This window comes from Castor canadensis, chromosome 11 (genome assembly GCF_047511655.1).
Source record: "Castor canadensis chromosome 11, mCasCan1.hap1v2, whole genome shotgun sequence".
Taxonomy (NCBI): Eukaryota; Metazoa; Chordata; class Mammalia; order Rodentia; family Castoridae; genus Castor; species Castor canadensis.
The window spans coordinates 107,243,842-107,313,351 of record NC_133396.1 but is presented as its reverse complement, the minus strand read 5'-3'; the positions used below and the strand labels follow the sequence as shown (position 1 = coordinate 107,313,351).

At 44.9% G+C, this 69,510-nt stretch overlaps 5 protein-coding genes and 1 non-coding gene across 12 annotated transcripts; 1 reads left to right on the top strand and 5 right to left on the bottom strand.

Moving 5' to 3' along the window:
* Positions 1–40,310: 40,310 nt before the first annotated feature.
* On the bottom strand, positions 40,311–41,757 carry S100a6 (S100 calcium binding protein A6). Of its 3 annotated transcripts, none has more exons than XM_020186056.2 (3): positions 41,641–41,757; positions 40,844–41,002; positions 40,311–40,536 (listed from the first exon to the last, which is right to left on the bottom strand). In XM_020186056.2, the coding sequence occupies exons 2-3, from the start codon at positions 40,979–40,981 to the stop codon at positions 40,405–40,407; spliced, it is 270 nt and encodes an 89-aa protein (XP_020041645.1). In that variant the 5' UTR covers positions 40,982–41,002; positions 41,641–41,757; the 3' UTR covers positions 40,311–40,404. The 3 variants fall into 3 exon arrangements, with proteins under 3 accessions (XP_020041645.1, XP_073905065.1, XP_073905064.1); XM_074048964.1 differs by lacking the exon at positions 41,641–41,757 and adding an exon at positions 41,424–41,576; XM_074048963.1 differs by lacking the exon at positions 41,641–41,757 and adding an exon at positions 41,126–41,192.
* A 1,161-nt stretch (positions 41,758–42,918) lies between these two features.
* S100a5 (S100 calcium binding protein A5) lies at positions 42,919–45,680 on the bottom strand. 2 transcript variants are annotated; one of them, XM_074048071.1, is made up of 2 exons: positions 45,543–45,680; positions 42,919–43,139 (listed from the first exon to the last, which is right to left on the bottom strand). In XM_074048071.1, exons 1-2 carry the CDS (start codon positions 45,678–45,680, stop codon positions 42,996–42,998), a joined length of 282 nt encoding a protein of 93 aa, XP_073904172.1. In that variant the 3' UTR covers positions 42,919–42,995. The 2 variants fall into 2 exon arrangements, with proteins under 2 accessions (XP_073904172.1, XP_073904173.1); XM_074048072.1 differs by having other exon boundaries at positions 42,919–43,136.
* A 4,056-nt stretch (positions 45,681–49,736) lies between these two features.
* On the bottom strand, positions 49,737–51,903 carry S100a4 (S100 calcium binding protein A4). Its single transcript, XM_020186991.2, has 3 exons — positions 51,750–51,903; positions 50,706–50,861; positions 49,737–50,022 (listed from the first exon to the last, which is right to left on the bottom strand). Exons 2-3 carry the CDS (start codon positions 50,844–50,846, stop codon positions 49,858–49,860), a joined length of 306 nt encoding a protein of 101 aa, XP_020042580.1. The 5' UTR covers positions 50,847–50,861; positions 51,750–51,903; the 3' UTR covers positions 49,737–49,857.
* A 1,159-nt stretch (positions 51,904–53,062) lies between these two features.
* Positions 53,063–55,943, bottom strand: S100a3 (S100 calcium binding protein A3). The gene is made up of 3 exons (XM_020186990.2): positions 55,787–55,943; positions 54,010–54,155; positions 53,063–53,545 (listed from the first exon to the last, which is right to left on the bottom strand). Exons 2-3 carry the CDS (start codon positions 54,148–54,150, stop codon positions 53,381–53,383), a joined length of 306 nt encoding a protein of 101 aa, XP_020042579.1. The 5' UTR covers positions 54,151–54,155; positions 55,787–55,943; the 3' UTR covers positions 53,063–53,380.
* A 6,615-nt stretch (positions 55,944–62,558) lies between these two features.
* On the top strand, positions 62,559–62,665 carry LOC141414260 (U6 spliceosomal RNA). Its single transcript, XR_012439322.1, has one exon. It is a non-coding gene; the product is annotated as a U6 spliceosomal RNA (small nuclear RNA).
* A 3,109-nt stretch (positions 62,666–65,774) lies between these two features.
* LOC109701443 (protein S100-A2) lies at positions 65,775–68,750 on the bottom strand. Of its 4 annotated transcripts, none has more exons than XM_074048068.1 (3): positions 68,590–68,750; positions 66,998–67,151; positions 65,775–66,027 (listed from the first exon to the last, which is right to left on the bottom strand). In XM_074048068.1, exons 1-3 carry the CDS (start codon positions 68,733–68,735, stop codon positions 65,875–65,877), a joined length of 453 nt encoding a protein of 150 aa, XP_073904169.1. In that variant the 5' UTR covers positions 68,736–68,750; the 3' UTR covers positions 65,775–65,874. The 4 variants fall into 4 exon arrangements, with proteins under 4 accessions (XP_073904169.1, XP_073904171.1, XP_073904170.1 ...); XM_074048070.1 differs by having other exon boundaries at positions 66,998–67,177; positions 68,590–68,614; XM_074048069.1 differs by lacking the exon at positions 68,590–68,750 and adding an exon at positions 68,386–68,544 and having other exon boundaries at positions 66,998–67,177.
* Between the last annotated feature and the right edge of the window lie 760 nt (positions 68,751–69,510).

The window sequence follows — 69,510 nt, the reverse complement described above, 5'->3', positions numbered from 1 at the left end:
ATGTCAAGAGAGTGCTCCCACTTATCCAGCATTACAGTCCACTCCCTTTGATCCAGCACCCTGAGCAGCCACTCTGCACTCAGGCATACTCTCCTGGTTCCTCTGCCTCCTCTATAGACAGGGTTGGCTGTAGGAAATGCTAATACTGAACTAAGTACCTTGGCTTAAAAAGAGGGTGACAGCATCTTGGAGCAGCAAAGGCCAAGTGACAGCACTCAACCATTAGAAGTAAGGTAGCATAGTACCAGAATGAGTACCAAGATCAGACTGGGAGCCAGGGAGTCTGGTCCACCAGGAGCTATTGAGCTGGCTAAAGAGCACAATGTCCCTCAGAAAAAAACAGATAAGAAGCTGTGTAATAAAGGATTTGGGCCCAAAAAGAAATCTGGCCTTCTGTTCTGGGTTTCTTGGAACCAGAAGAAACAGAACAAATCTGAAAATCTTATACTACCAACTATCAAGACTTATTAAAAGCTACAGTAATTTAGATAGTGCAAGGATAAATATACCAATGGAGTGGGAAAGTGATAGTCTTTCCCACAAATAGTACTGGTGCAATTAAATATGTACATGAAAAATAGTAATCCTGAGTTTCACCTTACATCCTACAATAGATGAAAATGTCCAAGAATGAACACACCAGCACACTCCCTTTTGCATTTGAGGACAGCCTGAGCTATGTAACAAAAGAAAAAAATAAAAGTATTTAGTTCTCACTGGCACTTGGTTAAACAGAAATTTTCTTGTGTCAATAATAATAAAGAGCCATGGAACTTTTTAAGTAAATCAAGCAAAATAGAATTCATCAAGATTCTCATGTGTGAAAAGCCAAAAGCTATACACAATGAGGTATGAACAGTGAATATATCTGTGTGGAATTGCATGTCATTTTCATCCAACATCTTGACTACCAATTTAGAAAACCTGAAACATCTTGTCCTGATAACAGCATACAAAGCTGCCACCCCCACTGCAGTAAAATGGACTGAAGGAACAAGCACTACAGAGACCAACTCTGTTACTCACATGTAGTATGAGTGACTTCATCAGTCATTTATGTAGCTCAGTACAGCATAGTGATCAATGTTAAATGCGCTGAATGTCTCTGTGTAAGCCTTTGTTGAGACTGATTTTGTTAGTTATCCATGTCATGATTGAAATATGATGGGAAGTGCCCTCGTGCAGGCTAAACATGTATACGAAAGAAGTTTTAGAATAAAGAAACCAAAACTCCAATGGCCAAAATCATGAATGTAAGGAAAAGAATCAAGATAGCCAAATAATTAGACAGTTAAAATGACAACAGAAGAAATAAGGATAAGTATGAACTTGGGATGCTCATAAACAGGAAATAAAAAACAGAAAAAAAAGATTAAGTAATAGAAAAGGAAAACAGAATTTGTATGATCAACAGAATATGCACAAATGTAAGAAGGATAGCACTTTAATGAACTCAGTAAATTGACTTCAGTAAGTACCAGGATCTTTCATTTATAGTCTGTTACAATGAACAGTAATCTCAACACTGTTTAATAAAACAATGTAATTATTCACATAGGATCAAACATGAAAAATGAGTTACCTCTCAGACACTTTGAATTAAAATTTGATTACCAGGTACTAGCTGGCCTATTACAAAACTGCATCAGAAAAGAGAAATGAAATTATACAAAGAATATATAAAGAATTGTTGATTATAACAGAGGACTGGAGGAACAAGGGATTGGCTAGTAGGAAGTAAAAAGGACTCTCTGCATTCAGGAACAGCAAATGCAAGGAGCAGCCACTACACCTAAGCTGAGATAGAGCACAAGGTGGAGCCCACATACCACTCCCTTACCTCCCAGGACTGAGACTTGCTGACCTACTGGATGGAAGAGAAGTTGCTATTGTGCTGTACCAGTAGAACTTGCTAGAAATCCACCCTCCGTGATGTTAGAAGAAGCATAAAATGGTATCTCACTGAGGAACTTGCTACAACATGATCTGAGGTACAAGAATGCTGTAGAAAGATGCTGGTCACCTGTACTGCAGGAGCCAGGCACTGGAGAAATGGGAACCTGGCTCTAAGGGAGACACCAGTGACATGGGATCCTGGTACATGAGAAATTATGTACAAACAGGGAGAGAGAGAGAGAGAGAAACTACCCACTTTACAGAGATAATGTGTGTGAAAGCATCTAGAAAGGGAGGTGTTATATAAATTTAGGGTATTATATGATTATCTTTGACAGACTTAGATTTTCTTGAAGTGAAAGCCTGTGCCAAAGAATCCCAAGTCTCCCATCACTAGCACATCTCAGTTTACAGAAATGGGTTCTGATGCTGCAATTTCTGTTTCCATGGGGCGTAACAGCAGCCAGCTTGAACCACTAAAGTCAATCTCACTATGACAGATGAAATCCAGGCCTTCAAATGTGCCTGAAGCCAGAGTCCAATCACAGGTGAACTTGACTTCCTGAATCATTTGCCACAGAGGGAACATGATGTGCCCAGGTCATCCCTAAGCCCCTTCCTCGCCCCCGGTCCAGTTCAGTTCTCCTCAGTGTGAGCCCAGAAGATTCACCTCAAATCTTAAGGCAGTCAGAGGCAAACAATGGAGCAGTAAGCTAAAGCTTCTCTGTATCAAACTCATCCCAGGAGTGGTAGCTATAGCATTTGCCCATTGAATTCTCAACTTCAAACAAAATGGTAAAATTCTATCAATACAAACCCTGCCCAAGATTTGCTATTTTTTTTTTATTGCATGTACACACAGAGCTAAAGATCAGGGTTTTACCCTTGGTCCTTCCTATTATCGCTTATACTCTCTCTTCAACAAAATTAGAGATAAGGGCAAAATAGTTTCTGCCTGGTAGTGAGGGGGTAAGGAGGGAGAAGGAGGGGACAGGGGCAAAGGAAAAGGGGTGAGGGGAAGGGGGGAGAAATGACCCAAACATTGTATGCACATATGAATAAAAGAAATAAAAAAAGAATTAAACCTGTGTAAACAACACACACAAAAAAAAGATCAGGGTTTTATTTTATAGTAAACAGATGTATGTACATCTGCAGAAACCCAGGCTTCCCAGTCACTGAGGAGTAAAGGGGTACCCAGCCCCTCCCACTCCATCCCACTGACTGGTGATCAGGACCCCTCTTCAAAAGCCACTGCAGGGCACTGTCTGTGGTTGGTTTGCCTTTGGAAATTCCTTTGTATTCTCCCTTTAGGGAAGGATTATGACAGCAGAGGGGTCAGGAAAGCCTCAGCCCTGGAGCCCAAATATCCATGTTCAATCCCAGCCACTTGTTCATTAGCTGTGGGCTCTTGAGCAAGTTCCCTAACCTCTCCATGACTCTGTTTCATATCTGTAAAACAGGAGAATTGATGTTTTGTCTTCCGTTATGTTGTACAGGTTGAGTTAACACCACAAAGTTCTTGAACAGTGTCAAAGTGTAGTATGCCCCAATTTTTAGCTACTTCTCAAAAACAATGACCTCTCAAACTAAATAGTAGGTGTTCATACAGTCTATGGCAGGCACAGTAAGTTCTTCATGTACCCAACAATATGGTGTACCAGAGTCAGGCACCAGTGGCTCATGCATATAATCCTAGCTATTTCAGGGGCAGAGATTAGGAGGATCATGGTTCCAGGCCAGCTGGGGAAAGTAGTTCACGAGACCTCACCTCAACCAATAACTTGGCACAGTGGTGCATGCCTGTCATCCCAGCAATGGTGGGAAGCATAACATAGGAGGACTGTAGGCCAGGATGGCCTAGGCAAAAAGCAAGTCCCTATCTCTAAAATAACCAGGGCTGGAGGTGTGGTTCACACACTAGAGTGCCTGACTAAGCAAGTGCAAGGCCCTGAGTTCCAACCCCAGTATCACCAAAAAAAACATTGTCTACCAGAAATTGATCCAGGCCCTTCCTGATAAGTTATGTGAAGATTTTCCTATTGGTTACTGTGAGCCAAAGTTCCTCCTCACTGCTTCTGCATTTCTCACAAGTCCTCTATCTCTAGCACAGGTCCTAGTCCCAGTCCTGCTTCCCTATTTCCAGGGCCTTCACCCTACTACCTTCCTTCTCAGCCTCCAGCCCACCATGACTCATCACAGGTTTGATGTTCTTCACCTCAGAATTAGCCAGAGGTTGAAACATTGGACCTCATTGGTAGATGAATGTGCTTTAGAAATTAAAGGTTAGGCAAAATATCTGTATTGTACATTGTTTTATTTGAAAATGCTGATTGCAGATAAAGTTATATTATTAATAAGACCACTAATATGTGATGTGCAGCCTCTTACAAAACCCAGTTAATGTAATGAGCTGGCTTTTCTGTGATAGCCTCATTTTCCCCATTCCTCTTGCCTGCTAATGTTGAGCAGCATAAGATTGATTTCAAATGCTGTTTTAGACTACCCCGGTGGTGTTTTAATAATACTACATTGTTCTCTTTCAGCCTAAAATTATGTTTATTTTCTCAGCTCTTCTCTTCCTCTTTTTGATGACAAAAAGCCACTATTGAGTTCTGCAGACCTCTAAGCATTGCCTCTAATGCAGGAAACCAAGGCCTTGCTCTTGGTAACTTACATAGCTCACTCCTCCCCCCTCTCCCATCCCCAGCTTTCCACTTCACCTCCTCCAGCAGGAGCAAGGTAAACCTATTTCCCACCCCACTCCACTTTCTCTTCCTTCACCCTCTGAGATATTTACTATACCCTCCATCTAAAACCCTTCTAATTTTTCCCCACCCATAGGTCCCAGCAGAATTTTTTAAACAAATTATGTATGTATACAATTTTAAAGGCAATTCTCTAAGACTAATATCTACACAACCCACCTCACACCCCCTGAGGTACCCACTGTCAACCTTTTGAGTTTTCTTTCCTTAGCTACCTCTATGCTCTAAATAATAGATTTCTATTTATATTTGCTGAATCTTTTTCAGGTTTTTATAGTAGTTAATGACACAATGGAAAATGAGGATGTAGTTCTTTCATAACACACGCACACCCCCCCACATGCATACACAAATATACACTCACATCCACAACTTCTCCAGCATAGTTATATCATTGTTTCTTGATCAAAACAAAATTCAGGTATGCAGTATTATGACTAACTACTATTCACAGATAAATAATCCAGTCTGCTCAGTGTATTTTCTTTCTTACACAACTTTTTGTTTTCTTAGGAGTAAATAAGTGACCTATTTTTTCTTCGTTTTTCTCTTATCCTATGATTTACCCTCCTAGAACTCTCCACACATCATATCTCCTCCCAGCACATTACACACATCACATGCTCTACAGGCCTCCTTCCATTACTTGAAGACATCTCTCCTGGACTTCCCCATAGTCCTACTCCAATCCAAAGTTAGTCCATCTTCTTGGGTCATACCTACACCTCCATCCTGAGATTTCACTTTGCCCTTTCTCCTGTGTAGTGTCACTTATTTCCTGGACTTTATCCCTTCCTCTTTCTTGGTTTAATCCCTTGTTTTAGAAGACTGTGTCCTCCAGAAACTTCTTGAGAAAGCATTTTTAGGAAGTAATCTTGGATGTCAGAAAATATTTTTTCTCCTCCTAATGGATGGAAATTCTGGATATAGAAATCTAGACTATAAATTAATTTCTTTCAGAAGCTGGATACATTGTATCATTTTCCCCAATTTTCTAGAATTGTATTCTGCTGCATCCAGCTGGAAAGAATCTGTTCTTTGCCACAATATTCTAAAATTTCATGATTATATTTTCCATGATTATAGCAAAATATCTGAAACTGAGTAATTTGTACAAAATGGAGGTTTATTTAGTTCACAGGTCCATAGTGCTGGCTCCTGTCAGAGCTCTGCTGAAAGACTCCTGTCAAATGACATTACAACAGTAGAGCACAAGTGGAAGAAATCACATGGTGAAACAGGAAGCCAGAGACCAGAGAAGGGCCAGTCTTGCTCTTTTATAACTCTCTCAAGTACTAACTCCAAGAAACCAACATTAATCTCTTTTGAGAGCAGCACCTCCAGTGTCCTAATTACCTTGCACTAGGCCTCACCTCTTTCATCACTACTTTGGGAATTAAGCTTCCAACACATGAACCCTGGGAGACACACTCAAACCATGTCCAAACCATAGCATGTGCCTTGCTAAGAATCTTTTTTTTAAGTCGCCTATGCTCAGTAATCAAAGGATTCCAAATTAAACAGTTTCTTTTATCATGTTTTTGATAATTTCTTTCTCTCTCTTGTCTTGATCTATTCTCTATTCTTGGACTTTCTTAAATTGATCTTCTAATATTTATTTCTTTTCTGTACAATTTTCCATATTTTTGTTTTTCAACTCTACTTTCTACTCAACTTTATCTTCTAATACTTGTACTGATTGCTTATTTCTGCTAACAATCAGGGGAAACCCAGAGGCAAGTCTATTTTTTAATTTCCAGGATTTTTTTCTTCTCTGAATATACCTTTTTTAATCTTCTATTTTCACAGATTGAATATCTTCTCTCAACTCTTTGAAGATGTAAGTCTTCTGAAGTTTTCTTCTGTTACCCTCATTGACTCTACTTTTCCAAGTTTTTTTTTTTACCTATTTATTCGCTGAGGGGAAGAGGGGATCCTTTCTTGTATAATACTTTGTTTAAGCCTCTGGTCCTTAGTTATCTGCAGCTTTTAGGAATAAGGCACTAAAAACTATTGGGAAGCCCTAACTAAAAGGGGAATTTTCATCAACCAGAAATCTTCATTACAGTGTGATCAGGCTGAGTAAAGTCATGAGGGACCCTCCTGAGACTGGAATCCTCGAATCTGAAGGAGAGTGGAAGAAGGGGCTGAGACAGTCTTACATACAGTGCATAGACTTTTACCTAATTCCCCTGTTTCAGCACAGCACCTCTGTCCCTGGCTTTGCTTGGGTTCCCATTTAAGAGTTAGCTGAGGCCACACAGTAAGAGTCACTGTCTGCAGAGATGGGAAAGGATATATCCACCTACTTTGTATAAAGACTTTCTATCAGTCTTCTTGCTGTAGTTTGGATCTGAAACTTATCCCCAAAGACCCATGTGTTAAAGGGTTGGTTCCCCAGCCTATGACGTTATTGGTAGGTGGGGGATCCTTTAAAAGGCGGGATCTAGTGGAAGGAAGTTGGGTCACTTTGGGTGTGTCCTTGGAGGGGAATTTGGTCCCTCCTTTTCCTCTCTCCTCTCTTTGCTTCCCTTCTGCCATGAAGTGAGTGGCTTCTTCTGCAACATGTTCCCACTGTGATGTACCGCTTCACCAGGCCCAAAGCAATGGGCCAACTGCCCATGGACTGAAATCTCTGAAATCATGAACCAAAGTAAACCTCTCCTCATTATAAGCTGTTTATCTCAGATACTTTGTCACAGTGATGGAAAACTTACTAGCACACTTCACTTTATCAGCATAGACAATATACCCTCATAGTCATTCAGTGGAGTATCAAGCACCGAAATCAGATTTTCAGATTGAAATCTTGCTCAATATTCATGAGATGTTTGACCTTAAATAAATTTTTTCACCTCTCTAAGACTTTCCTCACTCGTGAAAATGAAAATTATGTCTAGCACATAACATTGTTTTGAAGATTCAGTAACACAATGAATGTAAAGTGCTTAGAAGAATGGCTGGCACAGAGTAAACTTTCAATAAATATTAGATAATAATAATATTATTATCATCATTTGTACGACTTCTCTTTCCCAACCTAAATTTTCTCTCTCATCTACTCTTCCCCATTTCAATACCATTGAGTGATCTTTTAAAATCTAAAGCTAATTAATCAAGTCCACCCCGTTTTGCTGGGGCGAAGGGGTTTCCAAGGCATAGAACTTTCTATGCTAAAACCTGAAGGTCCCAGGCAAGTCAGAAACAGTTGTCACCCGAAATCACTCTCCTTTAATGTTTCTGTTTGAGTTCAAATCCCTGAGTGATCTGGTCTCAGCTTCAGTGTCACACTATGCTGCATGTGATCTGGTCCACTTCTGGCTCCTCCATCACAGGCTGTGTTTATCCAACCAGGAGCTTCCTCCATGCTCTCCACGTGCCCAGAACTCACTTCTACCCTCCATTATACCTGCTAACTTGGGCTTTAGGTATTTGTCAGGACCTCCCTGAACCCCCAGCTAGGATCCCATGCCCTATAGTAAGAATTCTTTTTGAAACTGATAAAGAAAGGGATGATGATTGAAAAAAAAAAAACCTCCTTTTTATGCTCAGTTGCATTGCCAGCAGCCAACACTGGATCTGTCCCACAGCAAGAACAAAGTGACGCTCTACTTTAGTGCCTTTCTACAAGCTCATTAAAATCTAAACATTCCTTTATTATCTGCTGACACTTGGTGATTAATTGGCAGCCTGCTGACAACACAGATCTGGACAGGGGAGAGGGGTCCAAGGAGCTTCTCTGCCTTCTCCTCAGCTTTGCAGTATGGAAGGAGGACTTCAAAGAAGCCACTGCCGGCCCTAAGCATTTCTCAAAATGTCTCCTCACCCTGGGAATCAGGAGCCTTGCCTTCCACAGTCAGGCTCTCAGGCCAGGACTTTGGCTACCCTTGCCTTGCCATAGGTGTGGCCCTACTTGGAAGGGCTCCTGTGAAGAGTTAACACTTATATGTTGACATCAAAGCAGGGTGAGTTCTATAATCCTACTCCCTCAGTTCATCTTGGCCCAATCTGCTACTGTACGCCCAGTCTCAGCCTCTCCCTCCCTAAACATCCTGTCCCCCGCCCAGGTCTTGCTCAAGCCATTCGCTTCCCTGTTGCTATCCCCTCTCCTCATCCCAAACTCTGCGCTCTTCAGGAGACTTACCCTGGACATCAGTCCAACCCCACTCCGCCCTACCTCAGAACTCTGCTGCCTAGAAGGATGCCCTAGATCTCCTGCCTTCTTAACATAAATTCAGACTTCCTCCCTCAGAATAGATCCCCTCTGAGAGGGACCCCCTCTGAGAGTCAGACCTTTTTTCCCTCACCCTGGGTGGTCCTCAGGAACAAGGATTGATCCAACCCCTGACAACTTATTATGGCAAGGACTCCATTTCCCTCCTCAGACTAGGGGCTCCCAGAGGTGCTCTCTACCCTCCGACTCCCTCTCTAGACCCTGGTTCTGTAGAGGAAGGGATTCAGTGCACTCCTAACAACTTGGAGATCAAGGATTAGGGAGGGAGAAATGAGGGGATCCCACTATGCTAGCAAAGAAGGCAGATGAACAAGGCTGAGTTAAAAATGCTGCCAATCGAGAAATTCAGAAATTCAAAGAGGTGCTCATGGAGCTTAGGGTAGGATCTGGGTTCTAACCTTTAAGGCTCTGGCAGTGCTGACACAATGAGATCTGTTGTGGGTGTCCAGGGCCATTGTGCCACACAACAGGCCTCCTCCAAGCCCAGGCTCTTCTAAGCCCTCACATAGAGTGACTCTCAAGGAGAAAATGGAAATTATTATTTACCCAGGGCTTACTACCTGCTGGCCTTGCATACACCACTTCACATTACCCAAATATTTGTAGGATATTTCCAAATATTCTGGAACAATTCTGCAAAAGAAAAGACAAACCATTTACCCATTTTCCAGACAAAAGTCTATCAAGCCCCATACACTAAGGGCAACTCCCTCCAGCACTTTGGCACCAAGTGCCAAGACTAAATGTGTATGTGATCACTCAGTCAGCAATTACTGGTAAGCTACTTAGTCCCAGAATCAATCCCATTAATACTAGTCTCCTACCCCGCCCCCTCATTTCATGTGGCCAGATTTGCACGTAGCCACAAAGGAGGGACAACTCTGAATACAGAGGTAGTTATGGTTTTCTTAAAGGACTCAACCTAGGGAATCTGCCAACGAACCATGCAGAATTCTTCTCAGAAATTTTTACCAGAGACATTTCCTCTCCCTGATAATAATGTATTATTTCATTTTCATGTATTATCACATGAATCTTTCCAGCTCTCTCATCCACTCCTCCAACCATTGCCAGGCCTGGCAGAGCAGAAAGGCAGGTAGCAGCTCCATGCCTGCCTCCTTCACTCTGCAGATGCATGTGCAGCACCCACAGGGCTAGGTGCACACAAAAACTCTTGCATCTCTATATAGTAGCATCAGTTAGGGGAAATTTTAATAATGCCTTTGGTCACACAACAACAAAAAATAGACTAGCTAAGGATCAACCTAACAAAGTAGACCTATTTTGAAATTCATGTGGGAAAGTCTAGATAATTTTAATGAAGATGAATAAGATGATGGACTTGCTTTGCCAGACAGAAGACTTACTATATAAAGACACAGAGATAGAAAAGCTGAACAAAACAGAGATGCCCGAAATAGAGCCACACATAAATGGAAGCATGGTCAGTGAGAGAGGTGTGGCATGGGGCATGGGGCAGGGTGGGGCATCACAAATCAATGGGAAATGACAGCCTAGTGAATAAGTGGTGCCCAGATAATTAGTTATCCATATGGAGGAAAAACAAAGTTGATTTCATTCTATGTCACATAATATGTAAAAAAATTAATTCTAGTTGAGTTAAAAACTTAATGTTTTTAAGTTAAGTTTTTAGAAGAAAATGTAGGTAAAAGCTGGGTGCCAGTGGTTCACACCTATAATCCTAGATACTCAGGAGGCAGAGATCAAGAAAATCACAGTTCGAAGCCAACCAGGGCAAAAAGTTCAAGAGGCCCTATCTTGAAAAAACCCATCACAATAAAGGGCTGGTCCTGTGGCTCAAGGTGTAGGTCCTGAGTTCAAACCCCAGAACCACAGAAAAGAAAGAAAGTAAATGTAAGTAAAAATCTTTATGATCTGAAGTAATAAGAATTTTCTTGAGCAAGGAGAAAAAGAACATAACCCAGAAAATCCTTTCCTACTTAAATTTAAAATGTAGATTACCAAAAAACACTCTTAAGAAGGAAGAAGATCTTTGTAAATGCTACAGTGTACCCCCACTCAGCACAACAATTAAAAAAAAAGAAGAAGAAGGAAGGAAGAAGGAGGAGGAGGAGGAAGAAGAGAGGATCTGGTAGATGCCAAGCATACTGCCTGTAATCCCAGCACTATGGAGACCGAGACAGAAGCATAAGAAGTTTGAGGTCAGCCTGGGCTACATAGTGAGACATAGTCAACAACAACAACAAAAAAAGACAAGTCATAGGCTGGGAGAAAATATTTGTACACATATAACTAACAAAGATACAGCATCCAGGATTTAGAAAGATTTTTACATACTAACATGAGATATGCAAAAATATAATAGAAAAATACTTAAAGGATAAGAGCAAGCAGATCACATAGAAGAATAATAAGAGTACAAGTTTCACCTATCTCACTGAAGACATCAGATTAGGAAAAATATTTAATCTGACAATTAGATTTTGAGCCACAGAAACTCATACACTTCTAATGGGTATTTAAATTTGTAAAAACTCTTTGTAGAAAAATCAGCTATATCAAATATAGTTCAAAATGTACATTTCTATGACCCAGCAATTTTTTGTTTAGATTTACACCCCAGAGTAAATCTGGGGTAAATTTTTTTTTGAGTGCTTCTGTGCTCAAAAAAAAATGTGTGTAAGAATATTTATTGGGTTATTGTTTACAGTAGCAAAAAAGCAGGCAGTCCATCTGCTAGGAGATATAAATAAATAGAAGAACGTACAAACAAATTTCACAGAATTCATAAAATGAAATATAATACATAATACAGTGCTATGTAGTAGTGTAGAGTAAAGAACTACCACTCTACATAGCGACATGGGTGAATCTCATAAACATAACACTAAATGAAGATAAAGCTTAGCAAGTTTCATAAAGTTTTTTTTTTTAAAGATACTAAAAACACAAAGGGAATGACAAACACCAAATTCAAAATGCCATTTCTTTTGGGTGGAGGAAGAGCACTGAGACTAAAGACGATTCAACTGTATTTGTAATGGTTTATATTCTTTTTTAATTATAGCAAAATATACATAACAAAAATTTATTGGGTGTACAGTTCAGTTGTGTTAAGTGCATGCATGTTTTTGTGCAACTATCACCACCATTCATCTCCAGGACTACTTTCATCTTGTGAAAATGAGACTCATAAACTAACTCATAAACTAATTCATAAACTGCCCATAAACTAATTCCCCATTTCTTGGCATCCACCATTCTTCTTCTGTCTCTATGAAATTTACTATTCTGGGAACTTCACATAAGTGGAATCATACATTTATCTTTCTGTGACTGACTCATTTCACTCAACATAATGTCCTCAAGGTTCATCCACGTTGTAGCATGTATCAAAATTTCTTTCCTATTAAGGCTGAATAATATTCCACTCTATGTATATATCACATTTGATCCATTCATCCATTGATGGACCCTTCCACCCATGGTTACTTCCACCTTTTGGCAACTGGCAGTAATGCTGCTATGAACATAAGTGTATAAAAATCTCTTTGAGACTACTTTCAATTCTTTTGGAAATATACCCAAGAAGTAGGATTGCTAGGTCATATGGCAATTCTGTTTTTAATTTTTTAAAGAGCTGCCATACTTTTTTGCATTGTGGCTGTACCATTTTACACTCCCACCAACAGTGTACAAGGCTCCAGTTTCTCCACATCCTTGCCAACATTTGTTATTTTGTTGTTGTTGTTGTTGTTGTTTACAATATCTACCCTAATGTGTCTGAGGTGGCATCTCATTGTGGTTTTGATTTGCTTTTCCATGATTAGTGACATTGAGCATATTTTCATGTGTTTATTATCCACTTTATCTTCAAAAAATTTCAATTCAACTTTTTTGCCCCTTTCTTAATTGCATTGTTTCATTGCAGTTGTTGCTGTTGAGTCATAGGAGTTCTTAATGTATTCTGGACATTAATCCTTTATCACATATAAAATTTATAAATATTTTCTCCCCTTCTGTGGATTGCCTCTTCACTTTGATTGTGTCCTTCGATAAGCAATTTTTCATTTTATGTAGGTCAATTTAGCTATTTTTTCCTTATATTATCTGAGCTTTTGGTATCATATCCAAGAAATCATGGCCAAATCCAATATCGCAAAGCTTTTTTTCTATACTTTTGTGAGTTTCTTTTTTTTTTTTCTTTAGTTTTATCTCTGATGGTAGGTCTTTGGTAATGGTATATATCTTAACCTGGTGGATAATTGGGCATTCCTTGCATTATTTGTTATATTGTATGTGTAGGTCCTCTGCTTCCTTTTCTTGGACCATATGAGATGTGGTCCAGGCAAGCTCTCTTTTCCATAGTCTCTGGTGCTGCAACTTGGAAGATTACCTTATATATATCTTATTGAGTTGCCTTCTTCTGTATTTCTGAGGTAGGAATGAGTAGCAAGCAAATCTCAAAGACTGGAGGTTTTTGACCCCACTGCAAATGCTAACCAGCCAGAACACCATAGTCACAGTGAGGTAATTTCTGAGAGTAAGAGAGACCAACCAGACACCTGTCTGGGTAGAACGACAGTCCAGTCCAGGGTCCTCATTTCCTGAGTGTCCTGCATTACTACTTACCCTACAATCACCAGGAAAAAAGAAGTCAAGGCAGGGATGTGTCTCTGCATACAAGAGCTTGAGCACATTATGGAAATCACAAATTTAAAAGTTCTGGAAAGTAGACACACTGTGAAAAGAAGCCCAGACATTCCAATATCTTTATTGTATCAAATTCACGAATGCCAAGGCCTGTGCATGATGTAAATATAAGTGAGCCATCATTCTCTGTTTTGGAAAAAAAAAATAGTGGAGAAAGCTAATGTGTATAACCCTATGAAGAACATCAGCCTCGCTTGGGGGCCAAAAAACTCCAGCTTGAATTCTGGTCCTTCTACTTCCTAACTATGTGGCCTTGCCAAGTTACATCTCTGAGCCTCAGTTTCCTTGCCTGTAAAATGGGAATGATAGCATTCACTTCACATGGCTGTTAAGGACTAAGTAAGACAACACTAAGTGGTTAGCATGGTGCCTGGCACAGAGTGAGCGCTCAGTAAATGGTTCCATGTGTGGCAGAAGTGGCAGTAGCAACAATAGCAGAAAAATGGTGTGATGGCATCAACTCACATTCAACTCTGCATAATCAACTGAAGGAGAGACAACTAACATAGTGCTAGAGATTCTGCCTAAGTATGAAATGCTATGTGGGAACCTCAGCTCTTTGAGCCATCTTGGCGCCTACGGGAGATCATCTTCCTAGTGAACTGAGGATAATATTAAGGATGAAGAAACAGACTTATCATACAACGTGACACCTCAGCCCCAGTCAAGTGCTTTATCTGTAGCTCATCATGGGAAACAGCCACTTTCTCAACCACTAGAAAACATGGCTGTTTTACACTTGTTGAGAAACAGCACGTCAGTCTCCAGTGGAGCACCACCCTGGAGGATTCTCAAAGATACAAATAGCTAACACTTACATAGGCTTTGCTTTGTGCCAAACACAATTCTAAGGGTTTTATATGTAGGAATACACTTAATCATTCACAACTTTATAAACATGGAAACTGAGACACACTGGGATTTAGTAATTTGCCCAAGATCACAGAGGCAGTAAGTGGTAAGGGCTGAATTTGAACTCAGGCAGTGTCACTTCAGAGTCTATGCCCCCATTTGCTGGATTCTGATAAGTTTTTAAATGTTTGTCTCTATGTCTTATGCTACTACTTTGTGAGCTGTGACACTACAGTAGTGGATAGGCAGGGAGGAACAGAACCAAGACTTAACCCAGAGCTCCTAATGCCTAGGCCAGGCATTCATGTCTTCTGTGTGGTATAGGGGACTCTGTTGACACCTGAGAGAGGAAGTACCTGTGTAATTTGGTGACCAATTCATTGGGAAGCGAAGGAGTATGACACACAATATAGAAGAGGAAGGCACTAATGCCTGCTCACTCCTCTTCAGGAGAAAGATCCAGGAAACCCCACCCTCCTTCTCAATCATATTTAAAGAACCCCACTTCAAGCCCATAGCCCCTCAAGCTTTTCCTTGAATCCTCCTCCCAGATTCTCTCCCACCTGGCACTCCCTATCCTCCCCTCTGTCTAGCACCCCCATCCAGACTTACATCTCCCTCCCCCAAAGACTCCTCATGGTGGACCCCTGATTTCTGACCTAGACTTATCAGAGAAGGTATCCCACCATCCCTCACAAAGATGGAAACTCCCCAAGGCAGGGCTGTTTCTTCCCCATCAGAAAGACATCTGCTCTTTGCCCCCTCTGTACTACCTTATCCTACTGCTAAAAGCAGGGTGTGTTTAGATCTGGAATTCAACAGAAAGAGCTGTGTTCTTGCCCCTACTCCCTCCCAGTTCTTCATTACCATATTTTCCAGGAGTGTCTGGCCTCAGGGGAATTTTCCTCCATAGAGAGGGATTCTGATGCCAAGGACACAATGCCAGCCTCTGACCTATCAATTCCTTGTGATTGAAACTGGCAGCAGGGAAAACTAAGACTTAAGTGTCTTTAATTTTACATCTGAACAGCAGCATAAGCATAGGTAGGATACCCTTCATACAATACACACAATCCATGGTTGTCATTTGGATCCCCAACACACAGACTACTCTTAAAATCACTCTTTTGAACTTTTTATCTAGCATTTCATCCACTTCAGTATCTTTGGAATCTGGTACTAGAGAGTTATGAACTTTAGGAGGTATTATATCACCTGTTTTTTCATGTTTCTTGTATTTCTATGTTGAAATTTGCATATATATTGTGATAAATATCTCATGCTTTTATGTGATGACTTTTATAGGAAGTGGCTTTCTCCCAAATGATGTGCTTTGGGGTATCATTCTGATGTGTAATGCAAGTTCATTTCCAATTAGGCACCATAGTGTAATCTCTCTGTGGCTTCTTTGATTCAAATTCATAGGTTTGGGCATAGAGTACACCATATCAGAGTCAGAGAAACCCACTGTCTCTAGAGGTCTTGAAAGAGTGGGGGCACTATGGTAATTCAGGTCTGTGTGATATATGCAGCAGAGTATGTGGGGGCACCCTCTGTAGTTACTACTGCAATGGGACTCATAGCCCCTATCAGGTGAAGATTTCCCAGGCACTGTTAATAGGTTCTGTTACTTGAAAGCAATTCTGATGCTGGTTGCTCCTCTCATGATGATGGCCTGAAGTTCTTGTCCTCTGGTTGGACACTGATGCAGAGCCAGGTGCTTCACAGGGAGAGGCCAGGCCAGAATCACATCTTCCCTTCTGTGGCACTCACATCCAGGCTTATCAGCAATGCTTGATATGACAAGGTGTGGGTGTGACTGATTTAGATGACCTACATAGGTGCAGTATCAGCAAACATGGTTTTCTTTCTGCTGTTACTATAGGGGTGTCAGCAGAGGAGTGAAACTTCAGAGCCCCCACCAGCCATGCCTGCCTGGGGATGAGTCAACAACTGAGCACCTACATCCCCAACTTCAAAGTAGAAGTGTCCAACATGATTCAAATAGGTCTGGGTTGTGGCTGGAGTTGGGCACAATTCCTCTCAGCTGAGCTGAGAGTGAAACTCAGTAGCAGACACCTGCCCAATGTGCATAAGGTTTGATCACTAGCATTACAAAAAACACATAAAAAGAAAAGCTGATTTGAAAAAAGAAAAAAAATTATTTAATGCTAAAGGAAAAAAGAAAAGAAAAATAATAAAAGGAAATACTAAAACACTTTGCAAAAAAGAAAAGGAGAAAAATGTAAAATAAATAAATAAACTTAAAGAAAGTAAATTCCTCTTAGCCAAAGTACTAAGAAATGTGAACCAAGGCAGACTGCCATGGATTGTGCCAATCAAGTCTTCTTTCACACCACTTTGAGGCCTCAGTCTTCTTGCCTTTCCTCTGCAGTCACCCCTTTGTCCCTTGTCCCTGGGTTTTGCAGCAATAACTGTTCCACCAGTTTCTTCCCCCTTCCTTCTTCCTGGCAGATACCACTTTGCATGACAGAGACTGAGAATGACAAAGTCTTGGTTTCCAAGCCTCCCTTACATCTCTCTAGAAGAAGCCTCAATGACACCAGTTCTGACCAGTGATATGAAAGAGAAGACTTCTGGAGAGCTTAGGGAAAGATTTTCTGCCTTGGTAAGAAAAGATGTCAGAAGAAAAGATCCTCTATCCTCCCTTAATACTTTGGTTGTGTCGTGGGAGGAGGCATGTTTATTGTTTCTTGAAGAAAGAAAAACCAGTAACAGAAACTGGCATGACTGAGCTACAGAACTAGCCAAACTGGGAGCCTCTTCCATCTAGATTTCTCATTATATGAGATAATAAACTCCTATTTATAAACCACTTTAAATCAGATGTTCTGGTGTTTTTGCATCCTCCAGGATCCTAATTGTTACAAAGTCCTTTTTCCCAGACTAATAATAGAGAGACACCCAATCTCCAGCTCCACTCTTTGTTACTGCCCCGAAATCAGACAGGTATTCTCTGACCAAAGAGCTACTTGGGCTGAACCCCTACCTCCTTCTGGTATCATTTATGGAGAAAGAGACAGAATAAATGGATGGAAATTGAGAGTTGAGTTAGATAATGAGACCCCAAGGAAGGTTGGGGTGATAAGGTAGAGAGAAATGATGTTTAATTTATCCAATTTGGTTTTTTCTACTGCTGCAGCTCAGTATGATATTCATCTAAATATCTAAATATGATATCTCAGCTAAATATCCAGATATGTGACCTCTTCCACCACAACTTCTTCCTCCTTATTGCATCACTGCTTCTCTGCACTTCAATTCTAAACCTCTCCCACCCTTGCATTAAAGGCCTTCCACAGCCCAGTTCTGTCATCAGTAGCATGTTCTGCCCCAATCTGTCAAGTACTGTGGTACCACAAGCACAGGCAGTCCTACCCACATGCCCTCCTTCAGGCTATGCTCCCACTGTAAAGCCTTCCCTGCACACCCATGGTTGCCCCTCTTTCCAAGCTCAGGTCAAGTCCCACTTGCTGTGTGAACCCTCCCTAACCATAGCAAACCCTGCTGCCCTCTTCCTTCCATGAATGCCTGAAACTTCCTTCATCTCACCATTCAGCCTCCATCCCAGTGTAAACCACCCAGTGACTGACTGCATAGTCATCATCATTTACCTGCTATGAATTGTTACTACATGTCAGAAAAAGAAAAAAAAAAAAAAACCAGGACCCTATACCTGGAGCCATAGCCCCTGAAGACAGAGAAGATAAGTGCCATCCTGACTTGCAGATTCTCCAGCCCATGGGAGAAGGCTCTGCCTGACCCAAAGGACACACTCACAAAGACAGTACAAGACCCAATCTGCTATCACTCAAAGCAGCACATCTCATAAATAACAGCAAAAGTCTTCAACAAAGAGCAGTTTCTAGTTTTTGCTGTTCGTGGCTCTTACAATATCATCTTTGACATCTGTGTGGTCCATAAACCACAAATACCATCTCTAGCTACTTCAAACTTTTCTAGCACCTGCCTTCAATTATTTTGTCTTTATATAGTTCTTTCAATCAGAATCTATAAATTAAAACTTCTAAGCCTGGCTTGGTGACTCATGCCTATAATCCTAGCTACTTAAGAGGCAGAACTCAGGAAGATTGTGTTTCAAGGCCAGCCTGGGCAAAAAGTTCACAAGGTCCCATCTCAACCAATGACTGAGTGCAGTAGTGTGTGTCTGTCACTCCAGCTACACAGGGAAACACAAATAGAAGGATCATGGTCCAGGTTGTCCCAGGCATAAAGCAAGAACCTATCTCAAAAATAAACAACACAAAAAGGGCTCAAGTGGTAGAGTACTGTCTAGCAAGCATGAGGCCCTGAGTTCAAATCCCAGTACTAGAAAAAAAACATGCTAAATTGCATTTGCTACCTAAATGTCAACAGGAGTCTCCCTATCCATCATCACCTCCACTCCTGCCTTGAATTTCAATTCTCCCCCAATCTTCCACACATATCTAAACCCTCCCCAAGATTCCTATAAAGTATGGGAGGCTTACATTCTGGTGCTGACCTCAGCCTATCTTCATGCATGAAACATCTGCCCTTTCCATGATCCGGGTGTGAAATATACGCCTTTCCTCAAATTCCACCCCAAACAAATGGGAAATATACAAAGCATTCATGGATGCAGGCATTGTTCCAAAATATTAAAAAAGCCTCTCCGAAAAGGGTCATTTCCATCAAGAAAAGCCAGAGAACTTTCCTGAGATTAGAGAAAACTCAGAATGTACTAGAAGAGAAGGTTTTTCATCAAAACTAGGTGTTATGGGCAGGTGGAGGTAAAGGAAAATTCAACCTTCCCTGCCCAGAAGCCATGGATGGGTAGCCCTGGAGTGGCTACCCATGCCACTCCAGACCATGCAAAGCTTCCCTACTAAGGCCAAGATGTGAAGAGCGATGGATACCTTCCTGGCTCCCCTGTCCTCTGTGTCCACCAGTTCCACCAAGCTCTTCTCACCCTCTTTCTGGAAGCTCCTCCTTCCAAACCTACTTTCCTCCTTTTTCTCCCTTCTCTCCTGGTAGGGAAACACTGCTTCCCTCTCCTGGCCCATTTTGGCAACAGGTCCTCCTGTCCCTCCTCATTTCTAAGTCAAGAAGGCTGATGCTCCCAGTCCTCAACCATTGCTCCTAAGAGACCAAGGGACACATCAATAACTTCTTGGCATTAGACTAGAGGGCAAGGGAGGAATCAATGTTGGGAACACTCTGCATGATGCCCTACCCTTAACAGTAGAACAGCAGCGCCAGTGGCCAGGGAACATCCATCCCCAGAATGGGAGCTTCCAGAGTGACTGGGGGTCACTTGTATTTAGGGCCAGAAACTCTCTTTCGGCTGAGTCCCTCAGGCCAGCTGAGGGAAGACCAATGGAATAAAGCCTGCCCCAGCAGCAACAAGGGAGAGTGAAAATTGTAGGTGAGCTCCCAGCTGGTGAGGCCAGGATGGTCCCAGGAGACAGGTGACCAAGGTCACATCTGCTCTAAACTGCACTGAGACAAAGAGGATTTACTCACAAGGTGTGTTGAATTTTTCCCAGAAATTAATCCCATTAGTAAGTGCAGAGCACATAAGCTCCTCCCTGCCTGTTGGCACGGCTTCTCCACTTCTCTCCAATGAAAGCAAACAGGCCATGACCAGGTCCCTCCCAAGGCCCATGGCCTTTTTACCCCAGTGGCCCATGTGCACTCCACACCCACCATCACCTTCTTCTCTATCCTCTGGACTCTCCAAACAATATTGTGGACAAATCCACAGGACGTGGTGGGCACGACCTAGGAACGCTTGAGGGTCCTCAGCAAGAGCCAGCTTGGAGGATCCAGAGACTTGAGACAAGTTTGGGGCAGTAAAGTCCTGAGAGACCTGCAGGGAAGGGCCCAAGTCCCAAATGTCTCCTCTCCAGAGTCTCACCTCCTGCACTCAATTCACTAAGCACCTGTAGGGATTCCACTGCTGTGGGCACTAGAGAAAGAAAGATTTAACAAGACAGACAGATTCTCCCCCTCTCCCATCTTACAGTTTGAGAATTAGAAGTCATTTTTAACTCTTCTTTTTCTTACTTTCTTTTTCTGTTATTAATTATAACAACCCATCTTCATTACAGAAAATTTGGGCTATCCAAAAGCACATAAATTCACAATTGGAGGTGTGACTCAAGCAGTAGAGAGCTTTGCAAGCCTGAAGCCCTGAGTTCAAACCCCAGTTCCACCAAAAAATAAAAAGTCAGAAGCACATAAATTAAGAAATAAGCAACCATTAGGTTATAAATGATTTTTACTTTTTTATTTTATTACTGCTTCTTCATTTTTTTTTATTTGATTGTTGTGCTGGGTAGGGCTACATTGTAGCATTTACAAAAGTTCTTACAATATATCAAATATATCATACTTGAATTCATCCCCTCCACCATTCTCCTTTATCACCCCCCCACACTTCTTTATTTATTTTTTGTATTTTTATCAAACCAATGCATGTACATCACTTTTTTAAATTAAAATAACTCAGAAAAGTTTTTTTTTAATTTTTATTTTTTTATTATTCATATGTGCATACAATGCTTGGGTCATTTCTCCCGCAGAAAAGTTTATCAATAAAAAGTAAGCACTCCCTTACTTCATTCCCTCTCCTCAGTGCAATCATTTTAATGACCTCTCTCCCTTACTCTGCGTATACCACCATCTAGTAATGTGGCTTAGGCTTCTACTACTTAATTCATTGTCGCAGACATTACTGCTGAATCCCTACACTGAAAGATGAGATTTAGCTCTCCTCTGTCCTATTCACCAACTCCTCCCCCTGTCTTCTGCCTTTTGGTAGTTATTTTAGTCCTTCCCTTGACTGTCTTTGTAACTCTTAATCACCAACCTGAGTCTCCATTTGTTTCTTCTCAGACAGTCCCTCTTTGCTCCCCATCTGTAAGATCAGGGTAAATGCGTCTCCACCCTACTCCAGCTTCCTGCCCCACCTTCCTCCTTCCATCTTCTGTCAGATCTTTGTTTTTACACTGTCAGGTAAAGCATTGACACACTAGTCCAGAACCATAATTAAATCTTCAGGCTTTGTTTATAGGTTTATTATAAACAATAGAAAACCAAAACATAGTGTTTAAATAATGGCGTAATTATAACATGGCAACACAATTACCGTTTACTACAAAGCTAGAAGTTGTGCAGATACACTTCTGTGTCTAGTAAACCAGGGTCACAACCTCTGTTCTCTTTCAGGATAATAGTCCTAGTATCACACTCAAATAAATTATTTTATTGTTGTGCTATAGACTAAATGTTTGTACACACACCACCACCACCACCACCACCACCACCAATTTCGTATGTTGAAACCTAAACCTTAATACGTTGGGATTTATAGGTAAGATCTTTGAGAGGTGATTAGGTCATGAAGGTAGAGACCGTGAAATGGACTTGTGCCCTTCTAAAAGAGATTACAGAGAGTTCCTTTACCCCTGCCATTTATGTGGTGACACAGCAAAAAGACAGTCACCTATGAACTAGGAAAGAGGTCTTCACCAGACACTGAACCTAATCTGAGACTTCTCAGCCTCTGGAACTGTGAGCAATAAATTTCTGTTGCTTAAGTCACCCGGTCCATGGTATTTTGTTCTAGCAGCTTGAATAAACTTAAAATACTCAGATACAATAGCTGTCATTTGCTCCAAATCATGCTACATTTTGATGTGCTTTCTTCCTGAACTATGACTTTCTTATCATTTTCTGTTTTATCTGGTCTCTAATTACTTTGAGGGTTTCTCTTGTTAAGAAAAGAAACATGTGACTTTTACATTATCATGTAATATATATTTCTTTATAATATAAACATATACATATCACTAACTCCACTTTCTCATTCTATTACTTGGAATTTTTTCCACTGAAATCACTTTTCTGGAAAACCTGTATTGAATCTCTTTGAGAATGCAGTTTTCTTTTGACTCCTACATTTTGTCTTTTTCTTCTAGAGTCACTGGTTATTCTACATATTAATTTATTCTTCTTTCATGCTATGAGTATTCTTCATATTGTGGGGATTTTATATCCTTAGGAGTGAAAGATTAAGTTGTTTTTTCTAAGAGGCCCTTAAGTCAATGAAGGCTTTGCTGTGCTGCTGTGAGTGTGCACCTATTTTCTCATGTGTTGTCTTGCCTGCACAGGAGGACTGCCTGCAAGCACCATTTACATGAAATGACAAGCCTTCCTTGAGGCTGAGTTGACCAGCTGAAGTGAACTGCATATTTATGCCAGAACTAGAAAGACTTTTATCTGGGATGCCAAGAAAGAAACTTGAAACTTCCATCTCTGCTCCCCTCCCCATCCTCTAGGAAGGGGAGAGGAGCTGAAGATGAAGTTAATGGTTGTTCATGCCTACATGATGAAGCCTCAATAAAAGTCCCTAAAAGAAATGATTCAGGGCCAAGTGCCGGTTTGGCTCATGCCTATAATTCTAGCTACCCAGGAGGTTCGTGGTTTTTCAGCCCAGGCAAAAAACAATACCCTAAGTCAAAAATATCCAACACAAAAAAGGGCTGGCAGAGTGGCTCAAGTGGTAGCGTGCCTGCCTAGAAAGTGTGAGGACCTGGGTTCAAACACCACTACTGCTTAAAAAAAAAATTCAGGGTTCAGAAAGCTTCTAGTTGGTGAAGGTTTCCCTGAGTCAGGAGGGTGGCATATGCCAACTCCACAAGGAAGAAGCAACTCTACGCAAGACTCTTTCATCTCCTCCCCTGTCTGTCTGTATCTTCCATCATATCCCTCATAACGAACCAGTAAACATAAGTAAGTGCTTCCCCCAGTTCTGTGAGCCCCAAGAGCAAATAGTCAGACCTGAGGACAGGGTTGTGAGGACTCCTACTTTGTAGACAAATTAGGCAAGAATGTGGGTGACTTGGGCCTACTACTTGCAATTGGTGTCTGAAGTGGGGATATCTTGAAAGCATGAGCCCATCACTGGTAGAATCTGATGCTATTTCCCAGTAGGTAGTGTCAGAATTAAATTAAGTTGTAGAACACTCAGTTGGTGTCTTGACAAGTGGAAGACGTGTTTGAGGGAGGGGAGAGCCGCACACGTAGGCTGTCAGAAGTGAGGTGTTTTGCGAGTAGTTATAGAGAAAGAATGGTTTTCCTATATGTCCTGTTTTTATACATTTTGCCAGGATTACAGTGAGTTCTTTTGGTCTACTTGTCCAGGTATCTTTTTTAGCTCAGAAGTTTTCTCTTTGTGTTATAAATAGTTACTTCTGCTCTATTTATGCTGGTCTTTTCCAAGAAATGGCTATAATCACAGCAGTGGGGCCACGTTCAAGAACATTGCTCTGTGATCTTGTCTGTGTTTCTTAAGCTTCCTAAACCTAATTCCTCATGTGTGAAAAGAAGATAATAATACCTTGCAAGGATTGAATATGATGTTTATAAAGTGATTAGAACAGTGACTGCTACTCAAGAACTATCGGGTTACAAGGTAGCTGGTATCTTACCTTCTTGTTCAAAGCAAAGTAGGAAAAAATAAAGAGCAAGAAAATAACTTTATGATTGTAACTTCAGATATGTGTCATCTTAATTTCTACATTTGGAATAATTACGTTTTTAGCTTTTCCCTTTGTTAAGATGTTATGTTCCCCATACTGTCCTCAAACTCATGATCCTCCTGCCTCAGCCTCCCAAACAGCTAGGAGGACAGGCATGTGCCCAGTTTTCAATTTTTTATAATGTGAATAATTCCATTTTCTAACTTGTGCAAGGAAGATTTATGGGGTTTAATGTAATTCTATTTAATAATATAAAGGCTAACCCATGCGGTGGATGCTACAACTCCAGAGAAAGCGTGGTTTGTTATTATTGCTTTTTTCGTTGTCGTCATACTCCCTTGCCCACCTCATTTTCTGATCACCCAGGTCTGCTCGTGACCAACAGCTGGAGTCCTCATGGACCCTCTGCGAAGCTTCTCTTATTGCTGCAATGGTAATGCCACACACCACTTCCAGTTTCCTCTTCCTTCTCATGTGTCTACTTCCTGCCTGTGTTTCTTTGGAAGCTGCATTCTCTTCTAGATACAAAAAGATTGGGAAGAGCATGGAGGCAGTTCAGGGAAGATGGGAAGACAAACACAGAAACAAAATAAAATTAATGAACTTTGCAAAAAAACTGTTTGGTTTGAGGGGCTGGGAGTGCTCAATGGTAGAGTGCTGGCATTGCATACGCAAGGCTTTAGGTTCAATCCCTGACATAGCACACGCGCACGCACGCGCGCACACACACGCACGCACGCGCACACACACACGCACGCACGCGCACACACGCACGCACACGCACGCACACACACACGCACGCGCGCACACACACAAAGATGATCTAGTTGAGATCAACCAGTAACTCTGCGACCCAGGAACCTCTCCCCTTGCCCATGTGGGGGAGGAGGAGGAGGACCACCCCTTCTAAGCACCACTGTCCATTAAGGTGTCAGGCCTCCACCTTGCATGTAGATCATTGAAGGATGAGGTTTCCGTGTGAGGTGGGAGGATGCGAGGCTCAGCAAAGTGTTCAAACTCACTGTCACCTCCTCGTGAGGTGCACTCTGCTCCTGCCTAGCTTGAACCCCCATATGAACTTTGGTTTGGGGGATAAGGAAAGGCTTAGAGAAAGATCACATATGCTTCCAAATCTTTATCTTGCACCTGTACCCTGGATTTCTACAACATAAGTGCAGTGAATTTTAATTTAATTTAACTTAGTTCTAAAATGTGAAAAGAGTGACCCCCTTGTTTTTTCTGGTTTCACATCAACCACATCCACTAAAGCTGTAGAGTGACTCTGGTCCAGCTTCCTGGACCACTCAGTGAAGCCCAGAGGAGGATAAAAACACAAAGGGACCCCTGCAAACCCATCGCTAAGCCCTCCCAGAAGCCAATCTCCTAAGACAGAGTAGAACCCCTAGAACAGCAGCACACACAGCATCTGGAATTTGCTACAAATACAAATTCTCAGTCCACCAGATTTACTGTGTTAGGAAACTAGGAGTGGGGCCCAGCCATCAGTGTTTAACAAACCTTTCCAGCGATTCCAATACAGACTCAAGTTTGGGGACCACCACTCAGGTACCACTGTCCTCCCATATTTTCACAGACTGCAGAAACTGTTGTCAAATAAGACAAAAGAATGAGTCATTGCCCCTACTGGGCCCTTGTGTTTCTTTGTATTTGATTTTCATCAGTCTGGGTAGTATAGGATGCTGTCTTTCTCCCTGCTTTCATAAGTATGTGTGGTGCCAGGAGCTGCAGCCAGGTACCTTTTAAGCTGAAAGCTCTCTTTCAAGTCTCATGGCAGCTTTGTGGGATGAGTAACACTATAGACCAGAACAGAATATAAATACAGGGCTTCTAAAAGGATGTCTCAGGCAGGACTCTTCTGGATGAAAAGAACAAAATTTAACTAAGACTAGCTTCAGTCAACAAAAAAAGAACTCAGCACTGGGAAGCACAGAGGTAAGTGCCAGGACTCAAATTATGTCACCTTGTCCAGATAGATGGGCGGATACACAGATGCTGTCTATCTTCCTTGGGAGATCTCACTCTCTCCACCTTAGAAACAGCTACCCATTTTCATTATCCACATGTGGCAATTCCTGGAAAAGAGCATTCTTTTCTTAGCATCTTTCCACCAGGAAAAGACTTCAATTGGCCCACTTCAGGTCACATGCCCACCCCTTCGGTGATTATTATGGCCAGGGTGACATAATCTACAAAAGCTGGATCTAAGGCTTGGAGAAAAGAACACTTTGACACTTCATTTAAATTTATATTTAAGTTTATATTTGTTGCAAAAGATCCAGAAAACTCCATTTCCTCAGAACATTCCAAAGGATGTCAACTGGAGCGTGTTTGCTGAGCACTCCCCCTAGTTTCCCCTCATGTTCTCAACCTTGTCTCACTGAAACTCCAGCAGGTGGTAGAGACAGAGAACTGAAAGGACAGAGCAGGAATGGTCAAAAGGCTGCCCACACGCCCCCTCCCTGCTACAAGGTAGGTCCCAGCTGTGACTAGGAGAGTGAGTTTTGGAATGACTCCTTACTATCTAAAAATTGAAGACTCAGAGTGACTAGAAAGGTTATGGGGCCTGCCAAGATTTCATCCAAGATAAAGAAGAATGGTGGCCAAAAACTGGATTTGTTGGAGAGCATTTGGAAAGAACATGGTTTCATTGGCATTTAGACTCTGTCAAATCCCTACATTCAATAAGCTGGCTATGACTGATAGCCCCTAATGCATGCCAGGCTCAGTACTGGGCATGAGGATCACAGCAATGACAGCATTTGAGCCCTTGAGATATTCCTGACATGATAACTCACAGACATCCCTGCTCAGTGTCTGCTGTCTCAGAGACCCACCTGTTGGGCCTAATCTCATATACTCCGTCACCCTGCCTCAAAGCTGAGTTCATTTTCCAGGATTTGTGTGGGTCAGAGTCCTACATAAAAGAACCTTACACAGGCTCCCTCTTCTAGTCTTTCACCACACAACCTTCCACAGTGTGGAAGTGTGTTCATCCATTCAGCAAAACCTTACTGAGCATCTATGTGGCAGGCCCTGTGCTAAATAAAGATGAGAATGACATGGTCCCCTATGCTGAGTAGCTCACAGCTTAGGTATCAGAAGAGGAGTTAGACAAAGGGGGAAGTAGAAGAGGGACATGCAAACCAATTGTTTTACACTACAGTGTAATGGGACTACCATAGAGAAGTGTGTTAGTTACCATACGAGATAAGAGTAGGGAGCAGTTATTTCTGCCTAGGACTTGAGATATCACCAAGGGAGTGACATGTGAGCTGGGCATAAAAGGTTGAGGGACTTGCCAAGAGGCAAAAAAATCATGAACAAACGTGAAGGAGTGAAAGGGCACAGTAAGATTGGGAGACCAAGGCAAGTACCTGGCATGTGGGCAGGGCTCATTCTTTCTGCCAGCAAGGGTTATCTTTAGCAAACTGTGCTGGTAACTGTTGGTTTGGTTCCATGCAGTAGAGCTTGTCCATGCTTTTTCTCCTAATTGGTTCTACAATAAAGTTTTCTCCTAAAATACCTGTCAGCAAACAAAACTCTCAATACTCAGTTTTTCTGCAGGAAAGATACACTACCAACATCCTCTTTGTAAAATATTAACACTGCCTTTATTGTGCTATGGTGTATTTTTTTTGGAAGGACAGTACTGGGGTTTTGAACTTGGGGTTTTTGCACTCACTAGGCACTCTACTGCTTGAGCCATACCTCCAGGCCTATATGGTATATTTTTCTTATTTCCAGTTTCATCTCTCAAAAAATCCACATTAAAAGCTTAAGTGGTAGAGTGCATACCCATAAGCTCAAGGCCCTGAGTTCAAGCTCCCAATACAAAAAAAAAATTTTTGTGTGATTCCTCTGTGTGAGCAATTAGGTCAAATAACACCCTGCCTCTACATCTTGTCATAATCCTAAGTTCCTCTACAGATAACTGGAGCAAAAGTTTCTTTTGTCTCCCTGAATCTCTCTCCCTAGGCCCAGACCTGGACCTGGAGAAAGGAACAAATTGCAGAAAGTCAAACAGAAGAAGAGGAAGAGGCAAAATTGTGAAAGGACTTGGGTACAAACCTACAGTCAGGACTTGTTCCATAGGTGTTATAGGAAGACAATATAGGATTTTGACCTATGGAACCAGCTTTATTTGCTAACAGTACACATGTAACAGCAACGTGGAAGATCCACTGGAGCTGAGAAGTCTAAAGCTTTTTCTTTACTCTATGGGGCTGTGCATTTTAGGACTAGGTGTCTTAACTCTGAAGAGAAGCAGACAGGTCTGTCTCCTGCTCTAGCTGGTTGTTGTTCAAACATCTGGCCCTCAGATTCATCAGAACACTGTTCTCCCAGGCAATCCCAACACCCCAGCCCTCTCAAACCTCTCTCCAGGGCAGCAAAACATGCTGAATGGGGACAGATGGCCGACAGGGGGAGCCAAAGGACCAGTGATGAACAGTCCCATAGCTGGTCAGGTCCTCCCACCAGGAGAGGGAGAAATCCAGTCTCCAGGCCCTGGCACAGCCTGGCCCTGTGAGCTCCTCCATTGCCAGTCTCTCAGGCTCCGACTTCAAAGAGGAGGACAAAGAAAAAGGGGGCTGGGGGCCAGGGAGATACGCGCCCAAGTGCACACATTTTTTAAGGTTCTTCTTGGTTTCTTGAGAGGTTTTTACTTACTAAACTTGCTCATTTTCTGATTAAGTTTTGAACAGCAGATCAGTATGTTCCTAAACTCACCCTGTGGGTCTGAGCTGCAAGACACTTGTCAAATCAAAATAATATGCCAGAGCTCAGCACAAGCCACAGAACTGACTAATCTGGTAATAATTCATACTCATGAGAATACTTGGCAAACTAAAAGCTGTGTTCATTAATATATTTGCCACAATCAATCTACAACTCAAGGAAGGACATCCAGAAATTGTCTTAAGTGTCCAGAAGTAAGGAATGTTAGCAAACATTGAATATTAGCCAGAAGGAACTGTGTGTTGTCATTAAAATGGTAATTTTGCATTTTGCAAGAAGATTTGGTAAAAAAAAAAAAAAAAAAAAGCAGAAATGCTTATCTACTTTTTTGGGAAGGAGTTACACTTTAACAGACATTTAGAGCTGTGTCGTGCTCATGCCTGTAATCCCATCTACTGGGGAGCCAGAGATCAGGAGGACTGTGCTTCAAGGCCAGCCCAGGCAAAAAGCTCTTGAGAACCCATCTCAACCAAAAAAATCTGGGCTTGGCTGCCTGTGCCTGTTATCCCAGCTTTAAGGGAAGCATAAACAGAAAGATAGCCATCCAGACCCACCCGGTCATAAAGCAAGATCCTGTTTCAAAAATAACCAAAGCAAAAAGGACTAGGATTCAAAACCCAGTACAGTCACACGTGTGCACACACACACACACACACACACACACACACACACAAATGGCATTTTGACCCATTTTTGGGGCAATCTCTTCAGGACAGACTCCTAAAATCTTTCCTCACTTGAGGGACTAAGAGCAAACACCAGGGGCTCTTGCTTTGCTGAGGTTAGAATTTTTTGGCCTTTTATTTGATGTTCTACAGTACATTTCTAACTTTAAAATATATATATATTTAGTACATGGTTACAGGTTTTTTTCTTTTTTTTTTTTCCTTCATCCACCTGTTGAGCAAGAATGGTTCCAATAGTTTTAGTGTTATAAATTCTGAAAACTTTTACATAGAACACAAGTATCCACCCAGTTGCTTTGTGTGAAATACCAAAATTCAGGTGTTGACCTTTTGTTCTCATATAATAACCACTAAGAATGAGCCCTTCCAGGCTCAACCGGTTCTTCAGTAGCTACAAATTTAAGCTGCAGTTAAAACAGGACCTCTGCGGTGAAAGACAAAGGTACTGCTGGGGAGGGAAGCAGGAAAAGAAAGCAGGGCTTTATGGGGGAGGGAGGGTGGCAGGGATGTGGACAAGCAGTACCAGAAGAATTGTCAGGGAGTCCCCATTCATTGCCTGGGCAACAGAGCTAGAGAAGGAGTCATGCAAAAGAACCTGGCAAGCCCACAGGAGATAGGATAGAACTTGGCCTTCAAGGCTGACCCTTTATTCTTCACATCAGCATCCAAGTCCTGGTAGGTCTCTATTCAAATCTTCCTGAGTGGGAACTTCTCTTTCTGCTCAGTGAATGCTTGGCCAGTGGCATTCATCAGCCTTACACCATCACATACACACACCAGGAGGTCAGCTTCCAATAGCAACCCCAAGGCAACTATACAGGAAAAGGCACCCCTGGGTTGGTGGAAAGGAGCTCTCCCTGCTGCACCCGGAAGAGTAAGGAAGTTGAGCATACAGTGGAAGCGGCAGGTTTGTGCCACTGGGTCAAATGACTGAAGTAGAATCCCCAATGGGACATTTGTATCAGAGTGTGACAGTATCAGAACCAGAAGTACATGAAGATAACATGAAAAGTCAATTGCAGATCACTGCTACGATGGTAGAACTTTGAATTTTCAATGTTTGTAATTTTTTATCAGTAGTAGTGTCTTTCCAAAATTCCTAAGAAGTTTTTTGTCCCTTACTCTCTCATCCCTTGGGGAAACTAGGCCTGATTATCTACCACAGTGGGCAAGGCTGCTCTCACCTCAGCCACCACCCCATTGCCCCTGGAGCACTCACAATCCCTCCCCAAGCCTGCCCTGCAGTTTTACCCACACCTGCCCTTTCTGCTGACTCAGTCCATCACTTCTTTCTAGATGCCAGGATCCACAAGCATCTCCCCTAGTAGCTTCAACAGCACCCCTGCCACACACACACCCCTCCCCCCAAACCAGGTGCTAAGTATTGGACTTGTTCTCGGCCAGCTTTACTCTTTTTGTTGTTTTGATTCTCACTGTTTGCATCAATAGAATAACCCACTTGCAGTGATGACCTGAGTTGTGCATTCTCCATACCGGCAGTCCTTGTGGCCAATGTCTATTAATCAGTTCTGCCTTGGGTTCCTCTGGTGACTCCTTCTGCAACTGCAGAGATGATGTTCACTTCCCTATTACTCCATCAGCTCTATGCTGCTGCTGTTGTTGTTTTCGTTGTTTTGGCAAATGGATACTTTGTTTCAAAATCAAGAATTCAAGTAGTATCTTATAAGGAAAACAACTTTCCCCTTTCCCAGTAACTCCCCAGAGAAGATCACTTTTGGCACTTCTGCCTGCTACTGTTAACAGGCTGAGTGATCTTAGAAGACAATAGTCCAAAAGACTCCCAGTTCTTGTGTCACCTGAACAGAGAACTTGACAGAGACACAAATTGCAAAACAGTAGCAAAACTTTATTGAAAGAAAAGGAAAGAAATAGTAAAGAAAAAGAAACACTGCCAGAGAAGCAATGGGCCCCTGCCAGATGGCACAGAAGCTTTGATCTCTGTTTGAAGACCAATTTATAAGTTTTAAGGTGGGAAAAATCTGGGCAGCCCTTGGGGAGGGACTAGGTTGGCTGACTGTATACTTAAAACAGCCTAATCACATGACAAGGGGTATCTCAGGCATGTGTTTATGCTAATTTTTGGCCTTTAATTGTATGTATGAGATGTGACCAATATTCATGAGGTCCTAAATAAGAGAATATGACCTGGGAGGCCAAATTGAGGGCGGGCTTTTTTTTTTTTTTTTTTTTTTAAACAAGCAAGGCAGACCCAAAGGCGCCTCTTCTGGACTCTTATCTTGAGAAGATATTTACTATTTCCAGGATATTTACAACTTAGAGAGGATTTACTGCTCTAGACATAGTTCAGGGTCATGCTGAGGTGCCTGTTAAAGCTTTGTTTGCCTAAGAGAAGGAAGCCCCTGTTAAGTTATTTTCCCTGCCTGCTAACCAGCCTCACTACTTCTGGTCTGGGGACTAACTTGGTCACTTCAACCTGATGCTCACCCGCGCTCTGGTGGCTCTTCTGTGGGCCACCAGCGTGTAGCCTTCCCCCACAGGGAGGTGACGGTCACTTGGTTCCCAGTTACCCACACCCTTGAGCTTTGAGAATCTAGTAATGGAAAGGTATCTCTGCTCTCTTTCAACAAGCTTTTAATACTCCCTAATAAGTATTTATGATGCTAATTATCATTTTTACTATGCTAATAATATTATTCTCATCATTTACTATACTACTGTGCTTATTACTGTAAATACATTATTTCTTTTCATTCTCACAACACGTCTAACTAAAAGATATTTGCTTCTTCATTTGACAGTTACAAAACTGACGCCCAGATAGGCTTAAGTACCCTGCTCACAGCCATGCCTCTAGCAATGGCACAGTGAGGATTTGAACTTGATTCTGCCTTATTCCAAAGTCTGGACTTTAGCCACTGCACGATACTGCACCTCTACCACTGAGCCTGGTGTGGTCCACTATGCTGGGGAAGAATGGTACATTTGAGAACAAACGGGCAGGTGAACAGACGGTTATAGTACCAAGTGCTGTTGTGCGTATGAATGTATACATTGGTTGCTCTGGCTAAACAGGGTAAGGGCCAGAAGACCCCATCTGAGCTACCACAGTGGGGAGGCTCCTGAGCCAGGTCTGATGACTAACCCATGCATAGTCTTGTAGTGCAAAATCCACTGGATCCTATGCCTGGCCAAGACTTTTTAAATGGTGCTGCCTCAGGCTGCCAGGGATGCCAGGAAAGGCTGTTCTCATTTACTTCTAATGGGAAATGTGAATTGCTATTACTGTTTGAGAATAGCAATAGCTATTTAAATTAAATATACATAGGCCCTACACCCAGCAGTTTCACTCCTGGGAATCTATTGTTGAAGTAAAAGCTCCAGTCTTTAAAGATGTGTATACAAAGATATTTGTTCAGCAAAATTATTATTGCTTGCAGTGAAAAAAAAAAAAACAGTTGTGTAGGAAAAACCCATCACTAGGGAACTAGGTAAATAATAAGATGAATTGTGATGCTCCCCTACCTTGGGATAATATATGCTCATTAAAAAGAAGAATTGAGATCTGTCCCTACAAGTTGACTTGAGGAATATTCATGATTTATTGTTAAAGGAAAAACAAAATGCAAGGAAGTAGACATCATGACCTTGTTTTCACATTACAATTGCACTTACAAAAAGAACTCTTAGATGTGCAACTAACTATATTTATGTGTAGTAATATGATCATGAAGAAAACTATGGAAGAACATTCTAGTTTATTGACATAGGTTGAGTGTGGGAAGGTAAAATAATCATTTCAGTGAATTTCTCTACCCTTCAGTAAAAGCCTAGCTTCCTGAGGTTCTTGACATACCCAAAGTATAAGGCTTGTATAGTTAATTACTGTGATTCAGAAGAATAATAAAATTTCTACATCTCCAGGGGAGAAGGTCAAATGTTCACTACCTGGAATAGGTCCTGAGGGTAAGCCCCAGGTGCCCAAAGTCTGAAGCACTATCTTCCTGGGTGTTTACACTTAAATAGGTAGGAGTAGGTAAATGGGAAAACAAGAGAAAAGAGAGGGTAGGGGAAGGAGGAAGGTAGAGAAGGAGGAAGAGGAAGAGGAGGAGAAACGCTGCCCTTAAAAAGTATCATTTGGGGCTGGGTGCTGGTGGCTCACGCCTGTAATCCTAGCTTCTGAGGAGACAGAGATCAGGAAGATTGAAGTTCAAAGCCAGCCCAGGCAAATACCCAACACAAAACAGGATTGGTGGCTCAGGCAGTAGAGCACCTGCCTAGCAAGTGTGAAGCCCTGAGTTCAAAACCCCAGTACCACAAAAAAAACAAGGTATCACTTAAGCTGGAGACATGGTTTCAATCAGTAAAGCACCTGCTTTGTGAGCATGAAGCCCTGAGTTCAAATCCCAGTACCACAAAAAATGTTTGTAAAGTATCACTACCTTAAAAAGGAAGGAAATTCTGACACATAGTACAAATGGATGAGCATTAAAAATGTGCTTAGTGAAATAAGCCACTCAAAAAAACCAAAAAAATCCTGTATGATTCCACTTAGATGAGGGACCTAGGTAGTCAAACTCAGAGAGACAAAAAGTGGAATGGGGGCGGCCAGGGGCTGAGGAGCAATAGGGTGTTGTTAATTGTTAAAATATGTGGCTTTGTGAAATAAGACTTCCTGAGACAGCAGTGCACAGCAATGTGAATGTATTTAGCAGGACTAAACTGCACTCATAGAAATGGTTTGGATCATAAATTTTATGTTATACATTTTACCACAAAAAAATAAAAATTAAAAAAAATAAAGTTTAGAAAGTATCACCCACAGATCAGCATCTATCATATGATCCCATATATGGAAAATTATATATCAAATGATGCATAATCAAACCAATGGATATCCCATGGAGGCAGGATTTCAGACTTCTTTATCTTCACATCTTAAAATATTTTTCTAATATTTTACAATGACCATGTTTATTGATACCATCGGATATGAAAGATATTTTCATTGTGAGAAATATATAAAATAATCATTATATCAACATGTTGGGGGAGGAAGTCATTGGCCTACAGAATACTGTCTAGAGACCCCTTTCACGTCTACCACCACACCCCACAAGCCTCACTTCCCAGAATACCCATGTCTCCCTTCTCCCTGCCCACCTAGGCTGTTTTACACATCACCCACCACCACAGCTGGACTCCAACTGCTCCTGGGGGTGAACAAACTGGCTTCCATGATCCTGACCAGACCAAGCCACCCATTATTTCCCTCTTTCAGATTTTATCACTTATGCTACGGAATGGGGGAGGGGAGGATCATATTATTGATTTTTTGAAGGCATCAAAAACCTAGTTTTTTTAATGAAATTTTAGTAAGGAATCACATATAAAGTAAGTAATGCAAGTGTCCTGACCAGAAACTAGGAAGAGGTTTCAGAGCCCTGGCCACTGGCATTCCCCTTACCACCTGAGCTACACATCTCTGGGCCTGCTAATCTACATTGTGCCTTTGTGCAAATAAGAAAAGGCATCTCATCATCCATACACATACAGTCAAACACCAAGGTGGTAGGTTAGAAGGTGGAGCATAGGCTGAATTTTGGTCCCCATTGACTCCCTTGTGAGGTCTTTTTTTGCAGAATACACAATAGCCCTGCCTAAGGCAATTCCAGGGAACAGCTGGACTGGTGAGTTTCTAAAATCCCACCCAGCATGGGTGTACCCCACTCCTTCAAACCAACAACCTCACTTCTGGATAAAGGAGTTGAGCTGTGCACTTCTGTGAAATGTCTTATTACAGCTATGAGATCCATTAAAACCACGTTTCTAAGTAAACTGAAATGACTTCCTCTGAGTGCTATGCCAGGGAACTCCCTCAGGGCAGAAAGGGCATTTCATCCATCAGGCAGCCCCAGCAATGAGAATAGGTCCTGGCACACAGAAGTCACTTTCTGAGTGCCTATGTGCTGAATAAAGAAATAAATGGAGGCAGAATAAGTTCCTTGGCACCAGAAACATCTCAAAATGCTACATGAAATATAAAAACCTTTTTAAAGTGCATCAGTGAACAAACAATTTAGTGTGATATCTTTAGAGGCTTAATCTAAATGAAAATAGGAATCCAGAGAAATAAGAACAGCTTTGAAGCTGGGTTTTGCCTTGAGTACATTTGCCAAAGCTGACAAGATTGAGACGCTATTGCCCTAGCCTTCCATGGTGATGAGACAAAAAGGGCATACCCAAGAACTTCTCTAGGTAGAAATTTTATTGGGAGAACCTCACCCACCACCGCTGCATAAAGCTGAGGTTTTAAAAGCCTCACCTGTACAGTGAGGCGTAATAGAAAGAAACTTACCCATCTAGATACTCAGGAAAATTTGCCTGTTTTGAATCTGGGTTACTGAGTTGGAAAGAAAAAACAAAAACACTCCCCAAAATCAAACAGCAAACCAGTGTTCTCTCATGAGAGAAAGTGTCTGAGTGTGTTGAGTAGAGAAAGAAAAGATGTTTTGTTTTTTCTCTAATACCCACAAATGTATTTATTACACAACTGGCCTTGCAGAATGATGGAGAAAGGAGGGGTTTTTCAATACATTTTTCTGAAATAATTGTTAACCTATATGGAAAACAATTAAGTTTGACTTCTCTGTTATGATATGTAGAAGATTAAATTCAGATGGATTTAAAATATATAAAAACAAACATACAAAGAGTTTTTAGAAAAAATATACTATCCTGAGATAGGAAAATATTTCCTAAATAATATACAAACGTTGCATATATCAAGAAAAGAATGTTAATTTTAATTATACTTAAAGTTAAGATCTTCTTAATTTTTAATTCTTTGGCTTTTTGTTTTCTGGGTTTTGGTTTTGTTGGTTTTTTCAGTGCTGAGGATCAAATGCAGGGCCTTGCACATACTAAGCAAGCACTCTACCACTGAGATACACCCCCAGCTCCTTAATTTTTAATTCTTCAAGAAAGTGGCACTAGAGGTGTGGCTCAATTAGAAGAGCACTTGCCAAGCAAGTACAATATCCTGAGTTCAAACCCCAGTAGCACCATAAATAAATAAAAAAATAAATAATAGTGGTTACAAACTAGAAAATGATACTTGCAAACAAATAAGGACCAGGGCAAAATCTCTGGTCCTTGAAAATAAACTTCACAGAAAGAGAAATTTATAGCCAGTACACATGAAAAGATGTTCAGCACTACCAATAATCAAGGAAACACAAAGAATTAGTTACTATTTCATACCAGTAGATTAGCAAATTTTTTAGTCCAACAAAATTAAGGAGTGGCATAACTGCAGCATTAATGTAATACTAGTAAGAGTATAAATTAGTACAATAACCACGAAAGACAAGTTTTCTTGTTCTAAAAGAACTAAAGTTATCAGCAATTCTTCTCCTCAATGCAAACTCAAGCAACTCTGGCACACGTCCCAGGAGAAATAGATGGGAAGGTTCATAGAACAAAATAGTTTTTGTTGCTATTGTTGTGGTGGTGGTGGTGGTGGTGGTTTTGGCAGTACTGGGGTTTGAAACTCAGGGTCTCACACATGCTACGCAGGTACTATACCACTTGAGCCACTCTACCAGCCCTGTTTTGTGTTGGGTTTTTTTGAGATAGGGTCTCATGAACTATTTGCCTAGGCTGGCTTCAAACCATGATCCTGGTCTCTTCCTCCTGAGTATCTAGGATTACAGGTGTGAGCCACCATCTAGAAGCTCTATTTGTAATGATGAAAAAAAGAAATAGCCCAAAATGACAATCAGCAATGGGGAGGATAAATGATGTTATAGTCATATGGTGAATTCTTATATACCAATGAAAAATAGTGAATTAGATCTACACCCAATAATTTGGATGAATCTCAAAAGCATAATTTGCTTTTGACAAGGAAAAAAAGCTAATAGCAGAAGAATGCATGTGTTATTATTCCATTTATATAAAGCACACAGTGATGCAAATCCATGTATTGTTCAGAGATGAAAATATATGCAGTGAAATTATAAAGGAAAAGAAAACACCATGAGCAAACAGAGATTTATTAAAAGGGAAGGAAACAGAAGGAAGAGACAAGTCAGGAGGTTTAAAGGTAGTGGTAATGGTCACTTCTTAAACTGAGTGGTTTTATGTTGTTATTCTTTTATCTAAGAATCTATTCTTTTATCTAAGGTAGAGTCTATGAGCCATTGTATATCCTCAATACTTAATTAAAACACTTAAGAGAAGATGAAAAAGAAATGGCCAGAGTAAATCATGAAACTTCAGGGACAGGCTGAGATAAGCACTAATGAGTTGGCTTGGGACCAGGAGGGCCTGGAATCATGAGGGTTCAGATCTGCCTGAAGCTCCTTCTTAACTTGGTTCCACCTGGGTGGAGGCACTGACTTTCTGCAACTCTGTTTTTTCACTTGTTGAATGGGGTTAATAATGCATACTACACATCAATCTTCTAGAGATGAGAAGACAGTGGGTATGATAGCACCTTGTACAAATACAAACCCTATACCACACAGTGTAAGGTGGTGGTGTTACTCTTGATGATTTCATATATGCTGGACAAAGAACAGACAACTACATCCTATGAGTCAATCCTAACTGACCCCTATGACCCAGCTTACTGAAACAGATGGTGGTGTTGCTGCTGTTCTAGCTTCACGGGAGTACTGGCCACAAGATTATAGGATTAGTATCTATGTGCAGGGAGCAAAGGGGAGGAGCCTCAACTAAAGGAAGAGGAGCACAGAGCCACTCCTACTTCACAACCTTCAGGTGAATCATCATGGGTCATCCTCAGCAAAGGGGTCCATTGAAAAGACCCCAACTCTGAACTTTTTCCTCTCCTGGGAGCCCAGACCATGTTCAAAAATAAGCTCAAAGTGTTTAATGCCCTACTTTAAATCAGTTGGAGCAATAAAAGTTAGCCAGTCTGTACATGTGACCACACCCAATTCCACCTTATGACTGTTGCTGCTGCACCCACCCAAATCCATGGTAAAAACTACTTCCCTCTCCTGGCCCAGGGCTGGGGGACCCTTAAAAGTCATTTTCCCATGCAAACAAAAGATTTGCTATTTGGCTTTTTGTTTGTTTGTTTTACTCTTTCAATCCATATTCCTTGTCCCCCTCCACTGCTGCAGGGAAGCAGCTAAAGAACATGCTTGTATATTTACCTTCTCCTCTCCAACTGCCTGGCCTGCCCACCTACCAGAGCCCTCTAGAAATGTAGGGCTGAGAGCCTCACCTGAGCAAGTGCTCCCTCCAGACTGTCTGCCCCTTGAAACAACTCCCCCTAAGGCAAGGCTGACAAACTCCATGGTCTTCTTGCCCCTACAGGTAAGGAGGAGAGGGTAGAGTTCAGATTCTGTTTGTCTTTGTAAAAGCCTTTCCTTCTCTGGCTTGCTTATAGTAGGTGTGTCTTACATGAAGTTGGGTTGACACATAGGAACCAAAAGAGCACCCTACCCTGATATTCCCTGGGCACCCAAGTCCTGTCTCCCTCCACAGAGGAAGGGCTTCCTGACCACCAAGGTTGTGACCCCCTCCCCAGCCCAAGCCCAGTCACCTTGTTACCCCTTCCCAGGAGCTCAAAAAAACCAACCCCAAGTCTCCCTCTCCACCTCCCAGCCCCTGTGTCTTGCTCTCTTCCCACAAGAGGGCGCTCAATCCGCACCCCAAATTGTTGGCCACTGGCTGTGCAAGGGAGTGAAAAGGCATACTCTTCCAGAGGGAGTTGAAAAGAGTCAGGCTGCGCAGAAGGGAAGCTCAACCCAGACCTTCCTGCTGCAGTGAAGGAAGGCAATTAGAGAAGGAAAGGCTTCAAGAAGGTGCGGCTCCCTGCTGTTTACTAATCTCTACCCAATGGGGAAAGAAGTCAACTCAATTCCACAAAGTTGGGCCTGGAGGGAGCTGAGTAAGAAAGAAGGAAGTGGTCTCCATCGCTTCTCTGAGGTGAAGAATCACCACCTCCTCTTCCTCTCCTCTCCAACTCCCCCCCAGTCCCTCCCCAGGCAGGGACTTGCCTAGCTTAGTGGGCCTATAGGGATGAATGCTGAGGAAATGCAGACACACATCAATGCTTTCCCCACACCTCCTGCCTGAAAACACTGAGGCAGACAATGGACAGCAATTCAGACAATCAGTCATCTGGGTTGGGGGAGAAAGGCTCAGCTTGGCTCCAGTAGAATAGCCAGATGATTCATTCTGCTGAAGCTGCAGGGACAGGCTGGGTCAATATTGACAGGAAGGTTTGAAACTGCATTTGGCCAGACCCAGGGACCCCCACCAGGCCCTATTTGTAAGCATCTCATGAGTCACATGTTCATGTTGCTGCTACACCTCAGACCACCACCCCAACAAAAAAGACCCCATACCTGAAAGCAGGGGAAGACTCCTAAGTGTGCCCCCCGCCCCGCCACCTCCAACTAGGACATGAGCAGCTGGAGTAAATGCAGTCATTGTGCATCCTTGGTGGTCTCAGGCATCTTATATGTGCCCTCTCTGTCCCCCCCCCCATTCTCCAGAAGGATGTAGATTGGCCCCACCCCAGGGCCTATCTAGCACTTCCCCTCTCACCATACCCAGAGCAAAGTATGTCTTCGGGGAGCCTGTTGGGACTATCTCCACCCCACTTCGAAGGACCCCAAATCCCACTCAACCCAGCCCAGCCACCATTTCCTTCTCCAGTCACTCTACTAGAAACCACTTGAGCCTTTGCTTAAGATGGCTTTGCCAAGAGGGGACATCTTTTTTAATGCTTGTAAGCTAGCAGTGGGTCAATGACCCACTCTCAGAGGTTGACAATGAGGAGACTGTGATGGCTGACACAGCACCAGGCCAAGGAGGAATCAGAAATCATGGGACAGCCAGGACACAATAGTAGATTTGACCCAAAAAAAATATTTATTGTACAATTACCCACCACTGGATTTGACTCAGACAGGCCCTCTGGAGGACTTCTCCACCTTCCCAGTTTATTTGAGGGCTTCATTGTAGATCAAAGCCAAGGCACCCAAGAAGGTGACATACTCCTGGAAGTTCACTTCCTGGTCCTTGTTCCGGTCCAAGTCATCCATTAGCTTTGAAATTTCCGCATCCTGCAGCTTCTAATGTGTTAGAATGAGAAGTCCAGACTCAATGGTGATGAACACTCTAGATCCTCTCCTTTTCCCCCTCCCAGGCAGCTCTCATACTCAAATGGCTCTGCTTATTTCACCAAGAAGGGGTTCCACCTTGGGTTCACCAGAACTTTACTTCTTCTCAGCCCCAGGCTCCTCACTCAGGGGGAAAGGACAGTGGACTGAGGGCATCTTTATCCCCTCAAGGGAAGGGATCTTCAGCTCAATATGACAAATGGAATTCTAGCCAGATAGACAAGAGCTAGGAAGAGAGTCTGGGAAAGAGGCTACTCACTGGGCCAATGGTCAGCTCCTTCTGGATCAGCTCCTTCAGCTCCTTCTTGCTCAGGGTGCTCTTGTCACCCTCCTTTGCAGAGTACTTGTGGAAGATGGCCACAAGGAGGCCAATGGCCTGATCCAGGGGGCATGCCATGACTGAAGGTTGGGCTTGCAGCTGGTGGCAGAGGGGCTGGTCAGTACAATGTGCAGCAGGGACTTCTTGCTTACCACACCCAAGGGTTCAGTCCTCACTAACCCCCCTCCCTTTCACTACTGCCTGAACCACCCAGTCTCATACCACACACAGGTGACTGCCCAGGGCGTGGAAGGGGAGGGAGGGGCAGACTGGGGCCCAGGGAGCAGTGCCTGAGGGAACCAAAGCAAGAGAGGTGGTTCAAGGGTTGTAAGACGAAAACCAGGCCAGTAGCTTGGGGCAGGCTGTGGACTGTCCTCCAGGGCTTCCAGAAGAAATTGGTGACTATAACTGGGTAGGGGAGGGGAATGGAGGCTGTATATGCACCTATACAGCTTAGCAGGACCACACACTGTGGCAGTAACACACCCAGACACACCCTCCCTGCACCCCAGATACGCACACTTGGGGAGTCGCCCTATCCAGATGCCTTAGCCGGGGGCCTGCCTGGCACAGCCGGGCCACTCCTGACTCTCCCTCCCGGCCTGGAGATCCGCAGGCAGACAGGGGCCCAGTCTGGATCCCGAGGCTGACAACAAGCTGAGTACACCGCGGTGGGGCTCAACCCGCTGCCCAAGCGCGGGCGGACCCTAGGAGGTCCAGGGCTGACGAAAACTCACCGCACCAGAGGCAGAGAGGCGAGCAGGGAGCGGTCCAGGCAATGAGCTGTGTCGCAGTCCAGCTGGCCTTATAGCGGCCGGTATCCCGGAGGCCGGCTCCGGGAGAGCCCCCTCCCCCCCGCCCACGTCCCGCCCCGAGCCCCACCCTGCGCCCGCGGCTTGCACAACACACACACCCTAGTCCCCCTCAACTGTCCACGCCTCCCATCCGGGACTGTTCCGGGTTGGAACCGAGATGGGGGAGCCTAGTAGAGCACAAGGAGACCTAGCTGGAAACCAGTGCAAACGGTGACATGGAGTATCCCCTAATTTCCAGAGTTCAGGCTGTTCTTCCAAGCACCCCAGTGATATTGCACGGGGGTGAGGGGGCGTGGTCACTCTTTCTTCCTCTGTCACCTGCCTGCCTGAACATGAATGAGTCCCTAACGTAGCATCCTTGTGAGGAGAGGAAAGGGGATCTTACTGGATGCCAGCGACCCCCCCCCTCCCCATTCAGAAGGTTACCAGAGTCACCTCTACATGAAGGAGAAGGAGCAGCCAGTGGTCTACTAGATAAGATTTAAAGGATCTAAAACACCCTCTCTACTAACAATAAATTCCTACCAACGCCAACGCTCCCCTCCCCCCACTGCCTAGAATTCCACCCTTTAAAGCAGCTGGCACATTAATGTGCACACACGAGCCAAGCCCTGCAAGCATCATTAGTTATTCACCTTGAGTGAAAAGTTTCCAGGGTCCTCTCCTGAGGAAAACTTTGAAGGGGGGAGAGAGAAAGCACTGGCCCTCAGAGACAATAGGGTCAGGAGGAGGGTGCTGCTGAGGTGGAATTGAGGAAAAGGAAAAGGGGTCCCAAGTGAAGGTCACACTACCCTTGTTTACCAGTGCTGAGGGTGGCCTTCTATAATCTACCACAATTAGACCCACTCAGAGCCACACCTCAATCACTCCAGCCTCCTCACTCCCAAGGCACTTTCCCTCTTAGCTTTCTCTGCATTTTTGCCTCCTCGTGGGAGGCATGCAAAAGCCTGGGCAGCTTCCCCATTTTCCAGGAGTACAAAACTGAACCAGGGTGAGCTCAACAAGGCCCACACTGAGGAAAGACAGCAATGGGGTAAGAGCCCAGGACCCAGAGGCTGCCTCTGCCCACTCAAGAACATCTATCTGTGTTCCCCTGTGCCCACCAAAGGGATAAGACACCTTTCAAGCCAGCCCTCCGACACTTGGGATGGAAAAAGTCTTTATTTTCTCTGCTGGAAGGGTCCATCTGGGAGGAGCAAGAAGGCGGAGGAGAGTGCCAGAGATGGTCTGTGGGAGGAGTTGCAGAAGTTGGGGGCAAGGGTAGAAGTGAGCCCCTGTCATTTGTTGTCCTCCAGGAAGAAGTCGTTGTAGGCCATGCACAGCGTGGTCAGGAACACCGAGTACTCCTTGAAGTCAATCTCTTGGTCGCTATTTTTGTCCAGGCTCTTCATCAGGTCATCAATGCTGCTCTCCTTCATCTTCTGTAAGGCCCAAGTGGAGAGACAGCTCAGCAACCTCTCCTGGCCTTATCCCACCACTACAAGACAGCCTCAGAGGATTCCCAGCTGATTTAGTGCCCCTATGAGCAGCCCGACCCCCAGTTTAGCCCCAACTTACATCTAGCATAGGGCCTGGCATCAGGTAGGGGTCAGTGACCTGAGTCCTGACTCCAAATAATTACAATAGAAAGGCTAACCCAGTTTCCCTTTCTCTTATGCTTTTCCCCCATCCAAAGAAATAATAATCAACATCTAATAAAAATAGCTAGAGGACCCCATAGCACTGAGCATCACTCAAGTCTCAGATTTGGTCTGTCCTCATTGTAAGGGCTAGTTGGGAAGAGACCTAGACAACACGTCGTTCCATGAGATCAGTACATGGGAGCTGAGAAGCCACTATGTGCCTCCCCTGCTAGGAGAGCTGGGTTAAGACACAGCCTGGTGCCCAATTGTACTCTATCTGTTCCATTGCCCTCTCACTATAGCTTCACCAAGAGGATGGAACCAGAGCCCTAGGAGTGAACCAGGAAGAAAATACACACGGGCAGATCCTGCCCTCCCCTCTTCATTGCCCTTAGCTCCAGGTCTTCCTAGGATACCAGACATATAGAGATGGAAACTGCCTCTACAACACAATCATAGTCCCCAGACTGCACGCCGCTCTAGCCAGGCCCTCCCCTAGGCCTATGTCCCCTAGTAATTAGCCCCTGATGGGCCAATGGCTCCTTCCTCTGCCCTCATTAACTCGAGGATAGCAAAAGCCTGGCAGGAAGTCTAGAGAGAAGGCCAGGGGACACTGGCAACTGCTTCACCCCCTGCCTATGGGGACACACTCTGGGGGCCTTCTCTCTGGAGGGAGTCACCAGGGTACAGAATATAACAGAACACCCTCCCAACACCACCACCAAGTTTTATTATAAACAAAAAAGGAAGGCCAAACAAAAAACAAAAAAGGAAAGCCTGGAATTCCAGCTCAGTCTCTCACTGGACAATTTCTCTAATCTTAATTTTTTAACCATAAAAACAATAATATAATGTGCACCTCATGGTGTCACCTCTGTTAGTCAACACTGTCTGAAGGGCCTGGCTGTGCTAGGCACACAGAAGAGAATCAGGGAGGATCCCTACCTGGATCCACAGCTGGACATGGATACCCCAGATCCCTTCTTCACCCAAGATTTTTAGCAGAGGTTCTCCCACCACTGTGACACCTGCCCCACCATCAAAGACTCCTTTACTTGGTTTTATAGTCCCACACAGTTTCAGCTCTCCTGCTTCCCAATGAGACCCTGACTCATTCCCCAACACAGACGTCTAGAGCTCTGCTGGCTCAAGATATTCATGATCAAGGGCAAAATAGTTTCTGCCAGGTATCGAGGGGGTGGGGGGAGAGGGAGGGAGAGGGGTGGGGGGAGGGGGGAGAAATGACCCAAGCATTGTATGCACATATGAATAATATTAATTAATTAATTAATTAATTAAAATAAAATTTGAGAGCAGACTTCCTGCCAAGAAGCTTAGGAGGACAAAGGAAATAATATTTCTCTAATTTTGGTTAAGAACTGAACTTGCCTTATGCTAAAATAGTTGTTCTTTGTAGTCGTCAGTTATCTCAGCGAAATCACCATCTATTGATTTCCATAAACTCTTGGGTAAATGTTCAGTTCTTTACCTACTCATGAAAGGGCTTGAGCAGAAAAAAGAGTCAAGCATGGATACCTAGAAATGGTTGCCTGATTGATACTGAGTTTTTTCTAGAACCCATGCCCTTCAGCTTTAGGATTTTAAGTCAGAGGCACGGCTGCTAGCAAATGCAGCAGAGCAGGCTCCTGTGGCTAATGCACAGGTAGGAGCCAGAGCATCTGTTCTCCCACCAAACCATTCTCAGTGTATGTGATGCAAGAAGGCAAGGGTCTGTAGGGGGCAGAGCTTCCACTTGTCAATTTGAAATCAGTGGCCTTCAGTTTCAATGAGACAATAAAGTTACTGTGAAAAGGTAAATGGGTGAAAATGTGGATATCTAAAACACTCCATATTATGCTTTCATTCACTACATTATTTCAATAACGATGGTCTCACTTGTTTCTTGTGACATTTGTGAGAAAAGTGACTGAAAATATTGTCTCTGTTGACCAAACGCCTAATGTTCCTAGTTTGCTTTGAAGAAAGTTGTATTGTGTGTAGATACATGATGCAGTTTCTGCCAATAAAAGTTTCTTATGCTTTCTAAAAAAAAAAAAAGATATTCATGCTCTTCATCTGCCTCTGCCCATCTCTTCAGCCATACTGCCTCTGACTTAGGCTAGAGTATCCTAAAGGTGGGTGGTGTGTCCCCAGAGGGACCACTTGGACTTTGCAGTGGAGAACAAAGGAATGGTCACCTACCTCTCCAAGACTCAGCTCCTTCTTGATCAACTCCTTTAGCTCCTTCCTACTCAGGGTCAGTTTGCTCCCTTCTCTCCCCGAATATTTGTGGAAAGTGGTGACCATAGTGGTCAGGGCCTTCTCAAGAGGAGTCTCCATCACGGTGTGCAGCTCTGGAGTGGGGAGAGGGGACAATCACAGTCCAAATTCTGGAGCAGCCAGAATAGTGACACTGTCCAGATTCCAGAGGAGACTGCAAGCTCCCCTGCCCAGGAGACATTGACAAAGGGGTCTAGGGGCACAGAAAGGACAGGATGACCTCCTCCAAAAGAACTGGTTGCGGATGGTGGAGCAGATAAAGGGTCAGGATTTTCTCTTCAACCTAAAGGGAGTTCCTACCTTAGTCAGCCTCCTTTCCCCCAGTGCCCCAATCACCTGTTATTGAGGAGTGCCTCATTATAAAAGTGGGGGACAGGGCAAAGAGAGAGTCCAGGGGTTAGAGGGGGCTGGGGCTGGAACTGGGAGATAAGGTCTCAGCAGGAAGCAGGAGAGAAGTGATCAAACTTGCCCAGTTACTCTCTAGTAGTGGACCCAGACAGCTACACCCAGAGACCGGCCAGTAGACAGGGATGGGAGGGCCATTGGCATGGACAGAATACTTCTGAGACCTGGCTGCAGAGGCTGGGTTTGAATGAGGGCCTCTATTCTGTTAGCACAACCATCCCATCAAGAGAAAAGACAGCTGGAGCTCATGTGACTCAGATTTGAAAACCACTTCCCCTTAGGGAGGAAGGAGATAATACCTGAGAAATTTGAGCACTGCTAGTTCCAGAAGGAAGAAATTGCTGGCTTCCACCTCCAGCCCAAAGCCCACCCTGCAGTTCTTGAGCTGAACCCATCATTCATCTTCCACCACCCAAAATCCTTAGCTTCCCCCACGTCAAGAAAGCTCAGACAGACCATAGTCCAAGGCAAGGGCCACTGGGCATCTGCAGGAGAATCCTAGCTGTTTCTGGCCCCACCCTCAGAACTATTTTTCAGAAAGTCCCTTCCTTCCTTCCTTCCTTCTTTCCTCCCTTCCTTCCTTCCTTCCTTCCTTTCATTCTTTTCCTGTCTTTTCTTTTTTTTCTTCTCTTTACTTTTCTTTTTCCCATACTAGCCTGGAACTATCTACTCTCTAGAGCCCAGGCTAACTCCTAACTCTCAATCCTCCTGTCTCAGCCTCCCAGGTGCTGGGATTACAGGCATATACACCAAGCTTTGCTTCTCAGGAAATTCTTACAGGCACAATTCTGATACTCTGCCCACACACCCACTTGCAGGCATTCGTTATGGGATCACCATGGCTTGTCACCCTCCAGCCTCTTCACCCAGCATGGCCCAACAAAGATGAACAAGGAGATGGGAAGGAAAGACTCACCAAGGAGGGAGCAAGCACAGAGAATCCAAGCGGCAGTCGCAGCCTCCTCACTGCTCTCTGCCTTTATTCCCTTGCCCCAAGTGCCCAGGAGATCAGGGAGAGACAGGGCCAATGGGAAGGGGTCAGGGACATAAGGATGCTCAGCAGAGCCTCCTGGTACAGGGCTTAGGGGAACCCCTCTGCTAATCTTGCCTTCCTTTTTACAAACAGGATTTGGGGTGTCACATAGTGTTTACCATGACATACATGTCTTCAGTCCCAGAAATTTCATTTTTCCAATAAAAAATCAGAACACACCATATGATGGAATAATAGGCAGAAGAGGGTAAGTCCGGCTATACCAGGAAGAAAAGGGAGGAGGCCAAGCACAGGTTATCTTCCCATGTTTCTGGCCAGTCCTCACATTGAGACCCCCCCCCATTCATCCTCCCCTCCTCTCCAAGAACAGAAAAGACATGCCTCAAGATGAGGATCAGTGGGGGAAGGTATTTCCTGCCAAGGGCATGATGAAGGTCATTAGGTAGCATGAAGCCAACAGTTTGTTTATTTGTGATACTGGGGTTTGAATCAGGGTCTCACACTTGTTAGGTAGGTGCTCTATCACTTGAGCCATTCCACCAACCCCTTTTATATTGGGTGTTTTCGAGATAGGGTTTCTCAAACTGTTTGCCCAGGCTGGCTTCGAACTTCAATCCTCCTAATCTCTACCTCCTGAATAGCTAGGGTTACAGGCACCCAGTCTAAAGAGTTTTGGTTTTGGCAGCACTGGGGTTTGAACTCAGGGTCTCATGCTCTGCTCACTAGGCAGGCACTTGAACCATTCAGCCAGCCCCTTAAAGGGTTTTTAAATGAAAAATTTCTTCTAAACTTCACTGACCATGGAAAAGAATTGTCAGAGACTCTTGGCTTAGAGGACTGAGAACCAGGAGTTGGGGAGGGATCCAGAGAGGGGTTAGGACTTGGTGATGGCATAGATGTTGTGCGTAGGGGACACAGTCCAGGTTCAGGGTGTAGTCATGAATGGGGCAAGGTTCAGGGAGAGTTGCCTGTATCCCAGGGATTCTCCATGATACTCCAAGGTGACTGAGTTTGCGAACAGAACTGGGTTATAGACTTAGTTCCATCACTGTTGCAATCCCAGCCTAACCTGCCTAAGTCATCTTCACTGCCCCTACATCATCCCCACCCCCAGCTACAAAGCTACTGAGGCAGCAGGGACTGGTTGGTAAGCAACAGGAGTTTCCAAAATAGGGTGTGATGCAGGAGGAGGCTCAAGGGAGCACACTAACATGGAAGATGGGCAGATTGGCTGAGAGTGAGAAGGGGAGGAGGTAAACTTTTCCTGGACCAGTCTCTGTAGTCAAACTCCAAGGGAACATCTGAGTCACCTACCCCCCTCCTCTGAAGCTGGAGAGAAAAGGACAGTGATGAGAAGCTTGGGAGGTCAAGAGAACCAAACCACCTTCCAGCTTCTGGTAAGACTTCTTTGTACCCCTTCCTTAAAGGTCCCCATATCATCCAGGCATAGCCTTGAAGTCTAACCTCAATCCCACTTGCTGTACCCTGAAGCAACTGGCCTGTAGCCTACTCTAAGGGGAAGCGACATCATGCCTCATATTTTTGGGCAGGGGAATCTCAGTTCATTTGGCAGATCATATGTCCAAAGGCTTGTCTCTGAAACTATGGTCACCTCTCCATCATCTCCCTCACTCCCACCCAGCCACTACTCCCACTCACTCCTTCTGAGTTCTCTCGTCCTCCTCTGGAAGAACATGGCCCATCCCGGGACCTCTGGAGCAGAGACAAAGCATTGGAGAATGATCATTTCAGCTAGACATGGAGGTGCAGGCCTGTAATTCCAGCATCCAGAAGGCAGAGACAGGAGGATTGCAAATTCAAGGCAGCCTGGGCTATATAGCGAGACCCTGTCTCATATAAATAAATAAACAAATAAATAAATATTTCTTTTTTCTTTTTTTCCTGTATTGGAGATTGAACTCAGGAAATGACCTTAGCCCTTTTTTTTTTTAAGTTTTCGTTGTTATTATTTATTTGCTTGCTTTGGATTTTGTTTTGAGCCAAAGTCTTAACTATGTGACCCAGGTTGACCCAGAACTCTTGATCCTCCTGTCTTAGCCTCCCAAGTGCAGGGATTACAGGCATGTACCACCACACTGGCCATGAGAATCATTGTTTCTTATGCTTCTACAAATGGTCTCCCTCCATATTGCCCTCCCTGATCTGACCATGAACAAGAAAGAATTAATCTATCCCTGAAGTTTAAAGTCAAAGAGCTGGAAGGGATAGCAGGACAGAGCCTGGACTTAAATGTCAGGACTGAGTGCCAGCCCTCCTCCCCATCCTACTGTGGCTTCAGGACTCCCTCCTCATGATTCAGCCCTATTGTCTTCCTTCCAGACCCCAACCAGGAGCAGATGTGACCCTCAATTCCATCACAGCCTTAGTTTGAGGTCCTCTGCCAGAGGCAGAGTTAAAAAAGAGGTGGGCTGGCTAAGATCCCATAGCTGTGGCCTTCCAAGCCTCTGGTGGTCCCTTTCCCAGCCTTTGGCTCCACTGATTTCACCCTACTACACACACAAGTGCACCCAGACACACACACACACATACACACACACACACTCTCTCTCTCTCTCAGCCAACCCTACCCCTCCACAATCTTCATTAGCATACTCTCCACAAAACCTCAGCTCAACCCCCAGCATTCCCCACCACCATCATGTGACATATCTCCAGGCCACCAACCTACATCTTCACATCTCAGACCACCAAGCTCATAGCTTCAAAAATCTTTATTGACCTTGCTCAGCATGGAGCACATGTCTGAAAGAGTAGGGTTGCAGCACAGTGCTCACTGCCAATAGGCAGCCCCCCACACACATCCCATCTAAGGAGACTTCACTTCTTCCGGGGTTGCTTATCTGGGCAATCTTCAAAGAACTCGTTACACATCATGGCAATGCAGGACAGGAAGACACAGTACTCCTGGAAGTCCACCTCATTGTCCCTGTTGCTGTCCAAGTTGCTCATCAGCTTCTGGAATGCAGCTTCATCCGTCCTTTTCTGGAGGGAGAAAAGGCTACAGTTAGAAAACAGAAGCCCAAGGACACAGCAAAGACTAGGCCAGGTCTGTGCCTCCAGACTAGAACTCAAGGAGGCTCAGTCACTCATTGGAAGGCCTGGAAGAAGAAGAATGGTCCTTGGATGAGGAATCTGAGTGCCTGATGCAGTTGGGAAATGATAGGACCATTTTATCCAAGGATGTTTTAATGATCTCATTAGATAACAGTCATGAAAGCAATGTATTAATAAAAGTAATGTGTTAATTGCTTGGGAGGAAGTCTGTGTGTGTCCACAATTGTGTCTTCACAAATAGAAACTCAAATATTGCCCATTGCAGGAGTATTGGTGAGAGTCAGTCAGGTCTGGATCACAGTTTTGTACACTGACTACCTTAGGAAGTTACTTAGCTCTCTAAGCTTCAATTTTCCCTCCAAGTAAGTCATGTGAAGCACCTGACAGAGTATCTGCCTGGAACCTACTGGTTCATTCTCAGCCCTCTCTCTGCTGGGGTGAGAAGTGAGTGTTCACTGTTTCCACACTAAGCTACCAGAGTAAGCTCTCCACCCTAGTGACAGAAGCCAGCTGCAGCTGCACTCTGCACAAATGCTGGTGCCTGCCAGGGCCCCACCCCATCTCCTGGGGATGCCCCACATGGACCCTACTCTCAGGCAGGACCTACTCACCCCCAGAAAGCTGGGCAGCTCCCGGGTCAGCAGCTCCTTTAGCTCTGACTTGTTGAGCTTGAATTTGTCACCCTCTTTGCCTGAGTACTTGTGGAAGGTGGACACCATAACATCCAGGGCCTTCTCCAGAGGTGATGCCATGGCAGCAGTAAAGACCTGGGGCAGAATACATAAATGCTCCCTTACCCACCCACCACAGCAGTGTGTTGAGTATCCCACTCCACTCCCACCCTCTAGGAGCACTTGGGGAGACTGCTCCCTTGGGGAAACCAGAGAAGTGGCTCCGTTACTGGCAGTGGAAAGGGAGGTATGCAGTGGAAAATGTATGCTTCAGGCATCTGCAGGGCCCACTGCGCAGGCTCTGGAGAGCCTGGCAGCAGGCTTCTGGGCCTCCCTCGGGCCTGGCCTCAACAATGGCATTTTTCCATCCCTGGCTCATCCACTCCCACTGTTCAGCCCACAAGAGCCCCGCCCTTGCTCATTCTTCTCCCTCCCAGCACTGGGTGTGGCTGCTGGAGGCCTGCCCAGGGGCCCACAGCTGGGGGAAAAAAACAGCTGCCTAGTGCCCTGCACCCAGCATAGGGAGGGACAGGGTGAGGTGGCAGAGGCAGGGATGCAAGGGGAGTGTGGGGAGGCCAAGCTCTCTTGGGCTGGGCTGCTGCATGCAGGACAGAGGTTCATAGGACACTACCAGCCAGAGGCCCACAGGTGCCTTCACTTTGCTTCCTGCACCCCAGTGCCTTGTGCAACCCCGCAAACACAATCCTACACATGGCTCAGATACCAACACAGACAACAACAGCACACGCAAGCTCCAGCATTTCAGAAACTCTGAGAGAGCTCAATCCAGCCACCTGCACAGTTTTGGTTTTTGTTTTTGTTTTTTTGCTTACGTGCACATGCACACACCATCTACCATCCTCCACATCAGCATCCCACATCTGGATCCATTTAACACATCAGACCCCCAATAGCCTCCCCTTCTCCTGCCCCAGCCTCAGCCTCTGACACCCCTTGCATGTCAGTGAGGCCACCACAACTCACCAGACCAAGAGAGAGGAAGTGCAGAGAAGAGAGGTTTGGGGAGAGCCCAGCAGTCTGACCTATTTATACCCGGTCAGGCCCTGCCCATACAGGCGATGGGGGAGAGTGGATACTGCCCTCCTACTGTGAGCTGATGTGGTAAGTGCCACAGCCCCCTCCACCAGCCCAGACTGGGAAGCAAGCTTCCTGTTCCCGGGGAAGGCACACATGGGCAAGGGGTGAGCCTCTGTGGGAACAGTAGAGACCTCAATAGGGCGAACACCACCCAAAGTCCACAGCTCAGCCTGAGTTTTAAGGAGCTGCAGAAAGGAACAGTCTGTGCTTGGGGTGTGGGCGACACCAGGCAGATAGGAAAGGAGATGCAGGGGTAGTGGGCAACAGTAGGAAATTACCTTGGAGGTAAAGCTGCCCAGGAAGTGGGGAGAGAACACCCAGGCCAGTGTTAGGGGATAATCAGTCAATCCTTCCTCCTCCCTTCCCCCCAAACAGCTCTCTGCCATGACCAGTAAGACCCAAAATAGGAGCTGAGGGGATCAGGAGGGGCTCTCAGACCACCCCAAGAATGTCAATGGGAAAGATCCTACAGAGGTGAGGAGGAGGAGGGGGTGGGAGTAGGGCTTGTGGGCACTGGGGTGGATGGAAGGTTCAGAGGGTTGATGGTGCCAAGAATGAAGGACCCAGGTTGGGGGTAGAGAGTTAAGGGCGAAATAGCATGAAATGGGGGAGTTAGGATTAGGGTTAACCACTCAGGATGGGGTATGAACTCTGAGACTGAGTGAGGGTCAGAAGTAAGGCCCTCAGGGGGCTGCAGCTTCAGAGATGGGGTTTGCCTCAAGGTGTCCTCTTCCCCCTCCAATACAGAGCACCTTTCCCTGGCTGGGAGCTAATACTTCAGAGGCCCTAATCCTATTAGTGCTACTCTATGGGCTCCCATAGCACCACCCTCCCCCACAGCCCCAGCCTCCTCCTCACAACATCCGGGCATGAGGATTGACCTGGGCAGCCTTCCACCCTTGTTGACAGCCCAAGCCTGGGGCTTCTCCCTCAAATACAAGGGACAGAAATAGAGACAGAGAGACCTCCAGCCTCCCCTGAGCAAGAATCCTATGTCGATCACACCCCTCCTGCTGGACCACTGAGACCAATACATTTCTGCAGGGTCTGAAACTGCCCCTTAGGGCCCGTGGGGAAGTTTGGCTCCTGCTCTCACCCTCTTTCCTTCAGTGGAAAAGGCCAGAGAGGAGCAAAGATCTCAGCAGGATTCTTTCCCAAGGTCCAGCGTGGCCTCTAAGAAGAACCAAACCAAGCCAAGCTGACGCCAATTCTTTATTGGGAGTTAAATAGGCCTTTCCCATTGTGGTCTCATTTACGTGTGCACTTCAAGGCCTCCAGGGTCAGAGCAGAGATCAGCCATCTCCCATCTACAGTAGGGAGGCCACAGGGGCTACAGATGCTTCACCCCTCCTAGCTGAGCACACCTTGAGTCTTGTGGGTGAACTTGGCAATTCTAGATTGAAAGGGTCCAGGAGAAGGTGTGGGAGACATGCTCAGGACCACCTCAGGGGCAGAGGTGGAGCATTTCTGGAGCAGACCCTGCGCCTCCAGAGCAGCACACGTCTCTGGAGCAGAGGCTACTCAGAGCATGGAGGTTCTGGGGGACAGTCCTTGAAGTACTCGTGGCAGTAGAGACACAGGCAGGCAAGTGAGCGCACGTACTCTGAGAAATCCACCTCGCAGTCCTTGTTGGTGTCCAGAACACTCATGAATTTATTGTAGTCACACTCCCGAAACTCAGTCTGTGTGAGGGAGGGGTGGGGATAGATAGGGAGACAAGATGAGGAGAGCAGAACAGCCTTCCCACAATTCCTCTTGAGTGGGTCTACCCCACCCCAATCCATGTCTCCCAGAGGCCAACCTCAGCCTACTTGTCCTAATAATACACACATTTCAGTCCCTCTCCCCAGCACCCCTTCTCAGATCATTTGCTGAGCACCTGCTCTTTGGTATGGAGTGAGTGCCTGCTGTGTGCTAGGTGTTCTCCATGGGACTCACATTTAATCCTCCCAAAACTCTGCAAGGCAGCAGGAGTGAATGTCATCCCATTTTACAGATGAGGAAAATGATGCTCATGCTAAATCAGTTCCCTTCCTCACATCTCCTCCCCACAGTCTAATCTCTGCTCCCTTGCTGCTCTTTACTGGTGCTTGTCCCCAGGTCACCTTTCAACATCCAAGGGTGGGACAATGGTTTGGATGCTCACCGGGGTCCAGGTGGGCAGCTCCTTCTGCAGCAGCTCCTTTAGCTCCGACTGGCAGAGCTTGTACTTGTCCCCACAGCGCCCTGCATATTCTTGGAAGGTGCACACGATGGCAGCTACTGCCTGCTCCAGGGGTCCAGTCATCCTCACTGCCACAGAACAAGAGTGTGACTCATGGCAGAGGCCCAGGCCAGCCCTGATGCTCAGCTCTGTCCTCAGTGTTTCCCAGGGTCTCCTCCCAGATCTCTTCAATCTCCACCACACTTCAGACCCTGCAAGCTCCCTCCTCTGAGGAGCCCTCCCTGGCCACCCCAGCCGTCCTAATTCATCTCCCCACTGTTCCAATTGTGATTTTCCTAGACAGATGTCTCAGTTCCTTAACATCAGTGCAAACTCATCAGGGAGAGAATATACCAATCTCACTCTCACCCACCATACCGGAGCTCCCTGAGGACTCCCTGACTCCCTACTACCTTTTTCTCACCATAATACCCAGAAATAACACAGTTCTCAACTTGCCATGAGATGCCGCCCTCTTCCCTTGATCCCAGAATTCCCTCCTTCAGAAGCTTGCTCAGGAGGTCCTGACTGATGCCCTGTGGGAGGCTGGGCCTTAGCAGGGAGGGTCAGGTCAGGTATGAGAGGTGCCCCCACTACCTCACCATCCCTCCTGCCCTGAACTCAAGGAAGCTACAGCCAAAAGACAAACTAGGATCCTCTGCCTCTCATTAGCTATGCAGCCCTAGGTAAGCCATTTCTCTCTCTGGGTCTCCAGTACCTCAGCAGTAAAGTGGAGTTAATCCCACCTAGTCAGAAACATGAATCAGATGGTCTCTAGAGAGTTGGCCAGCTCAAGGATTTACCAATCTGTGACTTGCCCCACCCTAAGGCCATCATCTTGACCCTTGGGAGTCTTGAAATGGAAGACTCTGTTACAGGTTTACCCAGCCCTGGTGGAGGGGAAGCCCTTCTTGGAATCACTCCCCGCAATCCAAATCCACTATCCTCTTCCACCACCCCTCCAGGATGATGCCTCCAGCCTGGGGAAACCCGAGGCAGCCAGAAAGGAAAGAGTTTTTTCCATATGAGCCCAGTGACTCACTCCTGGCTCCCCCAGGGGACAGGAGTCCTGCAACACAGGGCACAGAGCCAAGACTCTCCCCAATGATTCCCCTCTGCTATGATCAAATGACCAGCAAATGCAAATGACAACTGCAGCTGGCAGAGCAGTAAGGGAAGGAGACTGGGGTGCTAAACATTGCTGTAATCTAGTTCTTTGTGACAGCCTAGGATTGAAACAAGGATCCATGTTCCCAGAAGAGGAACGGGCATGGTCTCAAGAGTAAGAAGTCTCAGAGGTGTGCAGCATGCCCTTCTGAGCCCTTCCCAGCCTGCCTGGCGCCACCTCTGTTGCTGTTCTAAAAGCAGTAGGCCTGGAGACTGACAGGAATCCTCTTTTCCCCTACAGCCCTGGCCTGTCCCAACCCATCCCCGGGAATGAAGCAAGGAGGCAAAAAGTAGGAACAGGGAGCTAACTAAGGGCTATGCCAGAACTTTTAGCCCATTGCTCCCACCCCACTGCCAGACCTATCCCCAACCCAAATGCCCCCACAGCCCCTTGTTGTACAAGGGAGCCCCTAAGTCTACCATATCTCACATCCCTCACCCCATCACCTGCTAGAGTCATCTCTTTATCCCCATGCCCAGATCCTGGCTGTTAGGAGTCCCCTGAACTGCCCTGACACCCTGCCCTGAGCAGGACCCAAACAGCCACACTTACCACTGGTGTTGGCGTTTCAGCTGTAGGAGCCTAGAGACAGGCTGTTCCTATTTGTAGCCTCCCAAGGGATGAAGGGAGCAATTATGAGGACCCAAGTAGGTCAACTTTGAGGCTGCCCCCAGGGTCCCCTGCCTCCTTCCTTCAGCAGTTGCTATTACAGGCCCACCCGCCCACCTATCCACGCACACATCAAAGGCTCAGTCTGGGCTTCAGACACCACTCCCCATTCATTCCTCCTCTGCCCTCCCCCAGAGCTGGGAACTGAGGACAGCCTTCTTCCAGCGTCCTTCCCAGCCTGACTAGGCTACCCCATCACATCCTTCTCCCTAGCTCTTCACTCTGAAGAGCATCCGGAACACAAAGTGAGGACAAACCTTAGCCTCACTTAGGTTCTACCCTCTTTATAGTAAGTCTAAACAGTTTTGTTTTGTCTTTGTTTTATGGTAGGACTGGGGTTTGAACTCAGGGTTCACAGTTGCAAAGCAGGCACTCTACCACTTGAGCCATACCTCCAGCTCTCTGTGTAGTAAGCTGAGTACTCCAGCTCTCTGTGTTGGAGAACAGTTAGTTAAGCACCACACCCACCCATCCCATTTACAGATAAGAACACTGAGGCTGGTGAGATACCCTCACTGCCCATCCTCCAGCTCACTTGAGTGCTTGTTTGCTTTTGGATACAAACTGTTGAGGAAATTATTCCAGGGTGTCTTTGAGGCCTAGGAAAGTAGACTCCTTCTAGAGTGCTTCTGGCAGTCTGGGCTTGAACTTTCTTGCTCCTTCACACCCAGTGATATGGATTAGTTTGGGCTACAGATTCGTGTGAGAGCTGCCTGATGGCTAGAGTTCCTTAGCAGCTGGTATTCTCTTTCTCAGCTCTGCTCAGCACCAATGCAACTCTTCTTGCAGTCTTAAGCCTTTTAGCTTAAGCATGTAGCCCTTTAAGGGCCCCAGCACTATGGGGAGTCTCCCACTTGTGTCCCCAACTCAGGTGAGTCCTGGGCTACAGCTTCTGCCTTTCTTACTCCCCAAGCCATCAGAGCCGAAGCCCAGGTTGGGTTTGGCTTGACTGACACCCTGAGGACATGAGGGGCCCTGGTGACCTGCTCATCTCCCAAATTCTGCTTTCATTTAGATTTTGACCCACCCATTCCTTAATGCCTTGTCATTCTTTGATGCTTTGAAAAAGATTATTTTAATTCAATCCAGCATTTCCTGCTGTTTTAGCTGGAGTAGACACAGACCACCGTAATACCAAAAATGGAAATCCCTTAATGCACTGCTCTATTCTCTCCCTATGCCTAAGCTTCTCCTTTTCACAGAAAGAAAACTCAAGACTCAGAAAGCATGAGAAGGGAAAAAGGAACTTGGGTCCCAGGCCATTGAAGAAGCCCTGGTGCCCACATGGGCAGTCCAAAAGCTAATAAGACTTCTTGTCACCCTGGGCCCAGCACTCAGCCTTGCCTGGGCCATCACCTCTTTGAGCTTCCACCTCTGTGGGTGAGAGGAGTGAGCAATGGAGGTGGAAGGAAAGAAAAAGCTATGATTAACCCTGTTTTATAGGCAAGGAGTTATGAGGAGCCCAGGACAGAGGACACTCATGCAGCAGAAGCAGGGACCAGAGTGGACCAGCAATTAATCTGGTTCTAGGTCAATGACTTATTCTCATATGTGCTACCCCAGCCCTGCCACCAGCCACCTTAAGCAGGTCACTTCTGCCCTCAGGGCTTCATCTTCCTCATCTGTCAATGATGGAAGATAATAACAGTAACTATCTCATGGGGGTTTTTTGGGGGGGGCCAAATAAGTTCATTCCTACAAAGCTCATGGAATAAATAGTACTAACACATAGTAAGGGCTTGATAAGTGTTAAGAAAAGGTGTCAACTTTCTCAACATTACAAAACAGTGAGTGGCAGGCTCAAGAGCCACTTATTGTTCATATTTACAAGTATTTCCACCAGGCATGGGGAGGTGGTAATAGCCATGAACAAAACAGATTCAGTTTCCGCTCTAGTGGGGGAAACAGATAATAACAAATGAATGCTTAATAGGGTGAACAAGCCCATCAGCCTAACTCCTGAGCCTTTAATGTTTCTGGGCCTGGCTGTGGCTCCTTAAAATGTAGTACCTATGTTTATCCATGGGAAGATATCTGGGAAGGCCATACTAAGACTGCAGAGGGTAGGATCTCACCCTGGGAGGCAGTGCCCAAGGGGCAGCAGAGAAACAGCAAGGTCTGGCTACAGACCCTTTGGAGTCAGAGGACCATTATGGAAAGAACCTTAGCCAAGCCCTTACTGGAAGACCCACTGACCTCTTGCCACCTGACCTCAGCAAATTATGTCCTTTACCTTATTAGGGCCTTAATTTCCATAACTTCAAAGTGGGTTTAGAAGATTCATACCCTAAGAATTCAAAGTGAAAAAGGTTTTATCACTAGCTGTTACTGTGACAATGCCAGGTCAGAGGTCTCCGAATCTAACTCAGCAGACACATGCAAGTACGTGGAAGACTAGCTTATCTTGCCCAGCCTCCACGCAGAAAGAAGACAGAGCTGTAAATTCTCTTCCTTTGCTCTTGCAAACTCTTCAAATGACTGGATTCTTTCTACCCTGCTGGAAGTTCTTCAAAATCTACTCTGAATCCCCTTTTCGGAAGTGGTTCCAAATGCACATCAATAGACTCCCCACTCCCAAGGCCTGGACTAGACTATCTCCTCCCTTCTCACCCTCCCCTGTGCACACACTGGATCCTCACCCTTGAGCTGAGTCCAATACCCTTGCCTCTCACCTTCCAGAGCTCCCCCACTGCAGATGTGGAGTTGACCGCTGAGAAATGCACCGTAACTGGAGGGCAAGGATCTCTCCCCATGGGAACAGCAAGCGGGTGGGTAAAGGGTGAAAGCAGATGCTATCCGATCTGGTAGGATTTCTTACAGCCCTGACCCTCCCACTCCCCTTTTTCTCCCCCTCTGTCTCTCCACTATCACCCTACCAAGGTCCCTAGAAACTACATCGCCCAACTAAAGGCCAGTGTCTGCACCTCAGGGAAAATAAGATGAAGTGTCCTAAGCACCTGGACATTCCATGTATTTGTGCCAAAAAGGACCTGGGCCCCAGGACAGGATGAGCCTCCCCAATCCCATAACCCCATGGAGCCATTGAACCTAACCAAAATGATTGACCTCCTTTCTGATCTTCCTAACCAAGTATGAGGAAAGTATGGGAGGGAGATTTGATTCCTGGGGCTAAGGCTGGAACCAGGGAAGCCTTGGCTACAGAATTGAGGGTGGAAGGTGGAAAGAGGATATGAGCTGAGATATCAAGCGGAGCCTGCCCAAGCGTAGATCTACCACTTTCTTTGACTGCCAAATCAATGGCTGATTGTGTCCACTGCACAAATGAGAGCAGTGGAGAAATCAAGAGACCTACAGAGTGAAGCATGGGAGCCCTAGTTCAATCACTCCCTTGTCTCAGAACCTGTAACCAAGGAAAAACCTAAATAAAGCTTCTGTCTTCACTTGTTTTTAAGTGGGCTTTGAAAAATCTCCACTTTTGGAGGTCATGCAGCTTAGCAGTAGTCTCTTACTAGCTCAGCTGTAGCTGACTCTTCTGACATGTGGGTTATAACAATAGTGGTCGCCTAGGGACTTTTCAGGTACTGGAAGGCTGCTTTTGCTGAAAGTACTAACTCTTCGCTTGGGCCTGTGGAAGTGTCCCATGGGTGGAAAAGCTTGGCATTTCTGTCTCTATACTGTCTATCTCTATACTGAGATTTCTGCTCAACTCTGTCCATAGACATGCTAGTCATTTAATGAATGTTTTTCTGGGACTCATAGTACAAGATTGATTTTACCTAATCTCTCTCCTTCCCCTTCAAGGTCAAAGACACCAAGATAGGAGTATTGAAGGTATTTTCAAGATTCGTGGGCACAAGACCTTATGATTAGAGTCATTCAGACCACCAGGTTTTACAATGTCCCATTTTAGAATACTGGAGAGGCACCTAAGAGTGCCTCAGTGATCCTGTTCTATATGTAATAGAGACAGTGTGCACTGATGTTCATTACAGCCAGCACTGTTCACAATAGCCAAGCTATGGAAACAAGCCAGATGCCCTACAACTGGTGAATGGATCAAGAAAATGTGGTATTTATACACGATGGAGTTTTACTCAGCCATAAGGAATAATGATGTGTGGTTAGAAAGTAAATGGATGCAATTGAAGGACACCACGTTAAGTGAAATAAGCCGAGCTCAGAAAAACAAAGACTGCATGTTTTCTCTCATATGTGGACGATATATCCAAAAGATAAACATATACACAAAAACAAACATGATCATATACAAACTCAGGTGTAGAACAGGTTTGTAACAGTGGAACTACTTATGAAACTCAGGAAAAGAGGGAAAGGAAAAGAGAATGGTAGAGCATCAATAATACCATAAGACATAACATCTGTGAAGTTAGAGGATATAAGGATGTACATTGAAAGCTGCTGAAAAATGGGGGATGGGAGGTAAAAGGGTGAGGGAGAGCAAAGGAAGGGGCTGAACACACCAAAATAAAGTATGCTTACTGTGGGGATACATTCACAATCCCCTTTGAACATGGACTTAAATATTAATAACAAAACACAGAACTATAAAATAGGTACAGTGTTCGGGCAGGATATTAATGGAGGGGTGAATGAAGGAGATTAAGGTGAGGGTGTATGGTTGATGGACTTCATATAGTTATATGAAAGAGAACAAAGAAACCTCTTGCAATTGCTTTAAGTGGGGCGGGGAGAGGGTTGAGGGGAAGAGATAATGGGGGTGACCTAACCAATGTACAATATAAGCTTATTTGGAATTTTCAATATGAATCCCCCCTGTATAATGAATATATCCTAATAAAAATGAAATTAAAAAATAAATAGATAAAAGCAAAAAAAAAAAAAAAAGTTCCTGTTCTGAGCACTCCCCATCCCCCAGTTTTCCCTTTTGCCTAAGGATAAGAGGAGCTTGAAACCTGGAATGAGTTAAGATGTTTTTTGTTCCAGGGCTGTAGTCTACCATCTCATTTTGCTGGCATTTCAAGTAAATCATTCTCCTTGCCCCAACAACTTGTCCTCAATTCATTGGGCCTTTTTTTTTTTTTTTTGAGTGGTTAAATAAATGGACTTAGGTTTGGTAACAAACCCATCTTCGTCTTCAGTCTCCCTTTTCTTTGCCTTTTTTTTTCCTGGAGTTTGAACTCAGGGCTTCATCCTTGCAAAGCAGGTTCTCTACTGCTTGAGCCACACCTATAGTCCATTTTGTTCTGGTTATTTTGGAGATGAGAACTCCTGAACAGCCTGCCTGGGCTGGCTTGAAACCACAGTCTTCCCCATCTTAACCTCCCAAAAAGGATTATAGGCATGAGCCACCAGACACAAGCCAGTCTCCCTTTTCTTGGAGGGTTATTGGGTTGCCAGGGGTTGACCCAAAGGAGCCAAGGCCAAAGTGACATTAGGACATGACAGGAGGTGAGAGTCCTGGAGCTGTCTTCCCAGCAGAAGTTCCAGAAAGATAGGGAGAGAACCTAGCCAGAGATCCTTGAACAGTGCTATTTTCAGACCTTCCTCAATCTCAGTACAGAGATTTGGGGAAAGGGGTGAAAAAAGGAGATGAGAAACTAGCTAGGAAAGTCTGGTGTTCATCTGCCAAAGAGCAAAAGGAAGAGAGATTAGCCCCCTTTGCAACCTCCTCATCTGGGGCCAACTCCAGAAGCAGCCAGCTGGGGCTGATCTCCACCAGTTGGAACAGCCACAGATCCAGACCTGAGAAGCCAGGACCCATTGTGAGCCTGAGGCCCAAAAGAAATCAAGTTGCCCTGACAGAACCACCAGCAAGTGGGCCCGGTTCCCCAGTGACTCAGGGTGGAAGCCAAGAGCATCTGGGCTCCTCGGCCCACCTCCCTTCTGCTCCTGCAAAGCCCAAGGTCCTGCAGATGTCTTCGTGAAAAGGAGGAAGCCCAGACTGGCACTCCAGTGTCCTGTTGGGATGAGGACTTTTCTTACAAATGTGGCACAAGTCCTGACACTAGTCTCTTTAACCTCTCGTGGCCTCTATTCTCTCATCTGCAGTGTACAGAAACTAATAACACACGTCATGTCCAGTTTCTGGGAGGATTAAATGAGATGGTGCTTGTGTAGGCCTAGCAGAGCATCTGAGTGTGCTGAAGCTGCCTACTCTCAGTTTCCCCATCTGTAAAAGGGGTCTAATGACGGCTCCTGTGAGGTTATCATGAGGTGGAAATGACAGTGTGCACAAAAGGAGTTTGGAGAGCTGCCTAGGATTTTAATTACCATCATCATGATTCCCTGACCTATATTTACCAGCTCTTTTTCCTACAGGGTATCAAGAAAGTGGGCTCCTCTCTTTTTACTGCCAGAAAAGAGACCATTTGTCCCTGAGGGACTGCCAGACCTTGCCTCACAGCTGCACATGTGCAGTGAAGGCAGAGCAGTAAGAAGGATGGGGGGTGTGGCTCAATGCCTTCTCACCCTGCTCCTTTCCACCTCCGGATAGCTCTGGCTGAGTCATTTTGCAAGCAACTCCAAGCATCAGAGTTTCCAGGGAAGGAAGAAAAACAAGAAAACAATCCAGAAAAGCGTTGCCTAAGCCAGGCCCCAGTGGCTCACACCTGTAATCCTAGCTACTCAGGAGGGAGAGATCAGAAGGATCGCAGTTCAAAGCCAGCCAGGACAAATAGTTCATGAGACCCTATCTTGAAAATACTCAAAACAAGTGCTCACTTCAGCAGCATATATACTAAAATTGGAAAGATACAGAGAAGATTAGCATGGCCCCTGTGCAAGGATGACATGCAAATTTGTTAAGCATTCCATATTTTCATCATAAAACATGGTATCTGCGAAGGTAGAGGATATAAGGATATGTATTGAAAGCTGTTAAAAAATGGGAGGGTGGGAAGTAAAGGGGTAAGGGAGAGTAATGGAAGGGGTTGAACAGACCAAAGTAAAGTATACTCATAGCTGGGATACATTGAAAAAACCCTTTGAACATTGACTCAAATATTAATAACAAAAGACATGACTATAAAATAGATATAGTGGGGGGGTGTTTGTGGGAGGGGGAGGGGGAATGAAGGAGATTAAGGTGAGGGTATATGGTTGATGGACTTCATATACTTGTACAAAATAGAACTGCTTTAAGTCGGGGGAGGGGAAAAGAGTTTGAGAGGGAGAGTCGGTGGGGATGATCTAACCAATGTACAATATAAGCTTATTTGGAACTGTCACTTTGAATCCCCCTGTACAACTATATCCTAATATTAAAATAATAATAATAAAAGAAAGGAAATACCCAATACAAAAAAGCGCTGGTGGAGTGGCTCAAGTGATAGAGTGCCTGCCTACCAAGAGTGGGGCCCTGAGTCCAAATTCCAGTACCACAAAAAAAGTGTTGACTATCGCTTGCCCACTGTCCCTCCCCTCTTTATTATTAAGATCCATTTTTTTCAAGGTGTCAACATGCCCAGCTAAAAAACACTTGGTTACAGCTATGACTAGTCATATCACAGAGCCCAAAAGATGTAGGTGAAGACTCTGGGGAGAGCACTTATACCATAATAAAATGGCAAAGTCTCCTGAGGGAACAAGCTTTTTGCACCCTCACCCTTGCTCTGTCTTCCAGCCTGGAACACGAACAGTGAGACATGGAGGCATAGCAGCCATCCTATGATCATGAAGCAACAAGCACCAGGCGGAAAATGAACATGGTATATATCAAAGAGCAAACAATGGAAAGACACTGCATCTCAGATGACATCTCTGGGCCCCTAAACCAACCCCAAAGTACCTACTCCAGACCTTCTTGAGTAAGACAGTCATTATCATTGGTCAGGTTTGCTACAACTTACAACTAAATAAATCCCTAATGAGTAAGGAATTTAATATCTAAAAGTGGAGTCCTCATGTAAAAGAATACAAAATGCGGAACTGGCAAAGTAGAGGAAGTGCGGCGGTGACATAGGAAGACCCAATATGTGCAGGCTGGGAAGTTGAGAAACCTTGTTATGAAATAAAAAAAAAATTTTGGCTAAACTGTCCCCTGGGATATAGAGCAAATGGAAACCTAATGTCATGATAGAGGAAGTGATAGAAAAAGCATGACCTGGATTCTTATATATTCCACCAAAGACCTATAAGAGTAGGATGTTGCTAGTACCAAAAAGTAAAACAAGTGTCACTAGCTTTGGGTCAGTGACTGGAAGAACTTTAAGAAGATTGTTGATGAGGTCAGGCATGGTAGTACTTGCCTGTAATCCCAGCTACTTAGGAGACAAGATCAGGAGGATTGAGGCTCAAGGCCAGCCTGAGGCCATTCAAACAGTGAATGTATCTTCATGGGTCTTCTAACCAAGAGAAACCACTCTCGAGGAGCTGTACTGAAAGAACTATACCCAAGAAGTCTCATTCATCCCTGGACCTGACTTAGATTATAAGACCCCAGACTTCAAGTTGATGCCTTAATGGGCTCAGACTTTATGGGTCTTGGAAAGGAGGTGAGTGTATTTTACTTATAGGCAGGATGTAAACTGCAGTTGTGAGGAAACAGACTCTGGTGTAGACTCTTCAAAAATGGCCAGTTTCCTTCATACTGCTCCTCACACTAGGAGATGTCTAACTCTCTCCCCTTAGATCTGAGCCAGCCTCGATGACTTACTTGATGGCCTGGAATTTCTGAAACAAATCTTAAGAAGCCTTGAAGCCACCTTGCAATACTCACTTTAGGATAAGTCCTCTCTAAAGCCAATTGCCAGGCTCTGAGGAGCCCAAGCCCCATAGAGAGGCCGATGGTTCCAGCTGAGCTCCCAGCTAACAACCAGCATCAATTGGCAAGCAAGCTTAGTGAGCACCCTTGGGTGTTAATATCAAGTGATTCTAACTCCAACTTCCATCTGAAACACCCCAAGTGAGGCTCATCTACACAGAACCATGAGAGATAACAAATGTATGTTTTAAGCCACCACACATGGAGGTGGTTCAATATGCAACAGGTACCCAACAGAGCATCCCTGAACCACTAAACCAAATCTGAACTGCCTGTGCAGACTTCTTACTAGACGAGGCATTGAAGTACCAATGTATTTAAGCTGTCAGGCCTTCTGTAATCAACTAAACACATTCCTAACTGGTAGGGAATTTGGTAACTACAACTGGGATCTATCAAGAAAAGAACCCAAGACGTGAAATTGGATGAAGATAAGAAAAAATAAAATAGGAGGACCTAGCATTCATAGACTGGAAAGTTGGTGACCCTTGTTATGACACAGCAAAACATCTGGTCAAATTGTCACCTGATATACCTTAGGATGCAAGAATATAAGGCTACCTATGCTACAGTTTTAGGGGAAATGATAGAAAAACAAGAATTTTGGCATGAACTATCTCCTTTTAGAAGAGATCCGCTGGGGAGGAATGAACTCAAAATAGAGCCAGCCAATCTGAAAGTAGATGTAAAAATAAATACAGCTCTTCTAAAAACAAGTACACTGTCTAAGGCCTGTGATCTGACAAGGAGTCCATAAAATGAAGCTTCACAGCATTGGGTAGACTAATTGATGTCTCCTGAGCAACTCCTAGTAGCAGGATTCGTTGCTCGCAGGATTCGATGTTAAGGTTTGACCTTCATTCTGAGATTATACCCTTTCTTCTTTGTTGCAATTGAATGTTTTTCTTTTTATGAAATGATTATAGTGATAGATTGTGTTTGCCTTTTTTATAATATCTTTTTTAGCAAAATAAAATGTTACCAACCTATCTCAATTCCTCATATTTTTTTGTGTGTCTGAAATCCCAAAGACTGGACCTAAGACTTCTCTGGCCTTAAGGAGATTCCAGGAGAGTCAGGGTACACAAGGAGGTAGGATCCCTGAGGCCCTCAGTTTCCAGCACTTTGAGCCATCCAGTTATAGGGCATCACTGAGCAATTACAATGTTGTCCACAAACAAAAATAGTTTATTGAGTATAAAATGTAAAAGGATGGAGAGCCCTCCTGGGCCCAGGAGATTTGTGGCAGGAAGTCAAGAGCTCTATTTCAGGACTGGTCTGAGGAACTCTGGAAGAAGTCATTGCACATCATAGTGACAAGGGCCAGAAAAATAGCATACTCCTGGAAGTCCACCTGCTGGTCACTGTTCTCATCGAGGTTGCCCATCAGCTTCTTCAGTCCCTCCTCATCCACTTTCTCCTGAAGATAACAGGGAATGGAAGTATCACCAAACTGACCCTCTGCCCACCTCTACACCAAACCCACACCCAGACCATACACACACACACACATCAGTGCCCAGCTCAGCCTCCCCACTGGGCAGTCAGGTAAAAGGAGCTACCAAGAGGGCCCAGTGAATGAAGACAGGTATATGATAGTGACAGACTCCAGCAAACCCTGCTGAAGCATGTATCAGCTCTGATCCCTACTGGAGCCCAGCAAGGTAGGAATCATGACTCTGTTTTGCTGAAGAGAAAACCGGCTTACTGCTCCATCATCAGCAGGGTGAATTCAGAGAGGGAAAACTCTTTTTAATACCAACCAAAATGATTAGAAAAGTTTAACCAAAAGCCGGGCACCAGTGGCTCACATCTGTAATCCCAGTTACTCAGGAGACAAAGATCAGGAGGATCAAGGTTCAAAGCCAGCCTGGGCAAATAGTTTGAGAGACCCTATTTCGAAAAACCCTTCACAAAAATAGGACTGGTGGAGTGGCTCAAGGTGTAGGTCATGAGTTCAAGCTTCAGTACTGCAAAAAAAAAGTTTCACCAAACACCAAATGCAAAAAGGAAAGTGGCTTGGTGGAGTGGCTCAAGGTGTAGGCCCTAAGTTCAAACCCCAGTACTTCAAAAAAAAAAAAAAAAAAGAAAAGAAAGAAAGACCTGCTTTATATGTTCAAAACAAAAAGGATTACCAATTAGTCAGTACAGGAAAGGCAAAGGACAAATTGAGAACTGATTGCATCTCTCTGCAAAATGTTTTGGTGTGCATGTCTTATTTCTCCCTGTAAACTTTCTTAATTTGGCATATAAAAATGGAAAATAAGAGGAGAGGGTAACACACAGGCAAGCTGTATGATTTTGGGCCACTCACCTCTCCTCTCAGGAGTGGAGGAGAGAAAATAACCCTCTCCCACATGACCTTCCCATCCCTGGCCTACCCCACTCACCCCCACAAAGCTGGGCAGCTCCTTTTGTAGAAGTTCCTTCATTTCTGCCTTGTTCAGCTTGAACTTGTCACCCTCTTTGCTGGAATACTTGTGGAAGGTAGAGACCAACACCTCCAGCGCCTGCTCCAGGGGACTAGACATCTTGGATCTGAGGCTTCAAAGACGGCAGGGATGGAGACACTGCCAAAACACTTGGGATCTCAGCCAAGTCTGCAGGACCTATTTCTTCCTCGTACCCTGAACTGCCACACCACCCCTCCTCACTAAGGACCATGCTAAACCTTCCCTGTGGCTGGGAGTTACCAAGGGCAGGGCCTACTGTCTCTTCCAAAACTCCAGACACACCTCCAAGAGCAGGGCTCTCCACTTGAGTGTCCATGGAAAGGAAAATGACAAGGTGACCAGCATCCCAATTTGACTCCCATCGGAGCCAAGCATGGGGAGCATGGGTGTGTCCACAGGTGAACTAGTAGGGCTCCCTGCACAGTCTGGCAGCGGACAGGGCTACAGCCCAGAAGTATGAATCTCCCTGAAGGAGTCCTTCCCTCCACGGAATAGGGGTACAAAAGCCAGTGTCTCTCTAAACCTGCCAACTGGAAGCTGCCTTGGGCCAAGATGTTTCTTCTCTCAGGCTGGGGGCTCTCAGAGGGCGGAGGATGTGCTCTGTTACTGGAGACCCTGAGTACAGTGCTGCCTTTATGCAGACAAGCCATGGGGAGGGTGGGGGCAACTAAACACCCTCCCCACTTGTAAGGATCCTGTTGGGATAAAAACTGAAGAGATTAAATGTCCAATGCCTTGGGATCAGGGTGGAATCTGGGAACACAAAAATGACCTCAGAGGTCATCTTTTCCATGGCCCTGCCACTGAGAATGATGGCACCAGCCTGGAAAGGTTAGACAAGTCCCAGGGTGAGGCTACAGGAACTGTGCTGGAGGCAAGGAAAGCCCTGGGAACCACAGAGCTGCTACTTAAAGCCAAGACCCAAGCAAGGCCACATGCTTGAGACCCTGCCTCTTGTCCTTAGTCCTGACAGAATGCAGGACTCTGCAAAAACCAAAGGCAAAACCAAACTCATGATTCTCATAAAAAGCACCCCTCACATTTTTATCACCCACTCCTAGACCTAGACCCCTAAAGAAGGGCCCTAGATTGAGATTCCCAAATTGAAGGACTTCAGACCAAGAGACCCAAGACAGAATCTCAGGGTAATTCCCAAACTGAGGCATCCCAGGAGAACCTAGAAAAGGACCTCTCAATCTAACACTTTACATAGGGTTCCCCAAAAGGGGAAAGACCCAGAGAGGCTCCAAGTTGATCCCACCAAGAAGCTGTGCCACAAAGATGAAGACAGAGACCCAGGTCTACAGCAGAATAGAGCTACTCACCAGACCAGGTGGCAGAGAAACTCTGGAGGGGAGCAAGTGGCCAGGCACCCGGGGTGAGGATTTATATGCCAGCCCACGGTCCCAAACTTAGCATTTTCAGGAAGTCAAACCTGCCCTAACCTGATCTCCACAGAGCCTGGCCTCCCTCCACCACTACCCAATCCCTCCTGTCCCCCTCCCTCTCAGAAACTGTGGCTCCATTACCAACTGGAGAAGAGCTGTAGGCCTAGCCAAGGGCAGCCACTGAGCCCGCCCAGGCCACAGCGAGGAATGGGAAGTGTCATGGAGAAGGGGCAGTTCTGGCCAGGGATGAAGACAGGCAGCCCCTGTTCTGGGGCCTGGAGACTCATTCCAGTCCTGGTTCTCATGACATGCATGTGAGTCACAACTCATTCCTCTGTCAGAGGCCGTGGGGACACAGAGTGGGTGGGGACTTCACAGCCTGGGCTCATGTGCATGCATGTGTATGCATGCCTCTGTGTGTGTGTGTGTGTGTGTGTGTGTGTGTGTGTGTGTGTATGAGAGAGAGAGAGAGAGAGAGAGAGAGAGAGAGAAGCAGTCCAGGTCCACCCTTAGAAGCTGGGGGCCAGAGAAGGCAACTGGGGACATCAGGAGGAGGTGTCATGGGATGGAGAAAATAAAATTACATTTTTTTTTTTGGAGTCAGAGTCTTGTTATTTTGGCCTCAATCTTGAGATGTTCCTACCTCAGTCTTCCTAGTGCTGGAAGTACAGGTGTGCACCACCACACCAGCTTCCAAATACTTCTTAAGAAAGTAGTGAAGTGACTGGATGTGATTAAAACCACCTCACTGTGAGAAATGGGGATTGCTCTGTATGCAGCCTCAGTGGAGGTGAGCAACAGTCAGTGTGGAATGCAAGGGAAACTTAAGGAGGGGTCAAAGGGAGAAAAGGAACCTCCTCTTCTCCAGCTGGTGGGAGTAGGTGAGGGGGTATAGAAGACCCTACCTAGTTTACCCAGAGCTAAAAATAGCAGACTGGACAGCTTCCCAAGACAGAAGGCCTGGCCTGAGGAAGGGGTGCAACCACAACCCTCCCTCGCACCCCAGCCCTCCACATGCCCTCCCCATACCCACATAAGAGCAAACTCTGTGGACTCCAGCCC

What these genes read in the sequence shown, in the direction of transcription:
- S100a5 (XM_074048071.1), bottom strand. Translation starts at nt 45,680, where the DNA reads ATGGAGACTCCTCTTGAGAAGGCCCTGACCACTATGGTCACCACTTTC. An exon ending in AGGAGCTGAGTCTTGGAGAG is followed by an intron (nt 43,140 to 45,542) that starts GTAGGTGACCAT and finishes TGGGCCTTACAG; the next exon opens with AAGATGAAGGAGAGCAGCAT.
- LOC109701443 (XM_074048068.1), bottom strand. Translation starts at nt 68,735, where the DNA reads ATGAGTCTCCAGGCCCCAGAACAGGGGCTGCCTGTCTTCATCCCTGGC. An exon ending in CTACAGCTCTTCTCCAGTTG is followed by an intron (nt 67,152 to 68,589) that starts GTAATGGAGCCA and finishes CCGTCTTTGAAG; the next exon opens with CCTCAGATCCAAGATGTCTA. An exon ending in AGCTGCCCAGCTTTGTGGGG is followed by an intron (nt 66,028 to 66,997) that starts GTGAGTGGGGTA and finishes TGTTATCTTCAG; the next exon opens with GAGAAAGTGGATGAGGAGGG.
- S100a4 (XM_020186991.2), bottom strand. Translation starts at nt 50,846, where the DNA reads ATGGCATCACCTCTGGAGAAGGCCCTGGATGTTATGGTGTCCACCTTC. An exon ending in AGCTGCCCAGCTTTCTGGGG is followed by an intron (nt 50,023 to 50,705) that starts GTGAGTAGGTCC and finishes TTCTCCCTCCAG; the next exon opens with AAAAGGACGGATGAAGCTGC.
- S100a6 (XM_020186056.2), bottom strand. Translation starts at nt 40,981, where the DNA reads ATGGCATGCCCCCTGGATCAGGCCATTGGCCTCCTTGTGGCCATCTTC. An exon ending in AGGAGCTGACCATTGGCCCA is followed by an intron (nt 40,537 to 40,843) that starts GTGAGTAGCCTC and finishes CTAACACATTAG; the next exon opens with AAGCTGCAGGATGCGGAAAT.
- S100a3 (XM_020186990.2), bottom strand. Translation starts at nt 54,150, where the DNA reads ATGACTGGACCCCTGGAGCAGGCAGTAGCTGCCATCGTGTGCACCTTC. An exon ending in AGCTGCCCACCTGGACCCCG is followed by an intron (nt 53,546 to 54,009) that starts GTGAGCATCCAA and finishes TCCCTCACACAG; the next exon opens with ACTGAGTTTCGGGAGTGTGA.